Here is a 72,089-nt window from a genome sequence, read left to right on the forward strand (position 1 = left end):
GCAGATTGATGCACGAGTAGAGGGACTGGACATCCTGGTGAGAGAGTGAGACGCAGTGGGCTGAATGTCCTGCTGATGGATCGAGGTGTAGGGGCTGAATGTCCTGCTGATGGATGGAGGTTTAGAGACTGAATGTCCTGCTGATGGATGGAGGTGTAGAGACTGAATGTCCTGGTGGGGGTGGAGATGTAGATGGACAGAACGTCCATGTCACAAGGAGGCAGTTATGGCCAGTGAACTAGAAATTGTTAAAAATGGTGAATGGCGACGGAAGAGATTAGACAAGAGGAGCAACAAAAAAAATGAGATTGGAAGAACTCAATTCCGTGGGGCAGCAACAGGTCGGTATGATGGGGCTACCGGAGTGGCCCTGCTTTTGACTGTTTGGAAGAGATAGAAGAGGCTGCGCACAGTTGGTGATTGTGAGGTTGAAAGCAATGGGGCGAAGAGATGCAGAGGAGACGAGATCAGAGATTGTCTGGGAAATCATGGTGAGGTCATGGTCTATTAGAGTTTGGAGGAGATATCAACTAGTTCGTGTTTAGGCTTCACAAAGTAGAGTTCTTTTCACCAAACAACAACTGGGTTGCCAGAGTTGGATTTGAGATAACGGAGTGCTGAAAATTGACTTAAAGACATAGCTCAGAGTGAGTGAGGGAATGATACATTTAATCAGTCCCGCCCTCCATCCTTTAACAAACCTTAACCCTTTGATTTCTCCATGTTCCTCCCCCTTTCCACTCTGTATATGTTTAAAAACACGGTTATTCTCCACCACTTTACATTACTGAAGTAAAGTCATTGACATGGAGCGTCAGCTGTTTTTCGTACCAAAGATGCGGCCTGACCTGCTGAGTGTTTCCAACATTTTCTGTTTCTATTTATAACAGTTGTCGCCCTCTGCTGGTGGGTACCGGCCATTGCAGCAGTAAACAGATGATATAAGGATCACCACCAGTTGGAGAACTGCACGGTGCAATCGGTCTCCTGATTGAATAATTATTCCTCTCTGCTGCTGAATAACTGGAATATTTAACTTTTAGAACTAAAGTCCAAAAAGAGTGGCCTGTAAATTCTGATCAGATTCTCGTGGTCTCCAACCATACTCCGGAATCTCCAGGGATAGGTACAATAAAACTCGGATCTCGGAATTGTTGTATGTTTAGTTACTGAATATAAAGAAGACGTTAGTATCGACAAGGGCACAAATACCAACTAAAATATTTAATAAATGCATCTTTTATTTTTTAACATGTTTTTAACGTTGTACACTTGCATTGTCAGACTGCAGCAGTTTTTATAGATCGAGTATACGGCGGTAGACGGAGCAGTCCCAGAGTACTTAAGGAGGTGGCCTTGGAAATAATGGATGCATTGACAGTCATTTTCCAACATTCCATTGACTCTGGATCAGTTCCTATGGAGTGGAGGGTAGCCAATGTAACCCCACTTTTTAAAAAAGGAGAGAAAACAGGGAATTATAGACCGGTCAGCCTGACATCGGTAGTGGGTAAAATGATGGAATCAATTATTAAGGATGTCATAGCAGTGCATTTGGAAAGAGGGGATATGGTAGGTCCAAGTCAGCATGGATTTGTGAAAGGGAAATCATGCTTGACAAATCTTCTGGAATTTTTTGAGGATGTTTCCAGTAGAGTGGACAAGGGAGAACCAGTTGATGTGGTATATTTGGACTTTCAGAAGGCTTTCGACAAGGTCCCACACAAGAGATTAATGTGCAAAGTTAAAGCACATGGAATTGGGGGTAGTGTGCTGACATGGATTGAGAACTGGTTGTCAGGCAGGAAGCAAAGAGTAGGAATAAATGGGGACTTTTCAAAATGGCAGGCAATGACTAGTGGGGTACTGCAAGGTTCTGTGCTGGGGCCCCAGCTGTTTAATGTACAGCGTAATGATTTAGACGAGGGGATTAAATGTAGTATCTCCAAATTTGCAGATGACACTAAGTTGGGTGGCAGTGTGAGCTGCGAGGATGATACGAGGCTGCAGAGCGACTTGGATAGGTTAGGTGAGTGGGCATTTGCATGGCAGATGAAGTATAATGTGGATAAATGTGAGGTTATCCACTTTGGTGGTAAAAACAGAGAGACAGACTATTATCTGAATGGTGACAGATTAGGAAAAGGGGAGGTGCAGAGACCTGGGTGTCATGGTACATCAGTCATTGAAGGTTGGCATGCAGGTACAGCAGGCGGTTAAGAAAGCAAATGGCATGTTGGCCTTCATAGCGAGGGGATTTGAGTACAGGGGCAGGGAGGTGTTGCTACAGTTGTACAGGGCCTTGGTGAGGCCACACCTGGAGTATTGTGTACAGTTTTGGTCTCCTAACCTGAGGAAGGACATTCTTGCTATTGAGGGAGTGCAGCGAAGGTTCACCAGACTGATTCCCGGGATGGCAGGACTGACCTATCAAGACTGGATCAACTGGGCTTGTATTCACTGGAGTTCAGAAGAATGAGAGGGGACCTCATAGAAACGTTTAAAATTCTGACGGGGTTAGACAGGTTAGATGCAGGAAGAATGTTCCCAATGTTGGGGAAGTCCAGAACCAGGGGACACAGTCTAAGGATAAGGGGGAAGCCATTTAGGACCGAGATGAGGAGGAATTTCTTCACCCAGAGAGTGGTGAACCTGTGGAATTCTCTACCACAGAAAGTTGTTAAGGCCAATTCACTAAATATATTCAAAAAGGAGTTAGATGAAGTCCTTACTACTAGGGGAATCAAGGGGTATGGTGAGAAAGCAGGAATGGGGTACTGAAGTTGCATGTTCAGCCATGAACTCATTGAATGGCGGTGCAGGCTAGAAGGGCCGAATGGCCTACTCCTGCACCTATTTTCTATGTTTCTATGTTTCTTCAGGGAGAAAAAACAGAAAGACCATTCATTTGACCCCCTGCAGCTTCTAAACATGATTTAATGGAACAATAACAAGTAAAGAGATTACAAAATGAAGTTCCCATGAGCACTTCATTAATAAACACAGGCTCTTAATCTCTGTTACAGATTTGGTTAATCCATGCAGAGCAGTGTTTTACAGTATTAATACAGAAAGAGCAATAATCCAAAATACATTCTCTTTTACCGTTTTTAATTAAACAGAACACAGACAAAATATGAAGAAACACGAAACCTATTGACTTCATAACAAAATAACATGGCGATGAAGTAAAGGGATGTTTATGCCGTGATGAGAAGCACATTCAGCATGTTCACACTTCTGGAAACGTTAATGGACTTTCTCTCAGCTTTAAAACAGAATGTTTCCCGTCAGGCTGTGGCACGCCTCGGGACATCTCATCTTGGAATTTAAATTCATTTTTCCTGAAATTACAAAAAAAACGCATTGAAAGAGAAACAGAGACCGAGATAAAGAGGGTTAAAGCAATTCCCACCAACACACAATGCAAATAAATGTCATTTTTTCACTCCGCATTTTATGCTTTCTGCTATTTCACTGCAACTCGCCTTTCAGTTAAATAATAAATGAACAGCATGTTCTTGCTGATACTTTCAGTGTCCTTAACTGTAGGAAATACATCCGCCATTATCAGAGAATAGGATTAAATACAGCCAGTCTAAAGGGGTATTTTATTGCAACAGTAAATACACAGCATGTTCTCTGATGCTGCCAGTATCACTGAAGGTTGAGCACACTGCCCATTAACAGCCAGCGGAGCCCGCCCGGGATTGGACACTCTCCAGCACTGCTCTTACTGGCTTGCCGTAGATGCTGTAAGATTTTGAGGCTCACAGTCACTGGCCTTCGGTGGCGGAATGTCCGGGGTTGCGAACGTGTTACAAGGAAGGTCATCATTGTTACCAGGTGTGGAAGGGACCGGTAAACCGGGATCAGCGTGGGTCTGAGAGCTGAATACTGTGGGGAGACAGATAATGTATTAAGGATGGCATTAAAACCGGGATCAGTGCGGATCATTTATATGTGTGGCAACAGCTAGATTTGTTGATCTGTGAATGGAAAATCATTGTTTCCTGCCCACACCCCAGGCTGTGTTTTACCGCTGGGTGACAGCAGGCGAGGTGCATCGAATATGGGAGAATCGGGCGGTTGAGATTGAGCACTGAGAGGATTCCCGGTTGGAGTGTTAACAAGGGAGATATTACACACTGAGCAGCATCAGCATCTCTTCTCTAGAACAGGTACAGCTTTGTTTATTGTCATTTTCTGTAATCACAACATTCACTGTCCATTGCAATGGCATTCAAACAGCGCCAGTCCATCCCTACACAGAGGGCTGGTGACTGCGGGACTGACAGAGATTCTACTCACCGAGAGTGGAGAGATCACCGCCGGCACTTCCGAATGTGACATCATCAGGATCGCGGTCCAGCAGCAAGTGACCGCCCTGAGTATCAGTGACTCCACTCTCAGCATCGTCATAATCGCCCGGAACCGGTCCTGGGAGCAAAGAGAGATTTCCACTGAAACCAAATGCTAGCACTGTGTATCCGGAATGATATTATAAATCAATCTACGCAGGCCTTGCAGGGTGGGAGAGTGCACCAATTGTGGACTTCCGGTGAAGTGGCGTTAGCTGACGGGGAAAGATTGGACCATGTCGTGTCGAGATAGTTTACCCTCCGTCTTAAAGTCACACATATCACACTGAATCACTCACCCAACCTGCCCGCACATTTCACACAGAGCCGTTTGGGGAAACAGTTTGAACGGAATGTTTCGTTCATCATACTACTGGTTCCAATCCACATGATTTTGTTTCAAGTCCAAAGTATTGCCAGAACATTTCAAACTAAATCCTCTCCACTACTACGGGCCCTTGGCAGTGTCACTTTTCGGCGAATAAGCTCCGATATCTTTAGGTGTTGGTTTTTAATTATAGGTAGTGTGATGTCCAAAAAAGAGATTGTAGGAAGTAAAATTTTACCCACCATGAATACTGGAGGAGTTCCTTTGAGGATTTTCTGATCCCGGATCAGCGTCACCCCAAATGTCACTGGTGTAATAATCAATATGATTGAGGGAGACGTTAGAACCAGATACTATCAAACACAAAAATAGATTGTTATTGGACAGATTGATTGGGACATCGGAACAGTCAATATAATAGCATCATTGTCCCTGTGACAACATCCTGGAATTTGGTAACTGACACCATTGTGGGAGATGGTTCACCACAAGGCCTGAAGTGGTTCAGGGGGAAGACCCACCACCGCTGTATCAAGGCAACTCGGATGGTCCATAAATGTCAGCCCTCCCAGTGAGCGGACACAATAATGCACAGTACAGCCCGTTCGTACAGCTAATATCTCAGGTATTGGAGCAGAACAAATAGCATATAAAATAGTCTGTTTATACAGAGTGTGTGAGCGGCGATTCCTGATCCAATTTGACCCCCTTCCCGCCAACTTTCATTTCCGGAGACTCTAAAACCGCCCGCGGTGACTTCAGAATCCGGCTCTCGCCCCCAACTTCTCCTCCCCCTCTCTCTCCCGAGACCCCTGCCCAATGATGAAGCAGCTGTCACCTCCCAAAGGCAGCGACTAAGTTTGAAATTGGTTAATTGGAGTAAAATGAAATGTGAAGAACAGAAAGTCCAAGGTCAGTAAACACAATAAATATTATAAAGGTTAAGCGACAGTGAAGGGGTGAAGATGGATCCAGTCGGTTTGTAACTTCAGCGACTCTGCTGGCGATTTAAAACCGGCCGGAAAACCCGTTCTTTGAGCAATCCCGACCAGTGGGAATTGTCCCAAGCCCATTGCGGGACAGACTGTAGACGCGGACACAGAGACACTGTCACTGTGATAGGACTCCTTCACCTGGGGACAGTGAGCGGGCTGCTGAGCCTGTCCACTCAGTACATTGACAATTAAAAGCGATCATTAAGGAGGGGACATTTGTCCCGTGAAGATTCGGTATCAGACAGAAAATACAGACCTGAACCCTGGGACTGGGCGGAATCGTCGCCGGGTGGAATATTCTCAATCTCTTCGTAAATTGCTTGGTACAATCCAGCAGGTGACTCCCTGCCGCCAGTGACAGCACCTGTTGCAGGGAGGATGGGAGATTAACATTGTGTCGCACTACACGCGCGTTTCACATGAATTCATCTGCGAATAAATCCAAACCACAGAGATGGTGATAGTCAAGGGACAAAATCAGTGAACGTAAATGTGAAGGAGTTGTGGTTTGTGTGTGTTTCCGTGTATGTGTCTCTGTATAGACACACGTTCAGCACCAGCAGGCTGCGTCCAATTGTATTGACCTCGGGAAGACGAAGTGAGCGAGTTTGAGGATAAATCGAGCCGATCGCTCGGTTAAGGGGCCACACGGGGAATTCTGCTGTAGAGGTAGGGTGAAGTTGACTGATCTCTGTGGACAGCGTCAGTTTGGATCCGTCAGTGAGGAGTTCATGGTACTTTGTTAAGTCCCGTCAGTGTGACAAGTGACGTGCTGTGTACACAGGCAGGAGTGTGTTGGTGGGTGAGATGAGTGCGATAGTTGTGTTGGATTGTACAATAATCACTAGCGAATGCAGAACGTCCTATAAAGCTCTTAACATGACCGATAGAACCCAGTCAGAGTTCGGGATTGGCCATCCGGACCCAGAAAATAAAGGGGTGGACCGGATACCCAATGGATGCAGGAAGAGTTACAGACAAATAATAACTGAACGCACAGCCCAAACTGTTCAATTAAACTTTCTGTTCCATTGTTGCAGTTAGTAAATTCTTCTGGAATCTCATGTACCGGCTGGTGAACTGGGACAGTGAATGTGGACACTTTAAATAACTATCCATTTTAAATTTCCAATGTTATTATTCCGGCAACACATGCAATGGAATAAATCACCAAAAGAGGATTTTGATTTATTTCTAACAAGACCATGTGACACCCCATTGAAAACTGTAATGAACTGGAGACTCGCCAGGATATGAAGCGACCTGAGATGAAATGTTCGTTCAGGGATAAGATTTGAGCCTCACCTCTTCTTGCTGACTTTCTCTGTCTTACCGCCATCAGTGCGATCAGCTCACCGATTAGAAGGATTGCAAGGGTTATGCAGACGGCAACAGGGATGGAGGTGGTTTTACCTCCCTGTTCTAATCACAACATTAGATTATAGTTTTAAAAATGTTTGTCAATTTGAATCCGCACACATTTTTTAGAAAAATTAACAAAGCGATGAAAATGTGAATAATACCAATGCTACTAATACGAATGCTAACCTTAATACCAGTAATAGTACCCTGATAATGCTAAGTACCTGCAGATGTGGATGGAAAATCAGCAGAAGCCAAATCGAGCTCTGTGGAATACATTGTAGAAATATTTCATGAACTACAAATATTAGGATTTTATATTAAAATGGTTAACGTTTTCTTAATTTCTAAAATCAATGAGCCACGTTCACAGAACGAGGAAACCTCCTGCGACCCTTACCGGAACAGATCACACTGGCATCTTCCTTATGATCACAGTCATGTTGACCTGGCTGTGAGGAATGACAGTCGGACAGAAATGATTCACTTCCGGTGCACTTCACCTCATCCAACGAGATAACTCCGTCACCCTGGGCAAACGTGACCCCTCCTGCGGCCAATAGAGCGGGGCCGCAACCCAGCTGTCTGCAGACAACATTGGCATCGGCCATATCCCAGGAGTCATCACACACCGTGCCCCAGCTCTTATTGGACAATATCTCCACTCTCCCGGAGCACTTGGTGTTGCCTCCAACCAGGCGCAAGGGTTGTCCCGAGTCTATCAAAGGGAATCATTGATTGTTATGTATTTTGTACAAGCCAGGAACACAAGTCAGATAGTTAGTATAATGAATGGAGGGAAGCACCTGGTGAATGTCCATGTTTAGAACCAGATTCTGGAACGCAGACCCTTGAACTGTGGGATACGTCTGGCACTCGGGCTTCTGCTGAGAAAAGAAACATGCTGACTGCATTAGTCCTCAATGTTTGGAATGACACCCGCACACTGACAGGTTCGTTGAGTTACCTGAACACACAACACCGGCATCCTCCCCGTGATGACAGTTGTGTTCACCCCACGGGTCTGACTGACACTGCCAAAGGGTCAATTCGTGTGAATTACATTCCATCTTATCGAGCCAAATGGGTCCGGATCCCATTCCAAATGACCAAGTGTCATACTGAATAGATAGGAGGGGGCCGCACTGTAACTGTTTACAGATCACCTCTGCATCATGTCGATCCAGTTTATCGGAGCACACAGTTCCCCAGGTCCCATTGTAGAACACTTCCACTCTGCCCTCACAGCGATGCTTTCCTTTCACCAGCCGCATCTCTTTGTGCTCTGTCAACGAAACAAGAAATATCCAATTTGTTCTATTGATAACTCGTTGCGTGTTCATATTGCACAACACATGTTGCACTGGTTGTGTTCACTGGTCGTCGGTAATTATTTCAGAAATTTAATACAAAAACATCTACAACCCGAACAAATAATGAAGAATAGTCAACACGGATTTCAAAGGGGAAGGGCGTGCTTGACCAACCTTACTGAATTCTTTGAAGATGTTACAGAGAGAGTAGGCAAGTGTAATTCAGTAGATATCATATGAGTGGATTTTCAAATGTCCTTCGATTAGGTACCACATAGTAGAATCATGATTAAGGCCAGAGCATGTGTAGTCAGAGCACAAGTAACAGAATGGATAGCCAGCTGGCTACTAAACAGAACACGGAATCGTGGTTAAAGGTAGTTAATCAGACTGGCAGAGGGTAATAATTATGTTCCACAATGATCGGCGCTGGGACCACTGCTACACATCATTTATATCAACAACTTGGGCTTGGAAATCGTAAGCACAACTTCAAGATTTACGAGTGACAGCAAAATGGGCGACAGTGGTCGTGGGTATAGTTACTGAGGAAGACTGCGACAAAATACAAGACATTAATAAATGGGCAGATTTGGCGTGTAATTGGCAAATTAATTTTAATATAGATAAGTATGAGCTGATGCATTTTGGTCGGAGGAATAATACCCCTTGGAAAATAGGAGTCTAAATGGTTACAGGAGCTAACGAATACAGATTCACCAATAATCAAAACTAATGGAGACAAAAGCTAAGGACCGTAAATGAAATAGGGAATTCAGGAGAATGTTCTTCTCCCAGAAAATGGTTAGAATATGGAACTTGGACCACGTGAAATAGTTGAGGCGATAGCACAGATGCCTTTTATGTGAAGCTAGATAAGTACATGAAGGGGAGAGGAATAGAACGATATGTAGATTGGGTTAGATAAAGCGCGCTTGGAGGATGTTGGTGTGCAGCATAAACACCAGACTGACCAGTTGGGCCGAATGGCTTGTTTCTGTACTCCAAGTTGTATGTTATGCTATGTATTATTTCCCGTGTGATGCCTCGCGAATAACACTGCATCTTCTGCATTGTTATACGCGAGACATCACACGGGAGACTGAAAGCGTCCTTACCTGAGGACATCAACCTCACATCTTCTTTACGATCACAGTCGTGATTACCCCACCCAGTTGACGGACATTCCCAAAAAAACGATTCGTTACCCGAACAGTTCAGTTCATCCAACCAAACTGGGCCTGAGCCTGGTCCACAAGAAGCAGGAAGTGTCACGTTCAATACATTTCCGCAACTCAGCTGTCTGCAAACCACGTCAGCGTCGGCCCGGTCCCAGGAATCGTCACAAACTGAGCCCCAGATCCCATTGTAATAAACCTCCACTCGCCCAGCACATGGGCTTCCACCGTCAGACAGCCTTAACTGCACGTGTTCTGTTGGGCAATAATACAGGAGGATTATATTTCCAATACACATTAACCACTTCACTCAATACAATCCATTGCACCTTCTCCAGCTAAAGAAAGCTGTGTTTTAATGCGCCTGTGACAAGTGAATGAAACTATATAACATTATAACTGCCTACACTTAAATATTATTTAGTTTGTCTGGCATTTACACCCATCTCCTATTTCCTTTAACTTCAGTCTCATGTTTATTTCACCAGATACCTCCGTGTCTTACTAGTTTACAGTCTTATCCACAACCCTACTTAATACTTCACCTGCCTCCTGAAGAACACAACGTACACAAGTCCAACATCGGTTTTCCAATACACAGTATCTAAGTGTAGAAAGATGTTCTGGGCTGTACTGATGTACGTTCCAACAGGCTGTATAACTTAGAAAAACCTCAGAACATCTGCCTATAATTAGATATTGCATAATGGAATTTACAAAATTTCAATCTCAGAAAATCTACTTGCATTAATATGCTGTATAATGAAACTTACACCAACACATCTGTCGACATTTATACACGGTTAATATAACTTATGCCAATACAACTCCAGCACATCTGTCTAGACTTGTATGCTGCACAATGCAATTGACTTGTAATCTCGTTGCGTCTTTGACCGCAGAACTGAGCTCCCTATCCCGTATGATCTCCATCACAAAGCCCGCCTATTTCCACCTCCGTTTCATCACCCACCTCCGTCCCTGCCTCAGAACCATATATTCCAATGTTTTCTGGCCGGCCTCTCGTCCTGCACCTCCATAAACTTGAGCTCACCCAAATCTCTGTTGTCTGACCCGCACCAAGTCGCACTCTCCAGCCGTCCCGTGCTCGCTGACCTACATTGTTTTCCCGTTCGCCAATGCCTCCAGTTTTAAATTATCATCCTCATGTTCAAATATCCTAAAGGTCTCGCCTCGCCCTCTCAATATAACCGCCGCAAAAACTAATCATTTCTCGACCTCTGCTTTGTCTCCCTATCTTGCACCCTTGTGTATCACACACTTCCTCCGCTCGCAATTAGCGACCGTGCCTTTAGCCGTCTCGGCCGCAGTATCGGAAATCTCTCCATAAACATCTCCGCCTCTCATAGAAACATAGAACATAGGTGCAGGAGCAGGCAATCATGGCTGTTCATGCAAATTCAGTACCTCACTCCTGCTTTCTCTCCATAACCCTGATCTCTTCAGCCGTAAGGGCCACATCGAACTCCCCTTTGAATATACCCAACGACCTGGCCTCAACAACTTTTTGTGGTAGAGAATCAATAAGGACGCCGTCTTGCAATCTACCCATCTGACCAAGCTTTTAGTCATCCATTCTAGTATATCCTTGTTTGGCTCTGTGTTAGTTTTCTGCATGAATAAGCTCCTGCAAAACACCATGTTTGCATTTGTTGGAGGCGCGATATCAATGCAAGTTCTCATTGTTGTTCAGTTCTGCCATGTCCACTCACTCTGCATTCGACCCGAGTTATGTAACTGGCTGGAGAGACACGAGGAACAAGTGATCTTTTTTACCACTGTACTCAGCAGATTAGGAATTCCCCTTTATGGTTCTGTAACATTGAACAATTTGGTCACCTGAGCACAGGACACCTACGCCGAAGCGGTCAGTGAGAAACGGATTCAATGTGAATGAGCTGCAGTTCTGGAGCTGTGTCTCGTTTCCTTCACACTGGACATCATTCACCCACACGGGCCCCTCACTCTCTCCGTACTTTGAAGAATTATAAGCGGCTATCGCAGAGCCGCAGCCCACTGTCTGCAGACCACGTTGGCATCATTTATGTCCCAGAGCTTGTCCCGCACTCTCCCCCAGCGGCCGTTGTAGTAAATCTCCACTCGCCCGTCACAGCGGCTTCCCCCATTGGTCAGTCTCGGCGGCCAACCTTCATCTAAAATAAGACACACATTGAGAACAATGCGTAAACTGAAGCGAATATCCCATAATTTACAAACTCTGACGCTGACAGTTTTATTATGAATGATATTGGTTGCATTGCTGTAATAATTACCAGGAAAGCTTGTAGGCAGATCCTGTAACCCATTACCTTTTCTCAGTGAATACATTTGGGAGAGATACCCTGCAGTCTCCGGTGGCTAAGGCGGGTAAATTTAACCTGGGCGGGGGCGGGCGGGGGAGGCAGTGAGCGGCTCAGGTCGGCTGTTGATGTGCTGTGATCTATGACAGGAGATGGTCTTTAAATGGCTGCGGTTCATCTTATCCAATATGGAGAGAAACAAACAAAAGTTTCAATTGGCAGAGCATTTCAATGCGCTTCCCACGACGTCCCAAAGCACGTAATAGCCACGGGAGAGAATTTGTGATGAAAACATCACTGAAATGACGGACTAGTTGCCGGTACTGGTTGCGTGAAACGTTTTATGCAGGGCGCCGGGAGAACTGTAAAATCCATGAAATAATCCGTGATGTACATCATGATATATTTCCATCTCTATTCAATATATTGCGCTCAATGTAATGGATATTAAAACTCATCTCACAGGCAACACATTAACACAGAGCTTTCAATGAAAACACAACTGATCTCTGCGGAGAATTGTACGTTGATTGATATATAAACCCGGTCAGATTTATAACGGACACACAATCAAAATACTGCGGATGTTGGAATCAAATAAAAACAGGCAGCGTCTGTGGAGAGAAAAACAGTTAACATTTCAGGTCGATGACCCTTCGTCAGAACTGGCGAATGTTCGAAAATAACACATTGTTAAGAAGCACTGAAAAGGGGGAGGGGAAAACAAACAAAAGGGAAGGTCTGTGATAGGGTGGAAGGCAGGAGAATTAGAGAGACAAAAGGGATGACGGGCCAAATTGAAATGGTAATGACAGGAGTTAGATAAAGGTTAGTCTAGAGAGGGTGTGATTGGTGGAATAATGACCAGCTGCCAATGGAGATAAAGAATGAAAAACATACGATGGGGGGGGGCGGGGGGAAGTGAATCGATCCAAAGATGGGCAGAGGTTCTGCTCTGAAATTGTTGAATGCGATGTTGTGTCCAGAAGGCTGTCAAGTGCCTAAACTAATGATGAAGTGCTGTTCCTTGAGCTCACATTGAGCTTCATTGGAACAGCGCAGGAGTCCAAGGATGGAGATATCAGAGTGGGCGTGGATTGGAGAATTAAAGTGACAGGCGGCCGGAAGCTCAGGAACACACTTATGGCCTGAACAGAGGAGTTCTGCAAAGCGGTCATCCAATCTGCGCTTGGTCTCCCCAATGTACAGGAGACCACACCGTGAGCAGCGAATACAGAAAACTAAATTGAAAGAAGTACAAGTAAATCGCTGCTTCACCTGGACAGAGTATTTGAAGCCCTGGTTCATGGAAAGGGAGGAGGTAAAAAGGCAGGTGTTCGATCTTCTGTGCTTGCACAGGAAGGTGCCATGGGAAGGGAAGGGGGAGCTGGGGGTGACTGCGGAATGGACCAAGGTGTCGCAGAGGGAGCGGTTTCTTTGGAATGCTGAGAGTGGAGGGGAAGATGTGATTGGTGGTGGGATCACGCTGGACGTGGTGGCAATGGCGGAGAATGATCCATTGAATGTGTAGGCTATTGGGATGAAAGTTCAGGCCAAGGGGAGCCCTGTTCTGGTTCTGAGAGTGAGGGGCAGAGCTGAGAGCAGAGATGTGGGAAATAGAACGGACACGGTCGAGGACCATGTTAACCATGGGGAGGAGAATCCTGGGTTGAGGAAAAAGGAAGACATGTCAGAGAGACTAGTGTGAAAGATGGCGTCCTCAGAGCAGATGCAATGGAGACGGAGAAAGTTGGAGAATGAACATGTCAGAGGCACTAATATGAAAGGATTTATAACGATTTCAATGCATAGTGTTACACGGTATTATATAGTATTTACAGCCCAGAAGCAGCCCATTCGGTCCAATAGGTCCACGCTACATCAAATCCTTTCAGCACATCCTTCGATGCCAGACCTTTTCATACACTTAGCAAGTTTCCTCTTAAATACTTTTATGCTATTTTCCCCAAAGTATTCCATGTGGTAGCAATTTCCACATGCTCACTACTCTGAGTAAAGATGTTTCTCCTGAATTCCTTGTTGGCTTTATTAGTGACATTAATGGCCCCTAGTTTTGGACTCCCAAACATGTAGAAACATCTTCTCTAAATGTAGCATATGGAGACACTTCATAATTTTACACTGTTGATTCATATTTTAACTGCTAACATTTATAGTGGTTTCATACAATTGTAGCATTTCCATTGTGTGGCAGTCGCTCCGTTTTGCTGTTTGAATGTATCTGCCAGCAGCTCTCGGTGCAGATTCTGGATAAGCTGTGGATTCACCCAGACAGAGATAAACACAGGAACGCGGGACATTCATTGATGACACATGTGCCATTGAAATGCTTTCATTCATTACTAATTAACTTGAGAAAATTCGACCGACAAACATAGACTCTCAGTTTCAATGGAAACATGTACAGTTGGAATATTGCATTTCAGTAGATCGAGAGAACTCACCCGAGCAGATGACACTGGCGTCATTTCCATGTGAGCAGCTAAACTGATCCCAGGATGAAAGTGGACAATCCCACAAGCGGGACTCGTTCCCCCGGCACCTGTAGTTCTCCTTCCACACTGGGCCGGTTCCCTCCCCAAAGTGAGCTGCTCCCAGGGTTGCGGCTGCTGCCTCGCACTGAAGGTGCTCGCAGACATCACACACCGTCCCCCACTGCGCTCCATATTGAAGTTCGACCCGACCGGAGCATCGCGAGCCCCCAGATACCAATCTGAGATCTCTGTGACCTAAATAGCATTAACAACAATTAATAATAATAATTATTATTATATTAATAAATACTAATATCATAATGATCATGGTTACCATGGCAATGCTTGAAGCTGAATTCTTGTGACAGCTCAATAAAAAGAACTATGAATACTACCACCATTAATGCTTCTACGAAATCTTCTGTTGCTATTACTACCACAGCTGCTAACACAACTACTGCTAGTACTAGTATTATACTATTACTGCTGCTATTACTACTGCTATGACTACCATTACTACTGATAATACTATTCTTACCACCACACCTATTAGCACTAATATTACTGATGCAGCTACTACTACTATAACTAGCTGGAATATAGGTACAGGAGTAGACCACACAGCACTGTGAGCCAGTTCTTCCATTTAATTAAATCATGGCTCATCTGAAACTCAATTTTCCAAACTTTGCCCCATAATCCTTGACACCATTACCTAAAACAAATCTATGAATCTCAGTCTTGAAAATTACAACTGTATTTTGGTGGAGTGAATTCCATATTTCTGATTTTACTTCTGACTGGCCTAGTTCCAACATTAACCTTCTTGCATTATGTTCTGGATTGCCACAACAGGGAAAATATTTTCTCTGTGTCGATTCCTCGAAACTTTTATAATTTTAACCATCGCAATTACACCACCCCTCAACTATCTAAACTCAAGGGCATCTGAACCAAATGTATGGGACTTATCTTCATAATTTAACACTTTTACTCCTAGTATCACCCTGACGAATCTGCGCTGCACTCTCTCCAAGGCCAATATACCCGTCCTGATGTGTGGTGAACTTGGCTTAAAACAATACTCCAGATGGGGTCTGACCAAGGGTCTGTACAATGAAGCTTCACTTCCTCACATTTGCATTCCAGTCTGTTTGATATGAACTCTGACATTTCATTAGCCCTTTTCATTAATTTTTGCACCTTTGCACAAACATTTAGTTATTAGTCTGCCTGGGCAACCAACTTCCTTTGCTCCTCCACAGATTCTCGGCTCTCACCAGTAAGACAACATTCGGACTGCTTTTTCTTCGATGGCCTGACGTTTGCCCACATTTACCTCCACCTGCCACGGACTCGCCCACTCACGTGATCGGTTAGTGCCATGTTGTATCGTTTGAATCCCATCTACACAAGTTACTTTGCCTCCTAACTTAGTGTCATCTGCAAACTTGGTCCTAAACTCTCAATTCCTTCATCCGAGTCATTATTAAATATGGAGAAAAGGAAAGACCCCAGTACAGGTCCAATGAACAACAACATTTGCCACATCCCGCTAATCAGAGATTTTCCCATTATCCGTACTCCCTGTGTACTACCTCCCAAACAATTCCCAACCCATGTTCCATGATCACCTTCAATCCCGTGCACTTTTTTTTGCTAATAATCTTTTTGCAGAACCATATCTAATGTCTTCTGGAAGACTATAGGGACAACATCCAAGGACATCTTTCTTTTTTGGGACCACGTCAAAAAACCAAGTACCTGGAATCACTGAATAATACAGTACAGAAGGAGAACAGTCAGCCACCGTACCTGTGCCAGCTCTTTGAAAGTGATATTTGATTAGTACCACACTCCTGCACTTTCACAGCCCAGCATATTTTTCCTCATCAAATACTTCTGAAATTCCCATTTGAAAGACATTATTGGCTCTGCTTCCACCAGCCTTTCCAATCCTGCATTCCAGATCAAAACTGCTCCCTGTATAATTTTTTTTTCCTGATGTTGCGTCTGGGTCTAAATCTGTTTCCTCTAGTTGCTAAACTTTCTGCAACTAGAAACTATTTTTATTTATTTACTCTATAAAGAACTTCAGAATTTCGAACAACTTATCAAATCATCCCTTAATCTTTCCTTCTCGAAGGAGAACAATTGCAGTTCATCTATTCTCTCCATGTAACTGATTTTTTAAATTCATGGTACCATTCAAATCAATCTCTTCGGCTCCCTCTCCAAGGCCTCAAAATACTACCATCTGCAGCCTAAACAGAGTTTTATGCAGAATTAGTATAACTTCCTTTCTTTTGTACTTTAGGCCTCCACCTATAAAGCCAAGGATCCCCTCTGCATTTTTTATTTAATACTCAGCTTTACCTGCCAATATAAAATACATAACCCCCCAGATCCCTATGCTCCTGCACGCACCGTTAACATTGTACCATTTAGTATAAATTGCCTTTGCTCCTTCTTCCTACTAAAATGAATCACTTCACACTGTTCTGCGATAAATGTCATCTGCCAAGTGTCTGCCAATTTCACCAGCCTGCCTATGTCCCCCTGATGTCTATTACTATACCCCGTAAAATTCTTAATGCATTTCCAAGTTTCGTGTCAGTTGAAAGTTTGAAATTATATGCTGCATAAACAAGTGCATGTGATTAATATATATCAAACGGAGTAGTAGAATAAACACCAACCCCTGCGGGATACAACTGCGCTCCTCCCTCCAGTCTGAAAAACATAAGTTCACCACGACTCTCTGCGTTTTTGTCCCTTTGCCATCTGCGTATCCACGCAGCCACTGCCACTGTAATCCCATGGCATTAATTTTCTAGCACGTCGATTTGTGGTAATTTATCAAACGCATTTTAAAAGTCCATGTACACAACATGAACCAAACTACCATCATCAATCCTCTCAGGTAATTCATCAAAGAGTAAAATAACAGGAGGTCGAGTCCTATAAAAAGGCCAGCAGCAGTCGGAGGAGACAGCTGGTGCAGGGAGAAAAAGTTTCGAAAAAAAATCAAAATCGAAGTGTGATGTCACAGCCAAGCGGGTAAGTGATTGGCTGGTGGACTGGTGAGTACTTTTCTTTTCTTTTTCTTTTCAGTAGGAAACCTTTGGCATTGACATAAGTATGATCTGCCAGTAAATGCATGTGATCTTTATTATCTAAGGAGAGCCAGTTAATTAAATCGGCTGTTTGCGGAGTAGCGGCTGGGTGTGTTGTGCTAATGTTTAGAGTTTAGTTCTACTTGATAGTTGCGAGTGTAACTAGAGGGATGGCTGGGCAGCTCAGTCCCGTGGATTGCAAATCCTGTGGCATGTGGGAAGTCCCGGGTGCTTCGCACAGCCGGAGCGACCACGTGTGCAGGAGATGTCTCCGGCTGCACCAACTCGAGCTCCGTGTTTTGGAGCTTGGCGGCAACTGCGGTGCATCCGCGAGAGAGAGAGCAACGTGGATAGCACATCACATTTCTAGACGCGGTCACTCCACAGCTTAAGAGTGTGCAGGCAGAGGGAGCGGGTGACCGCCGGACAGAAGAGCAGGACAAAGCAGGAAGTGCAGGAGTCCCCTGAGTCCATCTCACTCTCAAACTGGCATTCTGTTCTAAGTACCGGTGGGGGTGATGATGGCTCTGGGGATTGCAGCCAGAGTCAAATCCATGGCACCACGGGTGGCTCAGCTGCACAGGGGGGGGCGGGAGTGGTAGGGGATTCAATTATCAGGGGAGCACACAGGTGTTTTTGCTACCACAGACGAAACTCCAAGATGGTATGTTGCCTCCCTGGTGCCAGGGTCAATGATGTCACCAAGCAGCTACAGGGAATTCTAGGGGAAGAGCCAGAGGTCGTGGTCCACATCGGTATCAATTAAATAGGTAGAAAGAAGTATGAGGTCCTGCAGGCAGAGTTCAGGGAGCTAGGAGAGAGATTAAAATGCAGGACCTCAAAAAGGTAGTAATCTCCGGATTTCTCCCACTGCCACGAGTGAGTACAGAAATAGGAGGATAGAGCAGATGAATACGTGGCTGGAGAGATGGTGCAGGCGGGAGGGCTTTAGTTTCCTGAGGCATTGGGACCGTTTCTTGGGGGAGGTTGGACCAGTACCAGTACCAGCCAGACGGGTTGCACCTCAACACAGCAGGGACCAATATCCTCACGGGGGTCGGCGGGGGTGGGGTTTGCTAGTACTGTTGGGGAGGGTTTAAACTAGCTTGGCAGGGGGATGGGTACCTGAAAATCGATTCAGTAGGGAGGGGAGTAAAGCGGAAATTAGCAAGCAAAAATAAAGAAAGTGAGTTTGAAGGAGAGAGGAAACAAACAGGAAAAAAAAAACTGAAAGACACTTTATCTAAAAGCACGTAGCATTTGTAACAAAATAGATGAGTTGACGGCTCAAATTGAGACAAACGGGTATGATCTGATACCCATTGCAGAGATGTGGATGCAAGGTGACCAGGACTGTTAAATACATATTCAGGGTTATTTCACAATACGGAAATACAGACAGAAAGGAAAAGGAAGTGGGGGTAGATCTATTGATAAAGGATGGAATTACTGCAATAGTAAGAAAGGATATTGGCTCAAATGATAAGGGTGTTGAAACAGTTTGGGTGGAGATAAGGAACAATATGGGGAAAAGAATTACTGGTGGGTGTAGTCTATAGGCCCCCTAACAATAGCAGCTCTGTTGGTCAGAGCACAAACCAAGAAATAGTGGGGGCTTGTAAAAAGGGAACAGCAATAATCATGGGTGATTTTAACCTCCATATTGATTGGACAATCAATTTCATTAGGGTAGCCTTGAGGAGGAGTTCATAGATTGCTTAAGGGACGGGTTCCTTGAACAGTATGTAACGGAACCAACCAGGGGGCAGGCTATCTTAGATCTAGTCCTGTGTAATGAGACAGGATTAATAAACAATCTCCGAGTAAAGGATCCTCTAGGAATGAGAGATCATAGTATGATTGAATTTCAAATTCAGATGGAGGGCGAGAAAGTTGGATCTCTAACCAACTTAAATAAAGGAGACTATGAAGGTATGAGTGCAGAGTTGGGTAAAATGGACTGGGAAAATAGATTAAAGTGTAGGACGGTTCATGAACAGCAGTGTACATTTAAGGAGATATTTCACAACTCTCAAGAAAAATATATTCGAGTGAGGAGGAAAGGGTGTAAGATAAAAGATAGTCATCCATGGCCAACCAAAGAAATAAAGGACAGTATCCAATTCAAAACAAGGGCTACAAAGTGGTCAAAACTACTGGGAGGACAGGAGACTTGGAAGCTTTTAAAAGCCAGCAAAGAACGACTAAAAAAATGATTAAGAAAGGGAAGATAGACGATGAAAGTAACCTAGCACAAAATATAAAAACAGATAGCAAGAGTTTGTATAGGTATATAAAAAGGAAAATAGTGGCTAAATTAAATGTTGGCCCCTTTGAGGACGAGACTGGGGAACTAGTAATGGGGAACATGGAGATGGCAGAAACTCTGAACAAATAATTTGTATCAGTCTTTATGGTAGAGCACAGCAACAACTAACAATATTCCAACAGTGGATAGTCAAGGGGCTACGGCAGGGCGAGGGCGGGAGGAGGAACTTAACACAATCACAATCACTTGGGAGGTGGTACTCAGTATGATGGGATTAAAGGCAGATAAATCCCATGGATTCGATAGCTTGCATTCTCGGGTCCTTAAGAGAATTAGCGGCAGGGATTGTGGATGCATTATTTGTAATTTACCAAAATTCCCTGGATTCTGGGGAGGTCTCAGCAGATTGGAAGACTGCCCCTATTTAAAAAAGAAGGCAGACAAAAAGCAGACAACTATAGACCAGTTAGCCTAACATCTATGGTTGCAAAAATGTAGGAGTCCATCATTAAAGAAGCAATAGCAGGACATTTGGATAAGCAAAATTCGTTCAGGCAAAGTCAGCATGGATTTATGAAGGGGAAGTCATGTTTAACAAATTTGCTGGAGTTCTTTGAGAATGTAACGAACAGGGTGGATAAAGGGGAACCAGTGGATGTGTTGTATTTGGACTTGCAGAAAGCATTTGACAAGGTGCCACATAAAAGGTTACTGCACAAGATTAAAGTTCAGGGGGTTGGGGGTAATATATTAGCATGGATAGAGGATTGGCTAACAAACAGAAATCAGAGAGTCGGGATAAATGGATCAACTGGGCCTGTATGCACTGGAGTTTAGAAGAATGAGAGGGGATCTCATAGAAACATATAAAACACTGACGGGACTGGTTAGATGCGGGAAGAATGTTCCCGATGTTGGGGAAGTCCAGAACCAAGGGACACACTCTAAGGATAAGGGGTAAGCCATTTAGGACCGAGATGAAGAGAAACTTCTTCACTCCGAGAGTTGTTAACCTATGGAGTTCGCTAATGCAGGGTTGTTGATGCCAGTTCGTTGGATATATTCAAGAGGGAGTTAGATGCGTCCCCTCCGGCTAACAGGATCAAGGGGTATGGAGAGAAAGCAGGAAAGTGGTACTGAGGTGATGACCAGCCATGATCTTATTGCATGGTCGTGCAGGCTCGAAGGGCTGAATGGCCTACTCCTGCGCTTATTTTCTATGTTTGTGTTTCATTCTCTGGTTGGCAACCAGTACCTAGTGGGGTGCCGCAGGGATCAGTGCTGGGACCCCAACCATTTACAATCTAAATTAACGACTTGGAAGAAGGGACTGAGTGTAACATAGCCAAGTTTGCTGATGATACAAAGATGGGAGGAAAAGCAATGCGTGAGGACACAAAAAATTTGCAAAAGGACATAGACAGGCTAATTGAGTAGGCGATAATTTGGCAGATGGAGTTTCATGTTGGAAAGTGTGAGGTCATGCACGTTGCCAGAAAAAAATCAGAGCAAGTTATTATTTAAATGGTGAAAGTTGGCCAAGTGCCGCAGTACAGCGGGACCTGGGGTACTTGTGCATTAAACACAAAAGGATAGTATGCAGGTACTGCAAATGATCAGGAAGGCCAATGGTATCTTGGCCTTTATTGCAAAGGGGATGGAGTGTGGAGTATCAAAGCAGGGAAGTCTTGCTACAGCTATACTAGGTATTGGTGAGGCCACATCTGGAACACTGCGTGCAGTTTTGGTTTCCATATTTACGAAAGGATATACTTGCTTTGAAGGCAGTTCAGAGAAGGTTCACTCGGTTGATTCCGGTGATGAGGACGTTGACTTGAGGAAATGTTGAGTAATTTGGGCCTCTACTCTTTGGCGATCAGAAGAATGAGGTGATCTTACCGAAATATATAAGATTATGAGGGGGCTTGACAAGGTGGATGTAGAGAGGATGTATCCACTGATGGGGAAAGACTCGAGCTCGAGGGCATGATCTTAGAATAAGGGGCCGCCCATGTAAAAACAGAGATGAGGAGGAATTTCTTCTTTCAGAGGGTTGTAAATCTGTGGAATTTGCTGCCTCGGAGAGCTGTGGAATCTGCGGCATTGAATAAATTTAAGATAGAAATAGACAGTTTCTTGACTGATAAGGGGATAAGGCGTTATGGGCAGCGGGCGGTGAAGTGGAGCTGAGTCCATGATCAGCTCAGCCACGATCTTATTGAATGGTGGAGCAGTCTCGAGGGGCCGTATGGCCTACTCCTGTCCCCATTTCTTATGTTTTTATGTAACAAGTTCATATAGGCTTTCATTGATTGACCGATATTATTTCAAATGTAAATGCATTTTGTTGCAGATTATTGGGTTCATAGAAACAGAAACATAGAAAATAGGTGCAGGAGTAGGCCATTCGGCCCTTCTAGCCTGCACCGCCATTCAATGAGTTCATGGCTGAACATGCAACTTCAGTACCCCATTCCTGCTTTCTCACCATACCCCTTGATCCCCCTAGTAGTAAGGACTTCATCTAACTCCGTTTTGAATATATTTAGTGAATTGGCCTCAACAACTTTCTGTGATAGAGAATTCCACAGGTTCACCACTCTCTGGGTGAAGAAATTTCTCCTCATCTCGGTCCTAAATGGCTTACCCCTTATCCTTAGACTGTGTCCCCTGGTTCTGGACTTCCCCAACATTGGGAACATTCTTCCTGCATCTAACCTGTCTAACCCCATCAGAATTTTAAACGTTTCTATGAGGTCCCCTCTCATTCTTCTGAACTCCAGTGAATACAAGCCCAGTTGATCCAGTCTTTCTTGATAGGTCAGTCCCGCCATCCCGGGAGTCAGTCTGGTGAACCTTCGCTGCACTCCCTCAATAGCAAGAATGTCCTTCCTCAGGTTAGGGGACAAACTGTACACAATACTCCAGGTGTGGCCTCATCAAGGCCCTGTACAACTGTAGCAACACCTCCCTGCCCCTGTACTCAAATCCCCTCGCTATGAAGGCCAACATACCATTTGCTTTCTTAACCGCCTGCTGTATCTGCATGCCAACCTTCAATGACTGATGTACCATGACACCCAGGTCTCTTTGCACCTCCCCTTTTCCTAATCTGTCACCATTCAAATAGTCTGTCTCTCTGTTTTTACCACCAAAGTGGATAACCTCACATTTATCCACATTATACTTCATCTGCCATGCATTTGCCCACTCACCTAACCTATCCAAGTCGCTCTGCAGCCTCATAGCATCCTCCTCGCAGCTCACACTGCCACCCAACTTCGTGTCATCCGCAAATTTGGAGATACTACATTTAATCCCCTCGTCTAAATCATTAATGTACAGTGTACCCCACTAGTCACTGCCTGCCATTCTGAAAAGTCCCCATTTACTCCTACTCTTTGCTTCCTGTCTGACAACCAGTTCTCAATCCATGTCAGCACACTACCCCCAATCCCATGTGCTTTAACTTTGCACATTAATCTTTTGTGTGGGACCTTGTCAAAAGCCTTCTGAAAGTCCAAATATACCACATCAACTGGTTCTCCCTTGTCCACTCTACTGGAAACATCCTCAAAAAATTCCAGAAGATTTGTCAAGCATGATTTCCCTTTCACAAATCCATGCTGACTTGGACCTATCATATCACCTCTTTCCAAATGCACTGCTATGACATCCTTAATAATTGATTCCATCATTTTACCCACTGCCGATGTCAGACCGACCGGTCTATAATTCCCTGTTATCACTCTCCCTCCTTTTTTAAAAAGTGGGGTTACATTGGCTACCCTCCACTCCATAGGAACTGATCCCGAGTCAATGGAATGTTGGAAAATGACTGTCAATGCATCCACTATTTCCAAGGCCACCTCCTTAAGTACTCTGGGATGCAGTCCATCAGGCCCTGGGGATTTATCGGCCTTCAATCCCATCAATTTCCCCAACACAATTTCCCGACCAATAAGGATTTCCCTCAGTTCCTCCTCCTTACTAGACCCTCCGACCCCTTTTCTATCCGGGACGTTGTTTGTGTCCTCCTTAGGTGAATACCGAACCAAAGTACTTGTTCAATTGGTCCGCCATTTCTTTGTTCCCCGTTATGACTTCCCCTGATTCTGACTGCAGGGGACCTACGTTTGTCTTTACTAACCTTTTTCTCTTTACATATCTAGAGAAACTTTTGCAATCCATCTTAATGTTCCCTGCAAGCTTCTTCTCGTACTCCATTTTCCCTGCCCTAATCAAACCCTTTGTCCTCCTCTGCTGAGTTCTAAATTTCTCCCAGTCCCCGGGTTCACTGCTATTTCTGGCCAATTTGTATGCCACTTCCTTGGCTTTAATACTGTCCCCGATTTCCCTTGATAGCCATAGTTGAGCCACCTTCCCTTTTTTATTTTTACGCCAGACAGGAATGTACAATTGTCGTAGTTCATCCATGCGGTCTCTAAATGTCTGCCATTGCCCATCCACAGTCAACCCCTTCAGTATCATTCGCCAATCTATCCTAGCCAATTCACGCCTCATACCTTCAAAGTTACCCTTCTTTAAGTTCTGGACCATGGTCTCTGAATTAACTGTTTCATTCTCCATCCTAATGCAGAATTCCACCATATTATGGTCACTCTTCCCCAAGGGGCCTCGCACAATGAGATTGCTAATTAATCCTCTCTCATTACACAACACCCAGTCTAAGATGGCCTTCCCCCTAGTTGGTTCCTCGACATATTGGTCTAAAAAACCATCCCTTATGCACTCCAGGAAATCCTCCTCCACCGTATTGCTTCCAGTTTGGTTAGCCCAGTCTATGTGCATATTAAAGTCACCCATTATAACTGCTGCACCTTTATTGCACGCACCCCTAATTTCATGTTTGATGCCCTCCCCAACATCACTACTACTGTTTGGAAGTCTGTACACAACTCCCACTAACGTTCGAAATTGCTCCTCTTGGCGACGTCCGTTTGCACGTCTGCAGGAGGCTAATGAGGTGTGGAATACTTTGCCAGTGTGGGGTTACCGGCTCCCGCAAAATTGCCCAATAGATTGCCCCACGGACTATTGTGCACCAGGTGATAGTCATCCCAGTAAGTGGCATGCACCAACACTTGTCCAACCCACGGCGGATATGCCCCACACTCCACGATGCTGGTGCAAGTGAGTGTCAGTGCCAGCCTCGTGGGTCATGAAGGGTGCCGACATCCACTCATGGGCGGACGTTAAAGGGGAGGTCACGAATGCCATGGTCCACCAGCTTGGCGGTTTTGCCGATTCATCGGTCCGCTCGAATTCATGTCCCCTTGTGTGGTCCAGGCTGCTATTGTGCAGCGCGGTACTCAGTTTTTATTTCGCAGCCCAGGTACCACGATGCCCTTCTGGCCCAGTGGAAACAATCAGACGTCGTGCAGAGTGACAATGTCCCCTTGGTGCGGGGGGTGGGGGGGGGCGTTAAAACTCAGTCTTCCCTTTTGTGGAGAAAATAGCCCCAACATGTTCAATATTTCCTGATAGTTAGAACCTCTCAGTTCTGATATTATTCTATTTCATCTTTTTCGCACATTCTCTCATGCGTCTATCATTTTATAATAAGGAGACCAGACCTGTTCAACGTACTCCAAGTGTGGTCTAACCAAAGGTCTATACAATTTTGACATATCTTCTCTGTTTTCAGTTAGAGCCCTCCAGACATGAACCGCCGTGCTTTGTTTGCTCTTTAAAGGCGTTATTATCCTGCGTCGCCACTTTTATAGATTAGTGTATCTTTATGTCCAGATCCCACTGTTAATTATCAGTTGGACACTTATTTTCTAAGGGGTATGTGGTCGTCTTATTCTTCCTACCAAAATGTACTACCTCACACTTATCTATTTTGAATTACATGTGTCAATTACTCACACATTATAGAAGTTCATTAATGTATTGCTGTATTTAGTCACAGTCCTTTTCCATATGAACTACAACTCATAATTTTGTGTAATCCGCAAATTTTGATATTGTAATTTTATTTACCTAGTTCAAATCATTTATGTAAAAGATGAACAAAACTGGTCTCAGCACCAATTCATCTGGAAAACCTCTTCCACCATTTGTCTATAAACCCGACCCTCTGTTTTCTTATTTATAACCAGCTTACTGTTCATATATAATTAAACATCAATCAATTTAGCCGTATTGTTTTCCGTTGCACAGGGTTATACATTGAATGTTAAATAGAACAAAATAATCAAACACTGCAGGTTATTCCTGCTCCATTACTGGAATGTGAGGTAGACATTAAACATTAATAAATAATCAAACTCTGAGCGGTTTAATACTCCTTTCATGGGATACAAGAGTAACAATTATTTAATATATGATTTTAGAGCTCTTGTAGCGGAATTTGAGATGGGTTAAATATATTAATACAGTCAAACGTTGCTGCCTTTCTACTGCTCCTTTTAATGGAAGTGAGATGGTTTTAAAATAACAAAATGATCAAATCTTGCTGGTTTCCTGCTTTTTCTAATGGTGCAGATGTTTTTCCTGATCCGTTGCCAGAATGGGGGCTGTTTATTAAGTACAGATAACGGTACAGTGATTATGTGTAACGGCTCAAATGTTTTCACTCTATCTTTGTTGCAGTTAAATTGAATGTTTAATTTACTATCTTGAAATGCTCGGCATTGATCACTGTCCCTGTCACAGAAATCAGGTTCTGGGCCAGGCAACCTTGTAATATCTCTGAGCTTTAGTCGGTGAGTAGTGTTCACTGGTTCAGACGTTGTATAATTAGAAAAGAACAGAGACTCCTGAAACAATTAGACTGTTGTAGAAAATATATGAATGAAAGGAGAGCACATTTAATTAAAGATAAACTGAAGTCTGCTTCTGGAGTAAATGGAATGAACGGAGGTCATTGTTGTAGTGTAGAAAACCATGAAGTTTAATATACAATGGAATCAAGTAATTCCCCAAGTGCAAAAATATCAATCAACCTGGCCAAGATCAGTATTGTCCAATTATATTACAGGAATTGGTTACTCAGTATCGTTAACAACGCCACTTACATGTATTATTCTCACGTTCATTTCGAACATTATAACTTTAATTAGAGCGTGAGGTGAGAACACAATTATCCGCTGGAGCAGTAACTGCCCACTCAACAGTAGGTGCATGAAAACCCAGAACCAAATAATCAAATGTGCAGGTTTGTCACCCAGTCAATAGCTGGCGCAGTGAAATCTGCGTCGATGGAAGAAACAGTGAAAACCCACTCAACAAGAGATACCATGAGAGCCCAGACAAGAGGACATATAATGAAAGGCCAGTCAATAGGAGATACTATTAGAGCCTATTGAACAAGAGTTACTATAATAGTCCAGCCAACAGTAGCTTTACTGAAAGGCACTGAGACCACCCAGCGCAAGGTGCAAGATGCAAAAATAGCAAGCGCTGAGAGAGACGGCTCAGCAGTAGGGGGAGCAAATGCTCTGAAACTGCGCTATTCTTTGCATCGGTCAAGCCATTTTACTTTGCAGGTGGGAGTGATTGAACATGTCGTTTCTCAATCACGTTTTGCTAACCTATCAGCACGCAGTGTCCAGTCAAAGTAACAGGATTGAAAATTAGCAACAAACTACTGATTGGACAAACCAGCCAATTTCACTCAAAAGTGAAGAAATGTAATACTAAACCCTTTTTGACACCCTCCCCTTCATCAAGCAGAACATGTGAATGTTTCTAATCTGTCACTATCTATCTAGATGTGACCACACTGTAATCCATATGTTCACATAAAGAATAATTTGTACCTGAACAGATGACTCCAACATCCCGCTGGTGTCCGCAGCCTGCTGGACCAATTACAGGCCCTGACCCTTCTCCAAAGTATCAAGCGGCGCCGCTGCACCTGAGCCACAGCCCAGCTCGTTACAAACAGCTTTCGCGTTCGCTAAGTCCCAGGATCGATCGCCGCAAACTGTCCTCCAGATTCCATTCCCATAAATCTCCAGTCTCCCCGCACAGGGACTGCTTCCATTCACCAGTCTGGGCTTAGTGCTTCCTGGGAATAATATTAAATAAACAGTGAGCATTGTAAGGCGATTTATATTAAAATGTGGTCAGAGATCCAGTTATCTCATCAATAATCTGATTGCCCTGTTGAATTACAGTCAGGTGAGAGGCATCGTAAACACTGGGATCATATTGTTTAAATGTGTTAGAGGAAGTATTGATGTTATCAAATAAGGCTTTTGACAAGGTCCCACACAAGAAATTAGTGTGCAAAATTAAAGCACATGGTATTGGGGTAATGTATTGACGTGGATAGAGAACTGATTGGCAGATAGGAAGCAGAGAATCGGGATAAACAGGTCTTTTTCAGAACGGCAGGCAGTGACTAGTGGGGTGCCACAGGGTTCAGTGCTTGGACCCCAGCTCTTTACAATATACATCAATGATTTAGATTAAGGAATTGAGTGTAATATCTCCTAGTTTGCAGATGACACTAAGCTGATTGGCGGTGTGAGCTGTGAGGAGGATGCTAAGAGGCTGCAGGATGATTTGCACAGGTTAGGTGAGTGTGCAAATGCATGGCAGATACAGTATAATGTGGATAAATGTGAGGCTGTCCATTTTGGGGGCAAAAACAAAGTCAGAATATTATCTGAATGGCGACAGATTAGGAAAAGGGGAGGTGCAACGAGACCTGGGTGCCATGGTGCATCAGTCATTGAAAGTTAACATACAGGTACAGCAGGCAGTGAAGGAGGCAAATGGCATGTTGGCCTTCATAGCTAGGGGATTTGAGTATTGGAGCAGGGAGGTTTTACTGCAGTTCTACAGGGCCTTGGTGAGGCCTCACCTGGAATATTGTGTTCAGTTTTAGTCTCCTAATCTGAGAAAGGACATTCTTGCTATTGAGGGAGTGCAGTGAAGGTTCACCAGACTGATTCCTGGGATGGCAGGACTGACATATGTGGAGAGATTGAATCGACTGGGCCTGTATTCACTGGAGTTTAGAAGAATTAGAGGGGATCTCATAGAAACATAAAATTCTGATGGGATTGGACAAGTTAGAGGCAGGAAGAATGTTCCTGATACTTGGGAAGTCCAGAACCATGGGTCACAGTCTAAGGATAAGGGTAAGCCATTTAGGACCGAGATGAGGAGAAACTTCTTCACTCAGAGTTGTTAACCTGTGGAATTCTCGATCGCAGAAAGTTGTTGAGGCCAATTCGTTAGATATATTCAAGAGGGAGTTAGATATGGCCCTTGTGGCTAAAGGGATCAAGGGGTATGGAGAGAAAGCAGGAAAGGGATACTGAGGTGAATAATCAGCCATGATCTTATTGAATGGTGGTGCAGGCTCGAAGGGCCGAATGGCCTACTTCTGTACGTATTTTCTATGTTTCTGACTTATCGCTGTGTATCTTATGAATGTTCTTTTAGATAGCGCCTTTTATTGTGGTTTTCATTTGAACGTTTAAAATGTAACCAGGAACTTGCAACATAATCTGCATGGAGATGGTCAAATGTGAATTAATTTAAATCAAAATGCTTATGTCACAAACGAGCGGATGTATCTAATTATTTTGGGAAGGTTAGGCGTTTAAGTCACTCACACAGACGGATCGTTAAGAATATGAGCTTCAACTGAATCGTGAGACATGATGTAATCAGATACGGCAAATGCAAGGGAGAGCTGCAAATGCACCAGGTTTCTCTGGTCCTGTACATACATACATTTATTTATTCTTACTGGTCGGGAGAATTGTTCCAAAGTAGTACATCGGTGAATTGAACCTCCATCAACAAGACTCAATCCGGTCTTTTTTGTGAAACATCCATTTTGTGCGCAGCAAGTTCCCACAACCAGAAAATGAAGTAAATAGCTCATTGGTAAATCTCAGATCTGACATCAAGCGATGAGCGCAGGCGCAGAGCCGGGCTCACGGCGCATGCCCGGTAGCTGTCGGGTTGAGAATGTGACATTTCCAGCGGTTCCGCTCATTCACTGCGGCTTTGGACAAATCTCAATGGGAACTTGTTCTGTCTGCATTGTAAATGTGCCGCGTGTCAGGTGATTACTGCTCTCGGTGGGGGGGGATGTGTATTACATATAATAATATAGTGATATTACCACAAGACAAACAGTGATCCTAATAATAATATAACATTAATAATAAGCGGACAATGCAGGAATTATAAACTCTCACTTTCCGGGGACAGACCGTCGCAGGTAATTTTATATCCGCTTTTTTCCGGAAACCACCAAACGCGACGGGAGATGTTTACCTGAGCAGATGACGCCGGCATCATTGGAGTGTGACCAGCGATAGTGACCCCATGGGATATCTGACTCACACTCCCGCAGAGCGGCCTCGGTCCCGCCGCACTGAACAAATGACGTCACAATGGGTCCGGCCCCTTCCCCAAAGTGAGCCCCGCCCGGTGCTGACAGCGCGGTTCCGCAGCCCAGCTCCCGACACACAACAGCGGCGTCCCACTGTCCCCTGTAGTGAATCTCCAGTCTCCCAGCGCACGGGTCGCCGCCATTCACCAGTCTCAGCTTCACGGGCTCTGTAAAATATCAGAAATATCATCAAGCGGTTGCAGTGTATTAAACCCGCAGTCTCCCAGCGCGCGGACCGCCCCCATTCACCGGGCAAATAGGACCATGTGAGGAATCAGTGGGAACATCAGACTGTGCCCAGACCCCGAATAAAACCCGGAGTAACCACTAAACATGGCAAAATGGAGAGGAACATACCAATTAACGGTGTAAACGAGCAGGGAACCCGCACACCGCTGGAAGTTCCCAGCACCAGAGCGGCTCCCACTGGGACGGGGTGGGAGATTGGCGCTGAATTTTTTGCAGCCGCCACACCGCGGGAGATGGGCGTGGCTGCAATGGTCAGCTGCCCATCATGCTCAGTACCGATTGGCCGAAAAAAACGCGAGCCCAGAGCAGGTCAGGATTGGAAGACATTGCTCCCACCCCCGGAGCCAATAGAGAAAGAGGCGGGGCCTGGTGGTCATGTGATCTCTACGCGAGCACCGATTGGTGAGGTGGAAAGTGAGCCGCCCTTTGGGACAGCAGTGTCAGTGGAGCGGGACCTTCACTCGCTGCCCTGCAGGGACCCCGTTTTATTATCATTCTGCATAACCGCAGCAGCCGCCTCTCAGCTGCAATTAAAGATCTTTAGTAACGGACCGCGGGAGGCTCCTTTCTCTTCTGAGGTTAATCGGTGATGAAAAAGGCCCTGAGATTGTCCAGCCTTAATATTCAATGGGATGGATTAGAGCAGAGAGATACCAGATAATGTGAATATAAAGGCGATTACCTGACCGGTTAGCTTGACTGTTCCAAGATCTGCCTGAAATGAGACATTGAGAATCAGAGTTCGCTGGGACAAGAAATTAATGAAACTGTCGGAAAGAAAAGTCACAAATACAATGAACTGTGTGGTCCCAGAACACTATCACCACAAGGACTGCAGAGGTTTAAATATAACAACCATCTTTTCAGAGCAATTAGGGTGGGGAATAAACTTCGACCTGATCATAAGAAGATAAGAAATAGGAGCAGGAGTAGGCCATACGGCCCCTTGATCCTGCTCCGCCATTTAACATGATCATGGCTGATGGGATCATGGACCCAGGTCCACTTCCCTGCCCGCTCCCCATAACCCCTTATTTCCTTATCGTTTAAGACTGTCTATTTATGTCCTAAATTTATTCAATGTGCCAGCTTCCACAGTTCTCTGAGGCAGAGAATTCCACAGATTCACAACTCTCTGAGAGAAGAACTTTCTCCTTATCTCAGTTTTAAACGGGTGGCCCCTTATTCTAATATTATGCCCTCTAGTTTCAGTGTCCTCTATCAGGGAAACATCCACTCTTCACCTTGTCAAGCCCCCTCATAATCTTAAATGTTTTGCTAAGATCACCTCTCATTCTTCTGAATTCATAAGAACATAAGAATTAGGAACATGAGTAGGCCATCCAGCCCCTCGAGCCCGCTCCGCCATTCAACAAGATCATGGCTGATCTGGCCATGGACTCAGCTCCACTTACCCGCCCGCTCCCCATAACCCTTAATTCCCTTATTGGTTAAAACTCTATCTGTGATTTGAATACATTCAATGAGCTAGCCTTAACTGCTTCCAATGCGTAGAGGCCCAACCTACTCAATCTTTCCTCATAAGTCTACCCCCTCATCTCTGGAATCAACCTTGTGAAGCTTCTCTGAACTGCCTGCAAAGCAAGTATATCCTTTCATAAATATGGAAACCAAAACTGCATGCAGTATTCCAGGTGTGGCCTCACCAATACTGATGACACTGTACAACTGTAGCAAGACTTCCTTGCTTTTATACTCCATCCCCTTTGCAATAAAGGCCAAGATTCCATTGGCCTTCCTGGTCACTTGCTGTACCTGCATACTAACCTATTGCGTTTCATGCACAAGTACCCACAGGTCCCGCTGTACTGCAGCACTTTGAAATTTTTCTCCATTTAAATAATAAATTGCTCTTTTATTTTGTTCGGCCAAAGTGCATGATCTCACACTTTCCAACATTATACTCCATCTGCCAAATTTTTGCCCACTCATTTAGCCTGTCTATGTCCTTTTGCAGATTTTTATGTCCTCCTCACACATTGCTTTTCCTTCCATCTTTGTACCATCAGCAAACTTGGTTCTACCAAGCCATTAATATAGATAGTAGATAGTTGGGGTCCCAGCACTGATCCCTGCGGCACACCACTGGTTACTGATTGCCAATCCGAGAATGAACCATTTATCCCAACTCTTTGTTTTCTGTTCATTAGCCAATCCTTCATCCATGTTAATATATTACCCCCAACCCCGTGAACTTTTATCTTGTGCAGTAACCTTTTATGTGACACCTTGTCAAATGCCTCCTGGAAGTCCAAATACACCACATCCACTGGTTTCCCGACATCCTCAAAGAATTCCAGCCAATTTGTCAAACATGACTTCCGCTTCTTAAATCTATGCTGACACTGCCTGACCGAATTTTGCTTTTCCAAATGTCCTGCTACTGCTTCTTTAATAATGGACTCCAACAATTTCCCAACCACAGATCGCATCATCTATCCCTGACCCCAGAATAATTAGCAATCAATCTACAAGCGCGACTCGCATGGTCCTCCATTCGTCAAGTTTTTCTCATATTATCAGGGATAACTGCTCAGATTTGTCCTTTTTCAGTCGGTAATCTTTTCCCATTTATTTACACGATTCCTCATAGCTGAGAATCCCTCCAGTACTCACAAGACAAGAACTAAAATGTGAGAATTTAGTGATATTCTGTGCCGCGAATTTAACTTCCTGAATTGGATGCAAAGCCAGGAACTTTCCAGTTCGTTGAATTTGACGACAGGGCTGATTTTGGGATTTAAAAATACAGTCAATACAGAGTGCTTATATGGACATTCTTATCATTACAGATTATTAGGTGTGGCAAGAATCAAAATATTATTTTACATGAATATTTCAGGTCGGATTTGAACAGCTTTCACATTTAAATGAGTTCCTGTTCGATTTAGGAAGCAAATAATTTTTAAACACATTAATTATAGGTTAATACCTCCAGTAAAACACCAGAGGGAACCCACATCAAACAATCCAGACTGAGCTTTAAACGCGATACCAGTAATTTCAACACAATATCTCCATATCGCTTAACGGTTGCCTGAATAATCGTTACCTCGGTAAGAAATACCAAATACACACCGAATATTTACAAGAGCAGAATAAATGTCTCTGATCGCTATCTGCCGAAGATAAATATACAATTCAGGATTTGTTACACAAAGCGACCACAGCATGGAGCGTGCGGAAGGAGATTGGGAAACAAGTCCCGATATCTCATTAAACAATACATCGCACTACATAAAATTATGGAGCATGTAGAAAGAGACTGAGAAGCATGAATTATTATTTGGCACGGTACATATGAATATATGAATCAGAATGCTTAATTTAATATTAAAAAGTCATTGTTTTGACGATCGTCGGGAGCTGAACAAAATACTCCTACAGCAAATCCGCGAGAGATTTAGGATGTTTCAAGAGTATCACTTTTTGGAGAGTGTACTTGATAAGAGTGATATTAATAAGTGAAGCAATATAAGTTCAAACTCTAGCTAATATTTAAATTTACAATATTTTTAATCCTTTGGAACACTCTAAAGCTGAACAAACTATTTAAAATATTTTAATTCCATTCTTTGTCTCATATGGGGGTCAGACAGCACTTCTACTGAGAACTACTGGGAATGAAATCGGGCTGTGCGATCACTCGGCAGTATGTGTAGTTTTGACTAGTGTTCTACACCCAGTGAGCGAAATTAACCTCCGTGCTCCGAGACTTTCTATTCTAACCGTGACCGCGCTCTACTTCCAACAGGCTCGGTTTAAAACCCCGATTGGAATATCAGCTCCTGTCTGTCTCGTTTGTACGACAGCCGCAGGGAGCAAAATAAAACAAACTGGCGCAGCAGTTGTGTTCGATTTAGGTTTTAAATCTAAATGCGACACAAATCTCCTTTGAAAATCTAAGTCTTAATCAGATGTCGTTCCCTATTTGAAGTTGATTGCATTTAAAATCAGACAAAGAATCCAAAATATAAACGAAATGACATTTTTACAAATTAAATAAACAATTTGAATATTGACTTCATACGATCCCAATGAATGACAAATTTGAATAAAATATACCCGTTTTCTGTAAATTGATTGTGATCAGCGCGCGGTTTGTGAAAATGAAATGTTTTCACTCCGTTCTACACTTTGCATAAAATGTTCTTTAAATTAACTATAAAAACAGCATTTTAGTATCCAGTTAGTTTTATAACATAAATAACTGTGAAATATATCTCATTAAACGAATAATGTATTTGATGAATGTGTGAGAACCAGGATTTTAATTGATTTAGATTGATAACGATAACCAAACACAAACTGGAAACATTGAGAAACTGAATGGAGTCATCGACCCTGACAAACTCAGCCAAAAATCTATCGAGCATTTGAAAGAAGTTAGAGAAACAAATCCCCATACTACATGAATAATATAAAACATGGAGAATGTGGAAGGAGATTTTGAAACGGTCATCATTACATAAGAAAAATAAGAAATAGGAGCAGGAGTAGGCCATTTTGCCCTCGAGCCTGTTCCGCCATTCAATAAGATCAGGGCTGATCTGATCATGGACTCAGTTCCACTTCCATGTCCGATGCCCATAACCCTTTACTCCCTTATCGCTGTCAAATCTGTCCAGCTCCGTCTTAAGTATATTCAATTACCCAAACTCCACAGCTCTCTGGGGCAGGGAATTCCATAGACTCACAACACTCTGGGAGAAGAAATTTCTCCTTATCTCAGTTTTAAATGGGTGGCCCTTTATTCTATGTCGCCGAGTTTTATTTTCCCATATGAGTGGAAATATCCTCTCTGCATTCAGCTTGTCAAGCCCCCTCATTATCTTATAGGATTAAAAAAGATCACCTCTCATTCTTCTGAACTCCAATATGTATAGGCCCAACCTACTCAACCTATTCTCATAAGTCAACTCACTCATCTCTGGAATCAACCTAGCGAACCTTCTCTGAACAGCCTGCATTGCCAGTGTATCCTTCCTCAAATGCGGAGGCAAAAACTGTACGCAGTGCTCCAGGTGTGACCTCACCAATACCCTGTACAGGTGTAGCAGGACTTCTCTGCATTTATACTCTATCCCCCTTGCAATACAGGCCAACATTCAATTTGCCTTCCTGATTAGTGCTGTATCTGCACACTAACTTTTTCTGTTCCATGCACAAGGACCCCCAGGTCTTTCTATACTGCCGCGTTTTGCAATTCTTCTCCATTTAAATTATAATTTGCTTTTCTATGATTTCTGCCAAAGTGGATAACCTCACATTTTCCCACATTATACTCCATCTGCCAAATTGTTGCCCACTACCTAGCCTGTCTATATCCCTTTGCATATTGTGTGTGTCCTCCTAACAATTTGCTTTCCCGCCTATCTTTGTATCATTAGCAAACTTGGCTACATTATACTCGGTCTCTTCATCGAAGTCATTAATATAAATTGTAAATAGTGGAGGACCCAGCACCGATCCCTGCGGCAGCCCACTGGTCACTATTTGCCAACCGCAAAATTACCCATTTATCCCGACTCTCTGTTTTCTGTTAGTTAACCAATCCTCTATCCATGCTAATATCTTACCCCCAACTCCGTGATCTTTTATCTTGTGCAGTAACCTCTAAATGATATTGCTCATTTAATGTATGAAAATAATTTCAGTTAAAAATTAATAATTTTGAAGAACTTCATTTACTAAACAACAATACGCACAACGCAAATCCCCCAGAGACTTGTAATTATCAATAATTATAGTAATAATTAATTCAGTTGAAACAATATGGGTTTCACCTTTAATTAATCTGTATCTGAATGTTTTTAGAGTATTTCTCCAACAGTCTAAACTTGAACCAACTATATAGATATTTTACTTCATTTCTCTGTATCACACTTCGGTCAGCGAGCACAAGACCTGAGAAATATCGGTCACAGTAATATGTGTGCGGGATCAGTCGGCAGTGGGTGCAGCTTTGTCTGGTGTTCTGCACTCAGTGAGTCCATTTCAGTTTGACGCAATTCTCAACTGGGAATGTTAAGTAAGTGTTAATAAGATGTAAAATAATACAAACACGTTCACTGTCGATGACAGAAATTGAGAAATAATTTCCTATTTGTAATTGATGGAATATAAAGTGAAACAAATTACCCAAATTATGTATTAAAAGAGAATTCTGTAAATGGCAAAATTTATTTGAGTATTCACTTCATAAATCCCAATGGATGAGAAATTTGAATAACATATACCATTTTCCTGTAAATTGATATTGAAAAGCGCACGATTGATGAAAATGATTCAGGGAGCACTGTACCGTTCATGCTTTTTTCTCAGTTCTACGATTTGCAGAAAATGGCCATGAAATTAGCTACATAAATTGGATTTTAGTATCCAATCAATTTTGTTAAATACAAGACGATTATTCTCGTAAATATATTTCCCTCAATACATAAAGTAATCATGCTGGAATATTTCCAAGTACGTGAACCAGTTTTGTTATTGACAGAAATTAATAAATATAAAGAAACACACAACGGAAACTACGCAGAGTCATCTAACGACATTTTCAGCAAAAGATATCGACCAAATGGAAGGAGCTGGAGAAACATGCTCCGTAATCTCATTAACCATACATGACATTGTATAAAATGTATGGAATGTGGAAGGTGATTGCGAAAACGTAATTCTTACAATAAACTGTACTTATATCTGCATGAAATAAGAATTAGGAGTGGGAGTAGTCCATATGGCCCCACGAGCCTGCTCCGTCATTGAATACGATCATGGGTGATTTTCGATCTCAACTCCACTTTCCCGCCCCATCCCCATAGCCCTTGATTCCTCTAGAGTCCAAAAATCTATCGATTTCAGCCTTGAGTACATTCAAGGACTTAACATCCACAATCTGTTGTGTAGAGAATTTCAAGGATTCACAACCCCCTGAGTGAAGAAATTCCTCCTAATCTAAGTTCTAAATGTCCGACCCTTTATCCAACATAAGAACATAGAATTTGGAGCAGGTGTAGGCCATGTGGCAGCTCAAACCTACTCCATCACTCAATAAGACCATGGCTGATCTGATCTTGTCCTCAGCTCCACTTCCATAATTCCCTTATCGTTCAAAAATCTATCTAACTCCATCTTAAAATAATAGAAATATTAATTTAATATTAAAATTCATTATTTTGAAGATCATCACTCAACAATACTCATACAACAGATTCCCCAAAATTTAGTAAATTTGAGTCACATAATTTTTGAGCGTGTACTTCAAAATAATAATAATTATTGCTAATTGAAACAATATTGGGTCCACCTTTGGTCAATGTTTTATTATAAAATATTTGTAGACATTGTCCAGCACTCCAATGCTGAACAAACTATTTATTTTAGTTCTATTCTCTGTCTCACACAAGGGCCAGAAATCAATTCTAATGAGAAATATCTGTGACAGAAATGTCGGTGTGGGTTCAGTCGGCAGTAGGTGCGGATTTGACGGGTGTTCTACACTCAGTGTTTTAACTTACACCCAGGCTCCGACACACTATAAGAAGTTCATGAATTTAAAATAAAACAAACCAAAATATGGATTAAAAGCAACTCGTACGCATTATATTACCCAGTTCAATATTCAGTTAGTATGATTGCCTTTCAGTTTCTATGTTTAAACCGAACTCGGACACAAATACCGCGGCAGGTATGATTTTTTTTGCCCCTGCGCTTTGTGTACAGACAATTGAATAAAATAAGCCCGTTTGCTGTAAATTGATTGTGATCAGCACGCCGTTTGTGAAAATGTGTCGAGGATTAATATACATCTCCTGTTTTTTCTGTTCTATGAATTGCAGAAAATGTTCTTTAAATTATACACAAAACAGGATTTTTGCAAAATAAAATCAGTTTTGTAAAATAAAATGATTAAACAAATGATGTATCTGATAACAGTGCGGGAACGTGCGCATGTCAGTAAACCAGCATTAGTTATTGATCGAGATTAATAAATAGAACCAAACACACTCTGTAAACAGTGAGCAACTGAACGGAGTCATGGGCCGAAAACCTCAGCAAAAAATATCGAGTAGGTGGAAGGAGACGGAGAAAGCAGGTGGAAGGAGACGGAGAAATACGTCCCGGTATCTTATGACATTGTATAACATGTCTGAACGTGTGGAAAGAGTTAAAGAAACAAGTCCCAATGCCTCATTAAATTCTACCTGACTCCATATCAATATATGGGGCATGTCTCAGGAGACCGAGAAAACTTCATTATTATATGGCACGGTGTATATACCTGTGACAGGGACTGTGGCTCTCGTATTGAACTGTTCAGCAACCTAAGGACTTATTTTAAAAGTGGAAGCAAGTCTTCCTCGATTCCGAAGGACTGCCTATGATGATAATGATGATGTATATAAATGTGTCAATTAGAAAACTTAATTTGATATAAAGTGGTCATAATTTTGAAGTTAATCACTAACTAAAAAACAACACTCACATAGCAAGTTCCAAAAGGTTTAGGAACTAAGAGTGGCCTGTAACTGAAGTTGCTCAGGGACACACAGGTATAGAGAAGCTGTCTCACTAACAACCCGAGTAAGCAGGAAGAGTCACCCAGAAACTTAGATGAATTAAGGCTGCCCGGGGACAATGAATAGCGGGAGAAGGAGGACGCACCAAGGGTATAAAGGAGAAAGCTTCATTTAAAAATGCTAGTCTTGTCCTTCATTTTCTATGTTTATCCCGAACTCGGACACAAATACCGCGGCAGTTTTGATTTATTTTGTCCCCTGCGCTTCTTGTACAGACATAGCAGACTGGGGTTAAAATTTGAATCCAATTATTTTAACAGATCCGAGTAAAATTAAAGCGCGTTCACTGTTAGAACAGAGTGTATCACAGTCTGGGGTGTAAGCTAACTCACTGAGTCTAGAACACCAGCTGCACCTGCCGCCGACTGAATCCACACACACAGAAAGAAATGGAAAACAGTCACCGACCGAAAAACGCAGCAAGTGGAAGGAGAGTGAGAAATAAGTCCCGATATCAGATGGCATTATGTAAAAAGTATGGGCATGTGGGAGGAGATTGAGCAAGCTTAACAATTGCATGCCTCAATAAAGGTATGAAATAAAAAACTTAATTTGATATCAAATGGTCATAATTTTGAAGATATTCACTAACCACTAATTAAACAACAACACAGAAACAGCAAATTGGCCAAAGTTTTCGGACATTTTATTAACATCATTATATGGAGAGTGTATTTAATAATAATTATGCAAATGATGAATGCTAATTGAAACAATATTGATTCCACCAGTGGTGAATATTTTATTATGCAATATTGATTAACCTTTCCAACATTCTAATGCTCAATGAACGATATAAAGTAGTTCAGTGCTCAATGAACGATATAAAGTAGTTCAGTTCACTTTATCACACGCGGGTTAGACAGCATTTCTACTGAGAAATACCTGTGACAGAAATGTGTGTGTGGATTCAATAAACAGTCGGTGCAGCATTGACTGGTGTTCTATACTGACTGGGTTAACTTACACCCCAGACTCCGATACACTCTATTCTAAAAGCGACGGCGCTCTATTTCCAGCATTCTCGGTTAAATAATCCGGTTAGCATTTCATCTCAAGCCAGCTCTGTCTGTACAAGAGAAGCAGGGGACACAATGAAACAAAACTGTCTCGGTATTTGTGTTCGATTTTGGTTTTAAATGTAAGATTGATACAATTCTCAACTTCAAAGATGTAAAAGTGTTTGAATGCTTTCACTGACTCCAACAAAAATGGCGAATTAATTGCCTATTTGAATTTTATGAAACTTAAAATGAACCAAACAACCCGTAATATATATTACATTAAACTTCTACAAATTAAATACACAATTTCAATATTAACTTCATACGATCCCAGTGAATGACAAATTTGAATAAAATATACCAGTTTTCTATAAATTGACCGCACGCTCCGATACTCTTTATTCTATCAGTGAACGCGTTCGACTTCTAACTGACTCATTAAAAAAAATCCCCTAAGATTTTCAGTCTGCTCTGTCTATACAAGAGCCTCAGGTGGAAGGCGATGGAGGAGCCAGTCCCGAAACCTCATAAAAATCTACATGACACTGTTAAACCAAACAGCTTTTACTTTCCACACCTCAATGTGTTCACAGTAAATTCCAATAATTGTATAAACGAGGTACATGTTTTAATAATAATAAGCGTATCTATAAATAACCGAATACTTTCAATGATCAATAACTCACAGTTCAGAAGCTGCAGTAGAAACAGGGTCAGTAAGGACCGCAGCATCGTCCCGGGAGCCGGTTACAGGATGGGACCTGAACATGAACCGAACGCTGTTCCCAGGTACCGAGCTCTCCCGCCAGCAAATTCTGACACCCAGACTGAACTGGGAGTTAATTCTTTGACACAAATTTGCACAGAAACCAGTGTTTCCTTCCAAACAACCAATAGATTTTGAAAGATATGAACCGTGAATTGCAGTTTGGTAAAATACACCAATGAGAAGGACCTTGCACATTAATATATGCAACGAGCCCAGGTTCCATCCAACGCCTTCACTTTAGAGGCCAATGACCTGTAAGAGTCTGAAATGGAAATGAGTCACCGACATTGCATCTGGATCTTAGAATCAGAGAATATTACTGCACAGACTTAGGCCTATCGGTCCAATATGCTGCGTCGGTTCTTTGAATTAGCTGTCCCACATTCCTAAAAAATATTTTACGGATACCCTTTATGTTACATGCTAATCTTTTCTCATACTTCCTCTGTGCCTTTCTTATATTGTTTTCACAAATACCCTCGGCACTCTTTCAATTTGGCCTGGTTTTCGATTGTATTCTTCACCTCACATTTGTCATGAACCTCTGTTTTCTGTTGTATTTTAATCTGCGCTTCCTTCGTCATACAAGGAGCTCAAGCTTTGGACATCCCATCTTTCCTCGTTATGGGTATATGCTTAGTTTGTACACGAACGATCTCTGCTTTGAAGGCCTGCCGTTGTCATTTTCCGTCCAATCTTTTTTAAGTCCACTTGTGCTAGATAGCTTCCAAATTACTGGGATTGGCTCGTTTCATCACTGATGTTTCTTTTTCCCTTTTAAAATCAAATTAAACCAAGTTATATTATTATCACTATTACCCAGATTTCTCCGGCTGAAACATGCGCAATTGCCATATTTCACTCGATCGGGTTAGATCCTGCACTGTTACATTCCTCGTTCTGCTAGAAACCTATCGATTAGGAAAGTTCTGCTTTCGGAATTCTTCACCCTCCTTGCCCTTTAGTAAGTTTTTCCCAGTCTATATTAGGGTAATTGAAATCCCCCATCATCACTGCTCTATTATTTTTAAATTTCACTGACTTTTGCCTCCAGATTTGCTCCTCAATCTTCTACTCACAATTTGGGATCTATAATTAAACATCCAGTAATGTAACAGCACCTTTTATGTTCCTTAACTCGTATCAAATAGATTCGGTCTTTCAACCATCTAGTACATCGTCCCTCTGTAGAACTTTAATATTATCCTTGATCAATATTGCACATCCATCCTTTCCTTTCCCCTTCCCTATCCCTCATTGATACATGTTAGCCAGGAATGATTAGTTCCTATTTTTGCCAATGTTTAAGCCAGATCTCCGTTATTGCCATTTTATACCATAACCCCATGTGGCAACTTGCGCCTGCGAGTCAGCTTTGCATTTTTACTACCTTTACCTCTGCTCTTACTACACGATTCTTTGTTCTGTTGCTGTTTGTTACTCCTAGTTTTCTATGCACATTGTTTCTCTTCTGTAGGGGAGGACGAAAACCCCTCATTTTACCCAGAAGGAAAAGAGCTGTGGGATCTGTCTGTGCTGCAGCAGGCCAGTGTCCTGGAAGGAACAGGGAACCCAGAACCAGATGTGGATTGAAACCGAGAGGGTGTGGCCTTGGCAGGGCAGTGATTGGACGGGGGAGGACACCAGATGCCCAAAGGTGGGACAGAGTCAGCCTAAAGCAAGGGACTCCAGGCCAATGGGAGTGCCCTTGCTTGAAAACTCGGGACTGACTCATCACCAATACCGGGCTATGGTCACCCCCACGTTTACACTATGGAGGGATATTATGCAGGCCTTAAGAAAACTAGGGAACCCAAAACAAATTGAGGGCCTACACAATGGCTACAGGAGGCCCACACCCTTCCAACCCAATTAACACCTTCTCAACCCTTGATTCGGTTAACATCAGGGATGGCCAGTGGAAAACCCCCCGCGAAATCCAACACAGCTGCATTTTTCAAAAATCATAAGCCCACCAATGGGAAGGATTTATTTCAGCATGAAAATCTGACTGGATAACTGGATATAAGAAGAGGTTTCTGCCCCGACAAGTTGTTCCGTTCTCGTGTTCCAGCAAGCAGTCAGCCTTTCGACACAGAAGGAAGACCACTGACACCAAAGCCAGAAGAAGCAAACCACCATCCCGAGACGGCATCAGTTCAGCCTCCTTTCGCTACTGGAGACTGAACCTTTTCGTTTTACACAAGGATCTTCCTCTGAGAGCTGGTCTCAAGTAGATCCACAGCAACAACAAGACACAACAACAACCAAGTTTCTAAGAAAAATCACAACGGAAAAAGTACCTTCAAGATCCTGAAGATAGCAAAAGGAGAACACCAAAACCACGTTTTGACCTGGAAAGACTGTAAACGCTGTGGTGAGTATAAGCTCCGGTGACCAGAACTCCCAACTCAGTTAGGTCAGGAAGGTGGGAGGTTGGGCATTGCATTGCTGTAAAAATATTCGTTGTGTCCATTTAGTGGGATTTAGGGGGATTGTTTTGTTGGTATATTGATGTTTGTTGAGATACACCTTGTCAAATAAAGTAGAAGCTTCAAGTTCCTCTCGGGATCACCTCGTCCCAGTTCTATTACAACTCCTGATCGTGAGTCTTGTGTCAGAACAGTGTAAGGGAAGCCAGGAGCATCTCGGAAACGCTCAACTATGTGCCACAGGCTAGGGAAAAAAGCGGTTAGGAGTGTTCTCTACCACAGAAAGTAGTTGAGGCCAATTCACTAAATATATTCAAAAGGGAGTTAGATGAAGTCCTTACTACTCGGGGGATCAAGGGGTATGGCGAGAAAGCAGGAAGGGGGTACTGAAGTTTCATGTTCAGCCATGAACTCATTGAATGGCAGTGCAGGCTAGAAGGGCTGAATGGCCTACTCCTGCACCTATTTTCTATGTTTCTATGTTTCTATGTTTGACACTCACAGGTGCCTCGCAGGCTAGGCATAAGCTTTGGGGGCGCACGAGTCTCAAAACCCCCTTCATAAGCTGTGGACACAGTCTCTCCAGGAGTGCTCTTGCAGTACTCAGGGTATCTCACAGGCCAGGCATAAGCTGTGAGGGCAGAAGCCCAGAGAGAGACACCCAAGGCACAACACTCCCCAAAACCCCTTACAGAACATGGTGACCACGGCAGGACACAAGCAAACAAAAGATGTTAATATAACAGATGAGGTGATAAGAGAGGAAACTAAAATGGAGGAGAGAATTTCCTCCTACATTTTTGGCAAGGTAAAACTCACCAAACCTTGGGTGCAAGCCCTCACACGGGCAGAGCGCCCAGTGGATGCTGCTGCTCAGTGGACAGCAGGGAAGGACCACAACCGCAGGGTGGAAAAGGCCATCTGGCTTATCTGCCTCACCCGCCAAGTCCAAAAGCTCGACCAGCGGGTGAAGGACTTGGAACAGAGTCTTCAGACATCAGAGGAGCTCTCTGCTATCCGGCTGCAGTTGGGGACAACCTGCTGGCCGAATTAGCTGAGGAGCAGCAAAGGAAGAGGCAGTTGGAGGAGACCTTCCGAAATAGCCGGGACTATCTTTAGTGTCAGGTCACTGAGGCCAAGGGTAGTGAGGGGTCCCTCCGGGAACGGAACTCTCGGTATGCCAGAAAATTAGGGAACTAGAGAATAAATTAAAAGATGTGCAGGCAGCTTATAAGGTGGCCAGTAGCAGTGAGTTTAAATGGGCAGATCACGGTCCCCGCCAGAAGAGGATTAAAACTCTCACCCACGCTCTATCCCAGGCAAAGGGGATGGTCGCCCTAATAGGACCTTGAGGGTCCTACAGTGGACAACGGAGAGTATTGTGGGGGGTAGAGGAGAATCCAAAGGCAAGGGATGCCCGACGACCTCCTGAGGCACCAGTGGTTTGTCTGGTGGGGTACCAGGAGGAGCGGGGCGCGCAGGTAGTAGCATACCCAGGGCTGGTCAAGTTGTCCCATTCGGCAGCAGGGATTGGGGCGGGATCAGGCGACCAGGCACTGTCTGCTGCATCGGGTATGGTGGAACAGCCGGAGGTGGAGGGACCAGCGCAGAAAGATCCTGAACCGGGGCAGATGTGCCCGGTCAGGCAGCGCAAGTATGGTCCTCCACAGGCAGATGGCCAAGGTCGATGAGGGCTGGAGAGCGACTTTATTATTCCCCATGCAGTTCAATCACTCAGGGCCATAGTGGCCCATTTGGCCAAACTCACTCGCACCGGGCACCCGTCTATCCACTTCATGGTGGTGATGCAGGGAGGGGAAATTAATGGGTGCGACGAGGAAGAGATAGTCAAGCTGCTGCTCTTCTCGCTGGACAGCAAATTGTACGAGGCCCTCCTGGCAGAATGCCGGAGGGGGCAGCGCATATTTTCTGAGGTCCAGAGGGCCGTCCTTGACGCTATGGGCTTCGATGACAGTAGTCCTTTCGAACGGGTCGAAAGGACAAGGCAGCTTGCAGGGGAAGCCCCGCAGGCATTTGCGGACAGGCTGTGGGTGGTATACCACACAGCCTGTGGGGAGCTCCTCGACCGGGCGAATCTTTCCGCGGTGCAGACCGGCTGCTGGCTGAGGATGCTGGTGGCGAACTGCTTGCCCCGGCTCAAGGCCAGGGCAGAACTGTAGTTCGATTCCCGGGATCCCAACCTCACCGAGGAAGCAGTGGTCAGGCAACTGGCACTGATCCAACGGAATGGAGGAGGGGTGGAGGAGAAAATCTCCAAAGGTCGGGTAAATGAAGTAAAACCCAACTCGATTCCCAAAAGGAAATGGCACCAGGAGGGTGGCCGCTCGTTTGATAAGGAGGGAGTGTGCTATGGGCACGGGAAAGCTGGGCATTTTAAAAGGGATTGCAGGAGCCCAGCAAAGAGATATGCGGGGGGTGGGGGGGGAACTCCATCAGGAGCCGCCCAGAGTGGGGGAAGTGGAGGGAGCTCCTCACCATCCCTTGACGAGATAGTCACTGCAGTGAGGACAGCGCTAGAGGGGACGGTGAAGGTAGCTACTGCAACAGGCAGGGAAGCACCAGCAACCCTGCCAGTACAGAGGCCGTGACTAGCCCAGACACAGCCTGCATACCTGTGCCCACTAGAATACGACCCGAGGGTGTACTGGGTACCTACCTTCTGGATACCAGTGCTTCCAGCATCATAGTCCATTCGGAGGCCCCTGCAACCTCACCTCTATCAAACGGGGTGCCGTATCAACTAGTTGGGTTCACAGGAAATGAGAAGGCTGGGTTTTTTCTCAGTCCCGCTCACAGTTTGTTTAGGAGCACTCCAAACACAATGGAAGTTCGTCGTGATGGGAAAAGGGATCTTGGGGACCGATTTCATCATCGCTCACCAGATCCTAGTAGACTTGAGGAATCACTGTCTATGGAGCACAGTGGACACGGGAGCAGAGGGAGAAGTCATGGTTATTGATAAGAAACAGCGAAAAGGGACTCTGTGCACCATGAAGCCAAAAGGGGATTACGACCTGGAGGTTCTGGTCGGTAACACCCCGGCCTATGAGTAAGCAAATCTTGCAGCATTTGCCACCCATAAACACGATTGTGGGAGAGTCACAGGAGTGGAGGTTAGAATAGATGGGGATCGCATGTCCCACCCGCAAAAGCAGTATGGCTTTCCCCGAGAGCCTTTACTTTAACTTTAAAACCCCGTTCCTTTCGTAAGACCAGCAGCTCGGCCGGCAGTGGACCGTGTTCCTCACTGCTGTCTGTGAATAGCAGCAGGTCGTCCACATACTGGACCAGCTGGTGTGGTTGGCTGAAGCCTTTTAAGCAGTTCGCCATGCATTGGTGAAAATTGCTGGAACTGTTATGAAAACCCTGTGGGAGGCAGCTCCATGTATACTGCTGTTCCCGGTAGGTGAAGGCAAACTTGTACTGGTCTTCCCTCCGTACAGGGATAGACCAGAACCCGTTGGATATGTCCAACACTGTGAACGTGGTTGCAGATGCAGGGATTTGAAGCAGACTTGGAGACAGCTTTAAGCTCGCTTGTTGAGCAGGGTGTTTTGAGACCCAGAGCCAACCATGTCAATTCCCCGCTTTGGCCAGTTACGAAACCGAACAATTCTTGGAGGGCTACTGTGGATTACAGGGTGCTCAATAAAAACATTCCAGCTTGTGCTCCCATGGTAGTGGCGGTTGCGCATCTGATAGGGAAAATCCCTGCATCCGCAACCACGTTCACAGTGTTGGACATATCCAACGGGTTCTGGTTTTAAAGTTAACCCCAAGAAAGCCCAGAAAGGTCTAGGGAAAGTAAAATTCCTGGGCCTGATGATCGGGGCAGGAGAAATGGCCAGTGAGGAGGCTAGAAGAAAGGCAGTGCAGGAACTCCCTGCCCCTACAAATATGTCGGGGGTAAGGTCTTTCCTGGGAATCACTGGCTACTGTAGGGACTTCATAGAAGACTATGCAGCCACTACCGCCCCTCTGCTCAGACTCCTACAAAAGGGAATTGAGTGGGAGTGGGATGAGGACTGTGAGGCAGCATTTGTCCGTCTGAAGAGAGACCTGCAGGTAGCACCGGCCCGAGGGGCAATTGATGGGGCAGACGAATTCTTCCTGGAGGTGGCAGGCAGTGGTGACAGCTTAAGTGCAGTGCTGCTCCAGGAGCGAAACGACCAACTGAGACTGGTGGTGTACTCCTCCAGGGTCCTCACGGAAGTAGAAAATGGATACTCCAATTGTGAGAGGCACTTGCTTGCCACTCACTGGGCAGTAAAGAGAGCTCAGATCTTTACTGGAGTATCCCCCATTGCACTCCTCACCCATCATACCCTGACGCAGAAGCTGTTGGACGGGAGGATTAAGGACCGGACAATGAGCACTGCTAGGATCACTCGCTGGACCCTCCTCCTCTCCCAAATGGCATTAAAAGTCAAGGGCCTCTGCGAGCCCAGGCTCGCAGCAAATCTAATCTATCCAAGGCAGCCGCATAGATGCTCTGTGGAGGGGGTATGGGACATCAACTTTGGATTTCGGGCAGAGATACACCCCACAGGCCGTGAGATCTACGTTGATGGTTCTAGTTCAGTGTCCACGGGTACAAGACCACGGGCTGTGGAGTTTGGGATCCCAAGGCAGGGATTGCCTTGGCTCTTAAACTCCCATGCACCCTGAGTGCCCAGCAGGCGGAACTCTCGGCGGTGATGTATGTGGTCATACACCCCGAGGAATTCCCAACCCCAAACACGATTTGCTCGTACAGCATGTTCACTTGCAATTCATGTACAGAATATCTGGCGATTTGGTCACGCCGGGGGTACACCTCTGCGGATGGGAAGCCCCTTGTGTCCAAACCCCTGCTAGAAAAGATCGTAGCTGCAGTGGGAGAAACCGGGAATGTGTATATCCATAAGGTGAAGGCCCACTCCAAAACTGAGCCATGGGGGGAAGGTAACCAGCAGGCAGACCTGCTGGCAAAGGAAGGTGCTCGTGCAGGTCGCCCATGGGACCCGTAGGAGGCAGGCAGCAGCAGCAAGAAGCAAGCAGGAACACAAGGGAATTAGGGGTGGCAGTGGGCCTGGATCTTAAAGTAGTCCAGATGCAGGATCCGGTCCTGAAGGCTGCCTTGGCTGCTATCAGAAAAGGGGAAAAGGCTGACGGCCCGGACATTGCTACAGATATTGCTGTGCGGGAAGGCATGTTGTTTAAAGGGGACAAATGGGTAGTGCCGCCACAACACCGGAGGGAATTCCTTTAGCTGGCCCATGAGGGTCCAGGTGCGGGACACCCCGGGCCGGAGTCTACCTGTCAACAGGTAGAAAACGCAGGGTGGTAGCCAGGCCTCCGGGAAGATGTCTGCGACTTCTGTGCGTGCTGTCTGGTTTGCGCTGCAAACAACCCGGACCCCCAGAAAAGGAAGGTATCCATGGGACACGTCAGGCAGGTAGAGGGACCATGGCAGTCGATCCAGATCGACTACATCGGACCACTACCGGCCGCCCATGGAGGTTATAAATACTGCCTCGTCCTGGTGGATGTGTTTTGTAAGTGGGTGGAAACCTTCCCTTGCCGAACAGCTACCGCAATGGGAACTGCAAAAATCCTGGTGAGGGAGGTGCTCTCTCGGTGGGGTCTACCTCAAATTGTGGAGTCCGACCGGGGAAGCCACTTCACCGGCCAGGTGATGCAGGCCACCCTAAATATGCTGGGTATAAGAGCCAAATGGCATGTCGCTTACAACCCTCAGTCCTCAGGCCCCGTAGAACGCCTGAACTGGACCATAAAGGAAAGGCTGTGCAAAGAGATGGGAGACTCACCTAAAAAGTGGGTGGCGGTCTTACCGTTGGTCCTCATGGGAATCTGGGCCAGTCAGTCAAAGAGCACAAGGTACTCACCCCATGAGCTAATGACTGGCCGGATTATGAGAACCCCAGTGCATGTGTTGGCGCCGATCCTCACCGAAGGACAGCTTCGAGAGGTGAACTGGAACCGCTTCGTCAGGAATCAGTGATGCTGGTATCACTAAGGATCTGCATCGGGCACCGAAAGGACACCGAGGACTCCCTGGTTTTCGGATGCTCCGGGGGCAGAGCACTGACAGTGACCACAGGAGAAGGGACTCTGCGGCGGATGGCTGGGTCACCTAATCCCACGAGGGGAGATGGCCTGGGTGGTTGGGCTCGAACTCCACCAAGTACTCCAACAACGAGGGCTTCACCTACGGAAAGGTATCCATCCCATGCCTGGAGATCACTGTGGCCACTTCCAGAGTGAGAGTGACAGAAGGCAGGAAGGTGTGCCTAACTTGCCAAGGGGACACACCTCTGGGACGGTGGTGGTGGCTCAGAAAGCTCAAGAGGGACGTGGGAGACCGACACTCAACTGGGAACGTCTGGATAATGATACCTACCGAACCATCAGTGGGTCATCTGTCGGGGTCACGGTGTGCTGGGAGAAATGGTAGGCATAGGACCAAGGGATTTATTTGTGTATGTGGGGATCCACTCGCGTGTGTTCAGCGGGGGTCTCCATTGCTTTCTATAGTTGGTGGCTGGATGTCGGGGATGGGGTGGAATGGGATCACAGCGGGGAGGCGTGTGTGTCCCCCAATCCCCGAGTACCAGTAAACGCCACCGAACGAGTAGTTCAAGAAAGGAAGCCCCCACCCACGGCCAAGCTCACCGTCCCACACGGGTGCCCGACAACAACCAGGGGGCCGGGCAATGGTTTTGTGTTGGTCCCCACCGAGAAACTACTTTATCAGGGGATACACTACACGGTGGTATCAGTGGTGCTAAATCTGACAGAAATCTTCCTACCTACGTGGTGTCCCCAGGAAACCAAGCTGTTGTACCAGGCTCTGCTGCGGGAGATGTTCCGGAAGTTCTACAAACTTGACTTCGGGGATGTCAGAGTGGCAGACCTGTATTAACAGTGGGATAGGGCCGAACCGGGCAAGCAGAGGCGAGGGATTTTAAATGATATTTTCACGGGGTTTAACACCGGGCGTCCGCCATAGACAGTTTGGATAACGTACAGCTGGCCCTCCAGATGAATGGGTTGAAGATCCAGCTGCGCAAAATCCTGGGGGACGAGAATACCGTAGTGGGATCCGCGCTCCAGAAGAGGTGGAAATGATGGTTCACTTAAAGGAGATTATTTCTCAATTGGAGGCACAGGCCAGGGCTATAAACGCTATGATTCGGGAGGATAGAAATGTCTCTGGTCAAGCCGCCCAAATTGAGGTGTGCATGCTCTATGGGGCCTGGTTGCTGGGAAAGGGACGGAGTAACCTCGAGGATCTGAGACAGGCACAGGTGACCTCCTGGATCAGCAACCATCACTTAGCAGCACTGCACCCGTATGATAATGTTTTGCGTCCTTGCCAACTTCGTGTAGCGTCGGAAGCCTACCCAGTACCGGTGGACTGTGGAAAGTTAAATCATACCATCATGGGTGTGGTGGTCAGGATGCCTGTGATGGGGGCGTCCCCACGACCAGCACCCCTGTACCGAATGGAAAATGTGGGAGTCATTTGTGGAGGGCTGCATGTTCGATTCCAAGAGGTCCCACCTTATGTCACAATGTGGGAGCAGACTGTGACAGGTACAGACTTCTTGGGTTGTCGGAGCAGGGGAGCACAGGTAATCCTGTGCCCCCAGCACTTGAACGCTTTTGCAAGGCCACAGTGTGGGTTCAGCCCTGCTGGGGCAGAGCCTATCAACTGCACAATGGAGGTAATGGCCCCTAACCACATGCCTCCACAGTTTCCATATGTTGGGAAATTGAAGGTTGGCATGCAGGTGCAGCAGGCGGTTAAGAAAGCAAATGGCATGTTGGCCTTCAGAGCAAGGGGATTTGAGTACAGGGGCAGGGAGGTGTTGCTACAGTTGTACAGGGCATTGGTGAGGCCACACCTGGAGTATTGTGTACAGTTTTGGTCTCCTAACCTGAGGAAGGACATTCTTGCTATTGAGAGAGTGCAGCGAAGGTTCACCAGACTGATTCCCGGGATGGTGGGACTGACCTATCAAGAAAGACTGGATCAACTGGGCTTGTATTCACTGGAGTTCAGAAGAATGAGAGGGGACCTCATAGAAACGTTTAAAATTCTGACGGGGTTAGACAGGTTAGATGCAGGAAGAATGTTCCCAATGTTGGGTAAGTCCAGAACCAGAGGTCACAGTCTAAGGATAAGGGGTAAGCCATTTAGGACCGAGATGCGGAGGAACTTCTTCACCCAGAGAGTGGTGAACCTGTGGAATTCTCTACCACAGAAAGTTGTTGAGGCCAATTCACTAAATATATTCAAAAAGGAGTTAGATGAGGTCCTTACTACTCGGGGGATCAAGGGGTATAGCAAGGAAGCAGGAATGGGGTACTGAAGTTGAATGTTCAACCATGAACTCATTGAATGGTGGTGCAGGCTAGAAGGGCCGAATGGCCTACTCCTGCACCTATTTTCTATGTTTCTATGTTTCTATGTAGGCGGTGGGACATATTGTGTCACCACAAGTGCCCAACAGTATGAACATGGACCGGGAAGGTAGTGTCCAATAACGTACAGTAGCGTTTGCTTTTTAAACCCAGGGCAGAGGTTCAAGTGGCACACACCAGAATTACACCCATCCCAGAACCTTCTACGATTCACCTCACGGTACAAAACAACCTCAGCCACCTACAACAATATGTCGCCAATTTTGGCTATCCCATTGCCCCGCTACCTGAGAAACTTACAGCCCTCCTCCAGGCAGTGGATTTGTCTCAAAAACATTTTTACACCATGGAGCAGAAAACTGAAATTCTAGCAGGGGAGATTGCCCAGATTAAACCCCCAGCATGGTGGGATTTGGGGATATGGGCAGACATGCCTGCATGGATCCGGGTGGGATCGCACGCTTTGGTGATCGGCCAACTCCTGATTGTAGCATATCTGCTAGCTAAAGCTGTAAGCTCAGGAGAAAAAGGAAAATAAATCAGTTCCTAAGGCTACTACACAGAGAGGAGAGCCATTGCTAAACACTCAAGGCATGTAAACAAAGCTTGACCGCAACACTCAGGCTGTTTGTTATTCCAAGAAATTACCGTGTTTTCATAGATGGCCCCTGGGGAGTTTACAGGGCAGGTTTGTTTGTTTTGCAGTTATGACTGAAATGACAATGTCTGGGGCAGCCAGAATGAGACTAAATGGACAAATACTGCTGTAATCTTAGGCACATGTATATATTGCTGTTGTAAATATTGTAACCTGTTTGATTCTGTATTCTGCACTGTGTGAAACAGGTAAATGGACTGGGACAAGTTTAGAGATAAACTGGGAAAGGTTGAGCAATTTGGGAGACCAGGGGTTTTCTCACCACCCTGAACTTTGACACACTCGAGTGGTGTCTGACTGTGTCAGATGGGGGATTATGAAGGGGAGGAAGAAAACCCCTCATTTTATCTAGAAGGAAAAGAGCTGTGGGATCTGTCTGTGCTGCAGCAGGCCAGTGTCCTGGAAGGAACAGTGAACCCAGAACCAGATGTGGATTGAAACCGAGAGGGTGTGGCCTTGGCAGGGCAGTGATTGGACGGGGGAGGACATTTGAGGGCCAATGGTGGGACAGAAACAGCCCAAAACAAGGGACCCCAAGCCAATGGGAGTGCCCTTGCTCAAAAACTCGGGACTGACTCATCACCTATTGTCTCCCCCACGTTTACACTGTGGAGGGATATTATGCAGGCCTTAAGAAAACTAGGGAACCCAAAACAAACCAAGGGCCTACACAATGGCTACAGGAGGCCCACACCCTGCCAACCCAATTAACACCTACTCAACCCTTGATTAGGTTAACAGCAGGGATGGCCAGTGGAAAAACCCCCGCGAAATCCAACACAGCTGCATTTTTCAAAAATCACAAGCCCACCAATGGGAAGGATTTATTTCAGCATGAAAGTCTGGCTGGATAACTGGATATAAAAAGGGGTTTCTGCCCCGACAAGTTGTTCCGTTCTCGTGTTCCAGCAAGCAGTCAGCCTTTCGACACAGAAGGAAGACCAGTGTCCGAAGACTCCGAAGACAGAAGAAGCAAACCACCATCCCGAGACGGCATCAGTTCAGCCTCCTTTCGCTACTGGAGACTGAACGTTTTCTTTTTTACACAAGGATCTTCCCCTGAGAACTAGACTCAGGTAGATCCACAGCAACAACAAGACGCAACAACAACCAAGTTTCTAAGAAAAATCACAACGGAAAAAGTAACTTCGATCCTGAAGATAGCAAAAAGAGAACCCCGAAACCACGTTTTGACCTGGAAAGACTGTAAAGGCTGTGGTGAGTATAATCTCTGGTGCCCAGAACTCCCAACTCAGTTCGGTCAGGAAGGTGGGAGATTGGGCATTGCACTGCTGTTAAACTTGTGTAAAAATTTTCGTTGTGTCCATTTCGTGGGATTTAGGGGAATTGTTTTGTTGCTATATTGCTGTTTATTGAGATACACCTTTTCAAATAAATTAGAAGCTTCAAGTTCCTCTTGGAAGCACCTCATCTCAGTTCTGTTGTATTACATCTCCTGATCGTGAGTCTTGTGTCAAAACAGTGTAAGGGAAGCCAGGAGCGCCTCGGAAATGCTCAACTGTGTGCCACAGGCTAGGGAAGAAAGCGGTTAGGAGTGTTTGACACTCACAGGTGCCTCACAGGCTAGTCATAAGCTTTGGGGATGCACGAGTCTCAAAACCCCCTTCATAAGCTGTGGACACAGTCTCTCCAGGAGTGCTCCTGCAGCACTCAGGGTACCTCACAGGCCAGTCATAAACTGTAAGGACAGAAGCCCAGAGAGAGACAACCAAGGCACAACACTCCCCAGAACTCCTTACACTTCTCTTCTGGTTCGTCCTGGTGCCCCTCCCCCTGCCAACTTAGTTTGAACCCTCCCGCACAGCAGTTGTAAACCTGCCCGTGAGTACATTGGACCCATTCCTGTTCCGGTGCAACCTGTCCAGCTTGTTCAGGTGCCTCCAGTCCCATAACTGGTGCCAATGTCCCAGGAATCTGAAGCCCTCCATCCTGAATCAATACTCCAGCCACGCATTCATCTGCACTATCTTGCTCTTTCAGTACTGTCATTAACATACATACTCTATTTTCCTTACTGTGGAGAGTTTAGATGCAGTTTGATAGAACCAAACTATCCAGCACCACCAGATATGAAATTGAAAATACATGGCCCAATTCCAGGGGTTCAACAGAGGTGTTCTCATCCTGCATCCGTACCGGGGTCAAACAGGGCTGCATTGTTGCCTCAACCCTCTTCACAATCTTCTTTGCTGCCATGCTCCACCTCACAGTCAACAAGCTCCCCGCTGCAGTGCAACTAAACTACAGCACCAGTGGCAACCTGTTCAACCTTCGCTGTTTCCAGGCCAGGTCCAAGACCACCACAATCTCTGTCGTCGAGCTACAGTAGTTGGACGATGCCCGCATCTGTACACATACAGAGGCTGAACTCCAGGACATAGTCGACGTATTTAGTGAGGCGTACGAAAGCATAGGCCTTGCGCTAAACATCCGTAAGACAAAGTTCCTCCACCAGCCTGTCCTCGCCGCACAGCACTGCCCCCCAGTCATCAAGATCCATGGCACGGCCCTGGACAACGTGGACCATTTCCTATACCTCGGGAGTCTCTTATCAACAAGAGCAGACATTGACGACAAGATTCAACACTGCCTCCAGTATGCCAGTGCAGCCTTCGGCCGCCTGAGGAAAAGAGTTTTTGAAGATCAGGCCCTCAAAACTGCCACCAAGCTCATGGTCTACAGGGCAGTAGTAATACTTGCCCTCCTGTATGGCTCAGAGACATGGGCCATGCACAGTAGATATCTCAAGTCGTTGAAGAAATACCACGAATGATGCCTCCGCAAGATCCTACAAATCCCCTTCGAGGACAGATGCACCAACATTAGCATGCTCGACCAGGCCAACATCCCCAGTATTGAAGCAATGACCACAATTAATCAGCTCCGCGGGGCAGACCACATCATTCACATGACAGACACAAAACTCCCAAAGCAAGCGCTCTACTCTGAACTCCTTCATGGCAAACACGCCAAAGGTGGGCAGAAGAAACGTTACAGGGACACCCTCAAAGCCTCCCTGAAAAAATGCAACATCCCCACTGACAGCTGGGAGTCCCTGGCCAAATATCGCCCTTAATGGAAGAAGTGCATCTGGGAGGGCACTGAGCACCTCGGCTCTCATCGCTGAGAGCATGCAGAAATCAAATGCAGGCAGCGGTAAGAGCATGCGACAAACTTGTCCCGCCCACCCTTTTCTTCAATGACTGTCTGTCCCACCTGTGACAGGGACTGTGGCTCTCGTATTGGACTGTTCAGTCACCTATGGACTCATTTTAAGAGTGGAAGCAAGTCTTCTTCGATTCGGAGGCACTGCCTATGATGATGACGATGATGATCACACCTTGGGATTGAATTCATCTCCCCGTTTGTCTGCTGTTACCCTGAGTCCTGCCACCGTGAAAGGGATTCGCTTTTTTGCCCGAAATCAGCCTCATAACTTGGTCGTTAATCCTGTACATAGAGCAGACGGACTGCTACTGCTGCATGTCTGGGAGTTCAGAACCATGATGGTGAATGGAACATGGGGAGTCCTTCTACTGCAGGTCTACGAGTTCAGAGCAATGAAGTAAAACATGCAGCGCACCTGTTAGATTCTCCCATTATTCTGCAATACTCTCTCATCCCATTCGCCCTGTCCATCACAGTTTATCTTTCTCATAAACTTTTTTGTGCGAAGAGGAAACCATGTTATGACTTTCCCAGTCTTTCTACCTCCTTGACCGTTCGCTGAAAGGCCCTCGATCCTGATCTTATTAACGCCTCCAGCACTTTTACCTCTCTTATCACCCTGTCTGCTCGATGCTGTCTGTCTCAGTCTTCCTATTATTGTCCCGTAATCTCTCTCTCTGTCTCCATTCCTTTTAGTGGGATACTGGTTTGTCAACCACACCAGGTTATTTCTCTCTCTGTCTCTCTCTCTATCTCACTCTATCTTTCTCTCTCTCACTCACTCACTGTCCATTCCTCTGATTAGCGAACAGATTTCTCACATGGTCTAGTTCATTGATTGCACTCTCCTTTCGGTTTCTCTCTCTATCTATCTCGATGTCTCTGCCGCTCTCTCTGTCTCTCAAAATCTCTCTCTTGCCCTCTGTTCTTTCCTTTCAACCTTCTCTTCAGCCGTTTTATTCTTGTCCAGAGTTACCTCGTACTGTATTTCATTGCTTTTAAATGTAGTTCACAACAGTGAATTATGTGGAGCCGCTCATCGTTAGTGTTTATGAAAAATACTTGTGTATAGTAACTAATCTTGGAATTGTTCCAATAGAGTTTCGTCATTAGGTTTAATTATTTTCTGTGCCTAATGAGGCCTCACTGGTTATTTGGACCGAACCATCTGAAATCCAACTTGCCATATAAGACAGTCTGAATCCACTACCACCGGTCATGAATGTAGTTCGATCAGTTTTGCTGTATCAATAAATAGAATATTATTTATATAGGATTATATAGGAGATACTGTATTTCACAGATACAGGCCATTGGCCCAACCAGTCCAAATCGGCGCTAAAGCTCCACTCGAGCCACCTCCCAACTTTCCTTATCTAATTCCATCAGCATAACACTCTATTCCCTTCTGCCTCATCTAGTTATCTAGCCTCCCCTTGAATGCATCTGTACTATTCGCGTCAGTCATACAGAATTTCACATTCTCATGACTCTCTGGGTAATCATGTTTCTTATGAATTCCCTATTTGATTTCTTGGTAACTATCTTGTGCTGATGGCTTCTGGCTTCTTCTTCCCCAAAAGTTCTAGCATTTTGTCTGCGTCTAATCTATCAAAACATTTCATAATTTTAAAGACCTCTATTAGGTCACGGCTTAGTCTTCTCTTTTTAAGAGAAAAAAGACCCAGCCTATCCATCATTTCCTGATAGATATGACCACGCATTTCTGGTATCATCCTTGAAAACCTTCTCTGCACCCTCTCCAGTGCCTCGATGTCCTTTTTGATAATATGGCGACCAAGTGGTGCATCAAGGGAAGTGGGAGTGAATTCCACTGTGAGTCTTATGTTTCTTGGAGATGTCGAATAACAACTACTGTTGTAGGTTCAGTTGTTCAGTCGAATATTGATTGGAAATTGGTGTGTTTTTGTTGAGGAGTGAAATTCTATAGTGAGCTGGTGTGTATAAGTAAATGTATCAGGATTTACCGTATTCCAGTGCAATGAAAGTCAACCATAATCTGTACAAGGTGGACAATCTGCCCGTCACATTAACACCCAGAGGGTGAAATCTCACCTGAAATGTACTGGACAGCCAATATACGGGTAGGAGCTGTCCTGGAAAAGACAAATATCTCGCCAGAAATGTAACAGGCGTTGTAAGGCAAAGGGCAATTCTTCTCCAGCTAGAAGAGGGGTTCAGAAAGGAGAGGGCACCGGCCCGCTGGCAACAGCGCAAAAAGAACCCCGTTCAATGGTTTAATATATTCGCTTAACATCATTCTTTCACACCTGGATATAAATATCATACGCAATGTGGACGATTGAATAATCTCAGAGAGAGTTCTTCATTTATATCTGAACAATTTAATAATTTACAGTTTAAACCTACTGTGTTTCCCATTTTAAACCTTTCTGCATCCTGATCACAATCAGTGCATTACATGAGAGAGCATGTGGTTCAGTATTTACTGTCAGTGACAGACTGCAAGGTCTTTAACCAAATGTTAAACAAGCAGTTAACCACACAGGCAAGAACTGAGCTGACCCATTCATACATGTTGTACAGTGGCCATTATATCATGTTAGAAAGTGACAATGATAACCAACTGAAATATCCGCTTAACCTTTTTCTTTTTTTTCTCAATGACCTACAGGGCCCGTTTAAAAAGATCTGAGAGATATATTTGAGCGTGTATTAATAATGTTTTGTTTGGATTAGGATTTGTGTGTCTGATTATTATAGAATTCGGTGGATTCTCCACAATCCCAAATCAGTTTCTTTCGTGAAAAACCCAAGGAATATGGCGAATTTCACATGAAAGTTCTAGAGATACTCAGTAATCAATTTGCTTTTCAGAGAAAGCAACCACTCTCATATGGGATCTTCAATCAGCTGTTGGAATTGAGATGACCTTCAGTCTGAATGTGATGTGAAGCTCAGATTGTTTACTTTTGGTGTTAGAACAGCGAGTGCCTGTTCTAAGGGTATTTAATTATTATTTTTAGATTGTGAGGGATAGTTCAGTTCTGTAATACAGCTCATGTCCCTTGCTCTCTTTACGTCTTTCTGCATCGATCCAATAATGTGTCAACGATAATTTAAAACACATCTCTTCACTCAATACTTTGATCAGTTACACTGATTATAAATGTGTTGTCAACAGAGGCTCAATCCACAAATCGTGTCACCTTTTAGAGAGCGGGTGTCAAGTGAGTGGTATTTGTAGTTTTCTTTCGAGGCTTTTCTGATCAGCGTGCTGTAATACACCTGCAATGATATTTCATCTTTCATTCAAGTGGCAGAACGATGCTGAATTTCAACAGGTAGTTAAATATTGCAACTATGATGAATTTAAAAACAATAGCGAGCAACAAGGGACAGTGGAGTGAGGTTTGATCAGAAGTAATATAATGACAGTAGCAAGAAAGGATATAACTAACAGAGAGTTACAAACAGAATCGAATGGATTGAGATAAAATATTACAAAGATACACTATTAATGGTATACAACAGCGCAACATATACTGGCATGGAAGTAGTTAGAAATATGCAGGCAAATATGTTAAATGAGTAGCAAACACAATATCATAATCATTGGAGATTTCAACTGCCCCCAAATAAACATGATAGAGAGAAAGAGCCGCAACAACAGGAGGGGCGGGGAAGCACTGCGAGATGGAGTAATGGGAACTGAACCGGAGTAAACAGGGTTTTCAGACGGGATCGAGAGGGGATAAAAAGGATAGGATCGCTGTATTGATTAAAGAAACAATTACAGCTGCGAGGAGGAATGATATGTTCGAAGCATCACCAATGAGGCCATATGGGTTGAACTGAAGAAGAAAAAAGGGACAATCACATTGCTGGGAGTTTACTATAGACCCCCGAACAGTCAGAGGGAGACAGAAGAGCAAATATGTAGGCACATTTTCGAGAAGTGCAAAACTATAAAGCAGTAATAAGAGGGGTTTTCAACTACCCTAATATTAACTGGGATAGAATTAGTGTGAAAAGAATAGAGCGTGTAGAATTCTTAAAATTAATTCAAGAGAACATTTTTAGTCAGTACTAGCAAGCCCAACGAGGGAGGTGGTGGTTCTGGACTTAGCTTTAAGGAATGAAGCTGGGGTGGTGGAAGGGGCATCAGTGGGAGATCATTTTTGTGCTAGTGATAATTGAGTTAGATTTAGGATAGTTATGGAAAAGGATAAAGATAGTCAAGGAATAAAGGTTTTCAATTTGGTGAAAGCCAATTTTACCAAGCTGAGATGTGAGTTAGCCAAAGTGGACTGGAAACAGCTAATTGAATCAGTGTCAGAGCAGTGGGAGGCATTAAAGCATGAGACTGAGGGTTCAGAGCAAGTATTTTCCCTCAAAGAGAAAGGATGGAACTAAGGGGCTGAGCCTCCTGGATGTCAAGGGGATACGGGGTAGGCTAATGACAAATACCGATGGCTCAACAGTGCAGAAAGCCGAGAGGAGTATAGCAAGTGCAGTGGTGAAATAAAAAAGGAAAAGAGATAACGTGACAAAAATTTAGCAAGTAAAGTCAAGGAAAACACAAGGATGGTTTATAAATACAAGAGGATAACAAAAGACAGTTTTTGGCCAATTGGAGACCATAAAGGTAACCTGTCTGTGGAGGCACATGACATGGGTATGGTTCTTAATGAAAACTTTGTGCCTGTTTTGACACAAAAGATGCAGACACTGCAATCAAGGAGGAGGAGTGCGCTCTTCTGTCTCCCTCTGACATTAGATGAAATAACCATAGTGAGAGAGGAAATTTAAGGGAGTTAGCAGGTCTGAAATTTGATAAATCTTCAGGCCCAGATGAAACGTATCCCTGGTTGTTAAGAGAAGCAAAAGATGAAATAGCAGAAGCTCGTACCATCATTTTCCAATCCCCTCTGGCTGCAGGTGTGTTGCCGGAGGACTGCTAACATTGTACCTATGTATAAAAGGGGAGAAAGGAATAGAGTGAGCAATTCGAGGTCAGTCAGCCTAACCTCGGTGGTAGCAAAATTATTGGAGAAAATTCAGAGGGAGGGACAGGATAAAGGCACGGATTAATCAAGGACAGTCAGCATGGATATGTTAAGGGAAGGTCGTGTCTGACTAACTTAATTACATTTTTTGAGGAGGTAACATGGAGGGCCGATGAGAGTAGTGCATACGATCTAGTGTATATGGATTTAGCAAGGCTTTTGATAAGATCCCACATGGAAGACTGGTCATGAAAGTAAACCCTGGGTTCCAAGGCAAAGTGGCAAGTTGGATCCAAAATTGTCTCAGAGGCAGGAAGCAAAGCTCAATGGTTGATGGGTGTTTTTGGGACTGCAAGTCTGTTTTCAGTGGGGTTCTGTACGGCTCAGTACCAGGTCCCTTGTTTTTTGTGTTATCTGTCAATGATTTAGACTTGAATGTAGGGGGCATGATTAAAAAGTTTGCAGATGATACAAAAATTGGCTGTGCGGTTGTTAATGAAGAAGAACTGGAGAATTTTAACAATGAAGAAAGATTGGATAGGCTAGGTTTGTTTTCTTTGGAATAGAGGCAGCTGAATGGAGCCCTAATTGAGGCATATAAAATTATGAGGGGCCGAGATAGAGTGGATAGGAAGGACCTATTTCCCTTAGCAGAGCCCTCCTGTATGGCTCAGAGACGTGGACCATATAGAGTAGACACCTCAAATCGCTGGAGAAATACCACCAACGATGTCTCCGCAAAATCCTGCAAATCCCCTGGGAGGACTGATGCAGCAACGTTAGCATCCTTCATCAGGCCATCATCCACAGCATTGAAGCACTGACCACACTCGACCAGCTGCACTAGGCGGGCCACATTGTTCGCATGCCTAACACAAGATTCCTAAAGCAAGCGCTCTACTCGGAATTCCTACACAGCAAGCGACACCTAGGTGGGCAGAGGGAACGTTTCAAGGACACCCTCAAAGCCTCCTTGATAAAATGCAACATCCCCACTGACACCTGGAGTATCTGCACACCCAAGGTGGAGGAAGTGCATCTGGGAGGGTGCTCAGCACCTCGAGTCTTGTCGGCGAGAGCATGCAGAAACGAAGCGCAGGCAGCAGAAAGAGCGTTCTGCAAACCTGTCCCACCCACCCTTTACTCCAACCCCTGCCTGTCCCACCTGTGACAGAAACTGTAATTCCTGTATTGGAATGTTCAGTCACCTAAGAACATATTTTTAGAGTGGAAGCAAGTTTTTCTCAATTTCGAGGGACTGTCTATGATGATGATGATATCAAACAGGGGGGATAGATTTAAAGTCATTGGTAGGAGGTTTAAAGGGAATATGATTGGAAACTTTTTCACACAGAGAGTGGGGGGTCTGGAACTCATGGCCTGACAGGGTGATCGAGGCAGAAACCCTCATCACATTTAAAAAGTACTTAGATGTGCACTTAAAGTGCTGTAACCTATTGTGCTATGGACGGAGAGCTGGAAAATGGGATTAGGTTGGATAGCTCTTTGTCGGCCGATGCAATGGACCAAAATGGTCTCCTTCCGTGCTTTAAATTTCTAAGATTCTGTGACAAGAAAATTAAATGTAAGAGAAGATCAACGGGCTCGTGATAGAAGATGCATTAAGATAATATTTGAGAGAGAAGTAGATTGCAGAAGGACTAAAAAAAAATGTGAAAAGCCAATTATGACGGAGCTGGGATGTATCTCAGGAAGGTAAGCTTATTATTAACAAATTGTTAACAAACAAAGAAATAAAACAACAGTGGGCAATATTCAAAGGAGAAATCAATAGCGTTCAGGAGAAATACATTCCAGGATAAAATAAGAATAATCCAACAAAGAATGAGATGCAAACATAAAATGCTGGAAAAAAATAATTAATGCTTCAGGCCGATGCCGTTTCATCAAAACTGGAAAATGTTGCAGATTTAACAGGGTTTAAACAAGTACAGAGTTGGAGAAAGAAGTGGAGGGGATGGAAGAACAAAAGGGAAGGTCTGTGATAGGATGGAAGGCAGGAGTGATTAAATGAAGAGCAGAATGATTACCAGCACCTGCTTTCCAGAAAAATGGGAGCTGCAATTACGATATAAATTTGTTGAATTCGATGTTGAAGCCAGAAGCTTATAAAGTGCCTAATTGAAAGATGAATTACTGTTCCATGAGCTTCCATTGTGCTTCATTGGAAGAATGTAGGAGGCTGAAGACAGAGAGGGCAGTATGGGAGTAAGATGGATAATTAAAATGGCAAGCTTGCGGACAGAATGGAGCTGCTCATCAAAACAATCACCCAATTTGTGCTTGGTCTCCTGAACGTATATCAGCCTGAATCGCGAGCATCTAATTCACTATATTAAACAAAGAGAATGCAAGTAAATCACTGGTTCACCTGGAAGGAATTTTTGGGGACATGGACGGTGGGAAGAGAGGAGATGAATGGCGAGGTGTTGCATCTCCTGCGGTTGCATGGGAAGGATCCATTTTCCACTAAATCTATTAACACAAGTTGGTATGGTCATCAATAGTCCAAACAATGTACTGGGTTCAGTTTTAGAGGAAGAGAGTAAAAAAGTATGGAGGTTATGTTGAATATACATTATACATTAATGATTTAGACGAAGGAATTGAATGTAACATCTCCAAGTTTACAGATGACACTAAGCTGGGTGACAGTGTGAGTGTGAGGATGCTAAGAGGCTGCAAGGTGACTTGAACAGGTTAAGTGAGTGGGCAAATGCATGGCAGATGCATTATAATGTAGACAAATGTGAGGTTATCCACTTTAGTGGCAAAGACCTGGGTTTCATGGTGCATTAGTCATTGAAAGTTGGCATGCAGGTACAGCAGGTGGTGAAGAAAGCTAATGGCATGTTGTCCTTCATAGCGAGACGATTTGAGTATAGGAGCAGGGAGGTCTTACTGCAGTTGTACAGGGCCTTGAATATAGTGTACAGTTTTGGTCTCCTAATCTGAGGAAGGACATTCTTGATATTGAGGGAGTGCAGCGAAGGCTCACCAGACAGATTCAAGGAATTTTGAAGAATGAGAGGGGATCTTATAGAAACATATAAAATTCTGCCGGGATTGGACAGGTTAGATGCAGGAAGAATGTTCCTGATGTTGGGAAGTCCAGAACCAGGGGTCACAGTCTAAGGATAAGTGGTAAGCCATTTAGGACCAAGATGAGGAGAAACTTCTTCACGCAGAGAATGGTGAACCTATGGAATTCTCTACCACAGAAAGTTGTTGAGGCCAGTTAGTTAGATATATTCAAAAGGGAGTTAGATGTGACCCTTATGGCTAAAGGGATCAAGGGGTATGGAGAGAAAGCAAGAATGGGGTACTGAAGTTGCATGATCAGCCATGATCATATTGAATGGTGGTGCAGGCTCAAAGGGCCGAATGACCTACTCCTGCACCTATTTTCTATGTTTCTATGAATTTAGATAGAAGCCTGGTTAGAACACACTTGGAGAAATGTGTGCGGTTATGGCCTCCATACAACAAAAATTTCACTGAAGGACTAGAGAAAGCGCAGAAAATATGTACAAGGTTGTGAGACAAATTGAGTGGATACAACTATCAGAAAGGTTGGGCAGCCTGGGGCTGGGACTAAGATGAGGAATGACAGAGGTCTTCAAAATTGCGAATGAGTCCGATTGAGTGAATGTGGAGAAAAAGTTTTTGCTTGTGGGTAAGTCAAGAACAAGAAGGATTAATAAAATAGTAAAATAGCCACTAACAGATAAATTAGTTAGGAGTGTTGTTTTTACATCGACAGTGAGAACATAAGAACATAAGAAATAGGAGCAGGAGTAGGCCATTCGGCCCCTCAAGCCTGCTCCATCATTTAATACGATCATGGCTGATCCGATCATGGTCTCAGCTCCACTTCCCTGCCCGCACCCTTATTCCCTTATTGGTTCATGGAAATGTCCTCTCTGCATTCACCTTGTTGAAACCACTCATTATCTTATACATTTCAATAACATCCCCTCTCAGTCCTCTGAACTCCAATGTGTATAGACCCAACCTATCTTCATAAGTCAACCCCCTCATCTCTGGAATCAACCTAGTGAACAGCCTCCAATGCAAATACATCCTTCCTTAAATACGGAGATCAAAACTGTATGAGATACTCCAGGTGTAACCTCACCAATACCCTGTACTTTTGCAGCAGGACTTCTCTGCTTTTATACTCAATCCCCCTTGCAATAAAGGCCAACATTCCATTTTCCTTCCTGATTGCATGCTGTACCTGCCTACTATCTTTTTGTGTTTCATGCACAAGGCCCCCCATATCCCTCTCTACTGCAGCACTTTGCAATTTTTCTCCATTTAAATTATAGCTGGCTTTTCTATTTTTTCTGCCAAAGTGGATAACCTCACATTTTCCCACATTATACTCCATCTGCCAAATTTTTGCCCACTCACTTAGCCTGTCTATATCCCTTGGCAGATTATTTGTGTCATCCTCATAATTTGCTTCCCCACCCATCTTCATATCATCAGCAAACTTGGCTACATTACACTAGGTTACTTCATCCAAGTCATTAATATAGATTGGAAATAGTTGAGGACCCAGCACCGATCCCTGCGGCATCGCACAAGTCACTGTTTGGCAATCACATAATGAACCATTTGTCCCGACTCTCTGTTTTCTGTTAGTTAGCCAATCCTCTATCCATGCTAATATATTACCCCCAACCCCGTGAGCTTTTATCTTCGACAGTAACCTCATCCCACCATGCCTCATATCCTTCTCCCTTGTTTACTTATCAAGTTTTCCCTTGAATGCATCAATGTTAACTGCTTGAAACACCCCATTTCTACATGCTTACCAGCAGGGTAACGAGCAGAGTGAATAAGGGGGAACCAGTGGATGTGGTGTATTTGGATTTCCAGAAGGCATTCGATAAAGTGCCACATAAGAGGTTACGCACAAGAAAGAAGTTCACGGGATTGGGGGTAATATATTAGCATGGATAGAGGATTGGCTAACTAAAAGAAAACAGACAGTCGGCATAAGTGATTCATTCTCGGGTTGGCAATCAGTAACTAGTGGGATGCCGCAGGGATCAGTGCTCGGACCCCAACTATTTACAATCTATATTAATGACTTGGAGGAAGGGACCGAGTGTAACGTAGCCAAGTTTGTTGACAATACAAAGATGGGAGGAAAAGCAATGTGTGAGGAGGGCACAAAAAATATGCAAAAGGACATAGATAGGCTAAGTAAGTGGGCAAAAATTTGGCAGATGGAGTATAATGTTAGAAATTGTGAGGTCATGCACTTTGGCAGAAAAAAATCAGAGAGCAAGTTATTATTTAAATGGACAAAAATTGCAAAGTGCTGCAGTACAGCAGGACCTGGGGGTATTTGTGCATGAAACACAAAAGGTTAGTGTGCAGGTACAGCAAGTAATCAGGAAGGCCAATGGAATCTTGGCCTTTATTGCAAAAGGGATGAAGTATAACAGCAGGGAAGTCTTGATACAGTTATATAGGGTATTGGTGAGGCCACACCTGGAATACTGCGTGCAATTTTGGTTTCCATATTTACAAAAGGATATACTTGCTTTGGAGGCAGTTGAGAGAAGGTTCACTGGGGTGATTCCGGAGATGAGGGGGTCGATTCTGAGGAAATGTTGAGTAGGATGGGCCTCTACTCATTGGAACTCAGAAGATTGAGAGATGATCTTATCGAAACGTATAAGATTATGAGGGAGCTTGACAAGGTGGATGCAGAGAGGATGTTTCCACTGATAGAGGAGACTAGAAATAGAGGGCATAATCTTAGAATAATGGGCTGCCCAGTTAAAATTGAGATGAGGAGAAATTTCTTCTCTCAGAGGGTTGTGAATCTGTGGAATATGCTACCTCAGAGAGTTGTGGAAGCTGGGACATTGAATAAATTTAAGACAGAAATAGACAGTTCCTTAAATGATAAGGGAATAAGGGGAGTGGGCAGGGAAGTGGACCTGAGTCCATGACCGGATCAACTATGATCATATTAAATGGCGGAGCAAGCCCGAGGGGCCCTCTGGCCTACTCCTGCTCCTATTTCTTCTGTTCTTGTTATAGGCATGCTGCGCAGCAGTTCTAGGGTTGCAAAGAGGAGTTATGAGCCAAGTGCTCAGTGCATAACCGTTGTCACCGAGGAACCAGCTGCAATCTTGATTTGGACCAGTGAAGAAGTCTGGCACACCGGAAATTGGGCATCCACTTGCAAAATGTTATGGTTGTGGTTGCAAACCAGTTGAAAATTGAGGGAGTGGAAGCCCTTGCAGTTTTGGAAATGCTCAGCAGTGTGTTGGGATGCCCTCAGACCTACATGGGTGCCAGCAATGACCCGCAATGGTAGGAATCCAACTGTTTGTCCCTGTAGGGAAGGAGATGTAATCGGCCCTCCTCCAATAGAGCCCATTTGTGACCTCCCATATCGATGTATCGGCCACAAACTGTGAGATGGAAATGTCCACAGTGGCAGCTTGGAAAGACCGAGTGGCATAAATGTTGAGGGTGAATGTAACCTTGAATGTCATGCTCAGGGTTGTCCTCACCCAAATTTGTGGCTCCAAGGCTGCCTGAAGGATTTTGCTGAGCTCTGTCACTACGTCCTTGTGGAAGCGTAGTTTGCGCAGGCACTGATGGTTATTCAGGTCCCTGTATGAGAATTGGTGGTGGAAGATGCTTTGTCGATATGGCCTTCCGCCCCCACATCTGTGCAGCTGCCTTACTCTCTGTTGTGCCTCATTGGCTTCTCGCTGCTGGTCGGTTGGCTCTTCCACCTCTGCACAAGGATCACGGTTCTGAATGAGTGTCCATTCATGTTCCCTGATAATTTCCTCTTGGTACATCTTGTTCCATATAATTTATTGTTTATTTGGCTACTACGCATTTTCTAATATATATTGTGTTTCATACACTTTTTGATTATATTTTAACAGTTTTGAATTGGAGCTGTTTACAATATACATAGATGACCTGGAAGAGGGGACAGAGTGTAGTGTAACAAAATTTGGAGATGACACAACGATTAGTGGGAAAGCGGGTTGTGTAGAGGACACAGAAAGGCTGCATAGAGATTTAGATATGTTAAGCGAATGGGCTAAGGTTTGGCAGATGGAATACAATGTCGGAAAGTGTGAGGTCATCCACCTTGGGAAAGAAAACAGTAAAAGGGAATATTATTTGAATGGGGAGAAATTACAACATGCTGCGGTGCAGCGGGACCTGGGGGTCCTTGTGCATGAAACTCTTTTGGAGTAAACAAAAACATTAAACCGTGGCCCCCCGATCTGGGGGACGCACCAAACATTTACAACGCCCATTTTTTTTGTGGGCACTAAAATAATATTATTTTCCTAAGTGCCCCCTATAAATGGGGAGGGGGACACTAAAAAACACCGGCAATTAAAACAAATTAAACTTTAAAACATAAAATCAAATTAAAATTTGGTTGCCGGGCGTGACGATGCACTCCAGTCCCTCCGGCGCCCACCTCTCGCGGAAGGCCGCGAGCGTACTGGTGGACACCGCGTGCTCCATCTCCAAGGACACCCTGGCGCGGATGTACGCGCGGAAGAGAGGCAGGCAGTCAGGTTGAACGACCCCCTCGACCGCCCGCTGCCTGAACCGGCTGATGGCACCCTTGGCCGTGCCCAGGAGCAGTCCTACGAGGAGGCCCTCGGACCTACCCGCTCCCCTCCGCACAGGGTGCCCAAAGATCAGGAGTGTGGGACTGAAGTGCAGCCAGAATTTCAGGAGCAGCCCCTTTAAAACATAAAAACATGGAACATGGACTCTTCCAGACCGCAGAAATTGCAGGCGGCCTGGGAGCCCGTGAACCGGCTTAAAAATTTATTGCACGGCACTGCTCCGTGCACCACCCTCCAGGCCAAGTCCCCGATAAATACTGGGAGGACTCCCGCGTAGAGTGCCCTCCATCGGGGACCCCTGCCTCCTCCGGACGGCAAGATGGTACGCCATGGCGTGTCCGGACGGCAGGCAAGGATGGCAAAGTTGAGAGTGTGCAGGAGCAGCCCGTACAGGAAACCCCTCCGCGCAGAACTGAAAGGCACGGAGGGGATTTCCTCGAGGCGGCTCAAGTTGTGAGGCGCCGGCTCCCGAGGGAGGTTCCGGGGTTTGGCGCCGATGAGGAATTCCGTCCGGATGGGGGTCAGTTCGGACGGGATCACCCCACGTGCTTGAGTCTCCTCGATGCACCTAACAGAGTCGGGGCCCAGAGCTGTTTTTAGCAACTCAATGGCATCGGCCGCGCGGCGGACGTTGGCAGAATTTAGGCGCCGCGCCAGCGTGTCTGGCGCCATCCAGTCCGCTCCTCCGCCATCGAGCAGGTCCCTGACCCTGGTCACCTCACCAGCCACAGCCCTCTCGTCCGACCGCCACCTGAAATCTCGGTCGTGGAGGTATGGATTCCCGAGCAGCGGCTCCTGCAGGACAGCCGCCACTCCAGCCGGTGGAGAGCTGCGCTTGGTGGAGACTTTGTTCCAGACCCTGATGAGTTCCTTGTAAAAGACAGGCAGCTCCCGGAGGGCGGTCCTGACGCCCCCCTCACTCACAAACAGGAGCTGCGTGTCGTAATTGAGGCCGTGCTGCTGGCGGAAGAAATACGTCGCCAGAGCACGCCACCTGGGAGGGGGTTCGACGTAAAGGTATCTCTGCAGAGTCTGAAGATGGAAAGTCACGAGCTGGGTGCTGACGCACACCAACGACTGACCGCCCTCCCCAAGCGGGAGTCTCAAGACCGCCGCAGAGACCCAGTGCTTCCTGTTGTTCCAGAAGAAGTCCACCAGCTTCTTCTGTATCTTGGCGACAAACGCAGGGGGAGGGGTCAAAGTGACCAGCTGGTACCACAACATTGCGGCCACCAGCTGGTTTATGACTAGCGCTCGACCCCTGTAGGACAGCACTCGAAGCAGTCCTGTCCAGCGCCCTAGGCGAGCGGTGACCTTGGCCTCCAGCTCCTGCCAGTTCGCCGGCCAGGCTCCCTCGTCGGGGCTAAGGTAGACTCCCAGATAGAGGAGATGGGTCGTGCTCCAGGCAAAAGGCCTGAGCTCCTCCGGCAGGGAGTCTACCCGCCACTGACCCACCAGGAGTCCGGAACATTTTTCCCAGTTGATTCTGGCGGAGGATGCGGCCGAGTAAATCTCCTGGCACTCACGCATCCTCCGCAAGTCAGCGGGATCCTCTACCGCGAGGAGCACGTCATTGGCGTAAGCCGAGAGGACGACCTCCACGCCCGGCCCTTGCAGAGCCAGTCCCGTCAACCTCGTCCGCAGGAGGCGCAGGAAAGGCTCCACGCAGACGGCGTATAACTGGCCGGACATGGGGCAACCCTGGCGCACCCCTCTCCCAAAGCGAAGGGGCGCCATCAAGGACCCGTTAACCTTAATCAGACACTCCGCGGCGGCGTACAAAAGTTGGATCCGGGCGACGAAATGCGTCCCGAACCCGAAAGCGCGCAGAGTTCCGAGCAGATAGTCGTGATCCACCCTGTCGAACGCCTTCTCTTGGTCGAGGGATAGGAAGGCGACCGATAGATCAGCCTACTGGGAATAATGGATGAGGTCCCGGACCAGATGGATGTTATCGTGGATTGTCCGGCCCGGGACCGTGTAGGACTGGTCGGGGTGGATCATGTGGTCCAGCACGGTGCCAAGGCGAGCAGAAATCACCCTGGTGAAGATTTTGTAGTCCGTGCTGAGGAGGGAGACCGGGCGCCAGTTCTTAAGGAGTCGGAGATCACCCTTCTAAGGCAGCAGGACAATGACTGCCCTGCGCCAAGAGAGGGGCATCTCCCCGGTCGCCAGACTTGCCCCCAGGACCCGCGCGTAGTCGCCCCCCAGGACGTCCCAGAACGCCCTGTGGAACTCCACGGTCAGCCCGTCCAGCCCCGGGGATTTTCCCCTCGAGAGCCGGTCGAGAGCACCGGTCAGCTCCGCCAGGCTTAGCGGAGCTTCCAGATTTTCGGCGCCCTCCGGGCTGACCTTCGGCAGGTCCTCCCACAAAACTCTACGCACTTCCTCGCTGGACGGCTCCGGAGAGAACAGGGCCCCGTAATATTCACGGGCCCTGTTGTTGACGCCCTCTGGATCCGAGACAAGAGAGCCGTCGTCGGCCAGCAGAGTCAAGAGCTGCTTACGGACACTCTGTCTTTTTTCCAGCGAGTAGAAGAAGGGGGAGCTGCGGTCCAGATCCCGCAGGAACCGGATCCGCGACCTCACGAACGCACCTCGGGACCCGACGAGCTGCAGGTCCTTCAGCGTGGCCTTCTTCACTTCGTACACCGTCCGCAGGACCGGGTCCCCGACGACTTGACCGAGACGGGACTCCAGGTCGAGCACCTCTTTTTCTAGGCGCCCGACCCTGGCCGCCCGCCTCTTGGTCGACCCCCTCGCGTACTCTTGACAGAAGACGCGGACGTGAGCCTTGCCCACGTCCCACCATAGCCTCAAGGAGGGGAAGCCCCCCTGCTTTCTTCTCCAGTCGGCCCAGAAACGACGGAACGAGTCCTGGAACCGCACGTCCTCCAGCAGCCGGTTGTTAAAGTGCCAGTACGCGGACCCCGTCCTCGCGCGGAGCGAAGCGAGCTCCGCCCACACCAGGTGGTGATCCGAACATGGCACCGGCCGCATGGAGGCCGCCGGGACGCTGGAAGCGTGCACCCGAGACACGTAAAGGCGGTCGACTCTGGACCATCCTACTCCAGGCCTCACCCAAGTAAAGGCGCTGGATTCGGGATGGAGATTTCGCCAGACGTCCACCAAGTCGAAGGACCCGACCAGGTCCCTCAACTTCCCCATCGCCGTCATGCTCTGCGGGGCACCGGAGCGGTCCCTCGCCTCGAGGGTGCAGTTAAAATCCCCCCCGGGGACAATGCAGTCACCGACATCGACGGAGCCAAGAAGAGCGGACACCTCTTCGAAGAAGCGCGTCTGCTGCGGGCCGGGCTGAGGGGCGTACACGTTCACGAGATGGAGCGGCACGTCCCCCAGGCGAACCGTTACGTGCAGCAAGCGGCCTGGCATGGGCTCCTCGACCCCCAAGATCTCCGGCTGAAAATGCGGGGCCAGCAAGATGGCCACCCCACTAGAAGTGACGGTGAGGTGGCTCATGCGGACCTCTCCTTGCCATTCCAGGAGCCACGTGGCTTCGTCTCCCGGAATGGTGTGGGTTTCTTGCAGGAAGCACACCGCATATTTCCCCTCCCGCAGGAGTGAAAAATTGTTAAATCTACGGCGTGCCTCTCTGCCGCCGTTGATGTTGAGGCTGGCTATGGTTACCTTCATGACAAAAGCATAGTGCAACCTCTACCTAACCTATTGTCGAGGGGGGAGTGAAGTCGTTTGCTGACCTCCACTCCTTCAGCAGCCCAGCGAGGAACTTTTTGAGCCGGTGCAGCTCAAGGCCTTGCGCCTTTGATAAGGGCCCGCCCGCGGCCATGGTTTTAGCGGCGATGCGGATGGAAGCGATGAGCAGCCCCGGCTCGGACCACCTTTCCCGGGCCAGATGGGTTTGGTTGCAGCGACCCTGGTTCTGGACCAAAAAGTCCCGGAGTTCCTCTACGGGAATGAGGGGGGACTCAGCAG

General features: G+C 45.5%; 1 protein-coding gene across 1 annotated transcript; it reads right to left on the reverse strand.

Moving 5' to 3' along the window:
* Window positions 1-3,232: 3,232 nt before the first annotated feature.
* LOC139234615 (scavenger receptor cysteine-rich type 1 protein M130-like) lies at window positions 3,233-27,604 on the reverse strand. Its single transcript, XM_070865302.1, has 13 exons — window positions 27,526-27,604; window positions 14,324-14,608; window positions 9,478-9,792; window positions 8,014-8,331; window positions 7,853-7,933; window positions 7,447-7,764; window positions 7,271-7,312; window positions 6,990-7,106; window positions 5,941-6,048; window positions 4,932-5,042; window positions 4,312-4,440; window positions 3,738-3,897; window positions 3,233-3,344 (listed from the first exon to the last, which is right to left on the reverse strand). The coding sequence occupies exons 3-13, from the start codon at window positions 9,485-9,487 to the stop codon at window positions 3,233-3,235; spliced, it is 1,506 nt and encodes a 501-aa protein (XP_070721403.1). The 5' UTR covers window positions 9,488-9,792; window positions 14,324-14,608; window positions 27,526-27,604.
* Between the last annotated feature and the right edge of the window lie 44,485 nt (window positions 27,605-72,089).

The sequence above is a fragment of the Pristiophorus japonicus genome, chromosome 22 (assembly GCF_044704955.1).
Source record: "Pristiophorus japonicus isolate sPriJap1 chromosome 22, sPriJap1.hap1, whole genome shotgun sequence".
Taxonomy (NCBI): domain Eukaryota; kingdom Metazoa; phylum Chordata; class Chondrichthyes; family Pristiophoridae; genus Pristiophorus; species Pristiophorus japonicus.

What these genes read in the sequence shown, in the direction of transcription:
- LOC139234615 (XM_070865302.1), bottom strand. An exon ending in TAAACATGGACATTCACCAG is followed by an intron (nt 7,765 to 7,852) that starts GTGCTTCCCTCC and finishes TCCCTTTGATAG; the next exon opens with ACTCGGGACAACCCTTGCGC. An exon ending in TGCCAGTGTGATCTGTTCCG is followed by an intron (nt 7,313 to 7,446) that starts GTAAGGGTCGCA and finishes TGTATTCCACAG; the next exon opens with AGCTCGATTTGGCTTCTGCT.